Source organism: Carex rostrata, chromosome 20, assembly GCF_964058835.1.
Source record: "Carex rostrata chromosome 20, lpCarRost1.2, whole genome shotgun sequence".
In the NCBI taxonomy this organism is placed as follows: Eukaryota; Viridiplantae; Streptophyta; class Magnoliopsida; order Poales; family Cyperaceae; genus Carex; species Carex rostrata.
Window position 1 is genome coordinate 8,936,056 of NC_135937.1, and position 71,573 is coordinate 9,007,628.

At 36.1% G+C, this 71,573-nt stretch overlaps 6 protein-coding genes, 1 long non-coding RNA gene and 1 other non-coding gene across 16 annotated transcripts in view; 5 read left to right on the plus strand and 3 right to left on the minus strand.

The window, feature by feature from the left end:
• The window catches only part of LOC144572192 (cationic amino acid transporter 2, vacuolar-like), a 5,957-nt gene extending 4,365 nt beyond the window's left edge, over positions 1 to 1,592 (plus strand). The window contains exons 10-15 of the mRNA XM_078321643.1: positions 10 to 87; positions 169 to 325; positions 472 to 580; positions 678 to 790; positions 943 to 1,018; positions 1,104 to 1,592. Of these exons, the coding sequence (XP_078177769.1) occupies positions 10 to 87; positions 169 to 325; positions 472 to 580; positions 678 to 790; positions 943 to 1,018; positions 1,104 to 1,257 (687 nt within the window). The 3' untranslated portion in view covers positions 1,258 to 1,592. The remainder of the gene's footprint in view (positions 1 to 9; positions 88 to 168; positions 326 to 471; positions 581 to 677; positions 791 to 942; positions 1,019 to 1,103) is intronic.
• A 2,424-nt stretch (positions 1,593 to 4,016) lies between these two features.
• On the minus strand, positions 4,017 to 11,200 carry LOC144572196 (transcription regulator NOT2/NOT3/NOT5 family protein). Of its 9 annotated transcripts, XM_078321647.1 has the most exons (18): positions 10,837 to 11,109; positions 10,630 to 10,761; positions 10,388 to 10,504; positions 10,237 to 10,287; positions 10,055 to 10,144; positions 9,831 to 9,977; positions 9,523 to 9,633; positions 8,163 to 8,213; positions 7,132 to 7,806; positions 6,969 to 7,031; positions 6,792 to 6,935; positions 6,246 to 6,284; positions 5,875 to 5,944; positions 5,296 to 5,417; positions 4,888 to 5,178; positions 4,671 to 4,805; positions 4,397 to 4,572; positions 4,017 to 4,304 (listed from the first exon to the last, which is right to left on the minus strand). In XM_078321647.1, exons 1-18 carry the CDS (start codon positions 10,927 to 10,929, stop codon positions 4,244 to 4,246), a joined length of 2,568 nt encoding a protein of 855 aa, XP_078177773.1. In that variant the 5' UTR covers positions 10,930 to 11,109; the 3' UTR covers positions 4,017 to 4,243. The 9 variants fall into 9 exon arrangements, with proteins under 9 accessions (XP_078177773.1, XP_078177771.1, XP_078177779.1 ...); XM_078321645.1 differs by having other exon boundaries at positions 6,792 to 7,031; positions 10,837 to 11,200; XM_078321653.1 differs by lacking the exon at positions 8,163 to 8,213.
• Positions 11,201 to 11,788: 588 nt separating this feature from the next.
• Positions 11,789 to 11,859, minus strand: TRNAG-GCC (transfer RNA glycine (anticodon GCC)). The gene has a single exon. It is a non-coding gene; the product is annotated as a tRNA-Gly (tRNA).
• Positions 11,860 to 20,532: 8,673 nt separating this feature from the next.
• Positions 20,533 to 23,945, plus strand: LOC144572197 (C2 calcium/lipid-binding plant phosphoribosyltransferase family protein). The gene has a single exon (XM_078321655.1). It carries the CDS (start codon positions 20,712 to 20,714, stop codon positions 23,694 to 23,696), a length of 2,985 nt encoding a protein of 994 aa, XP_078177781.1. The 5' UTR covers positions 20,533 to 20,711; the 3' UTR covers positions 23,697 to 23,945.
• A 2,209-nt stretch (positions 23,946 to 26,154) lies between these two features.
• LOC144572570 (protein PNS1-like) lies at positions 26,155 to 29,052 on the plus strand. The gene is made up of 3 exons (XM_078322194.1): positions 26,155 to 26,310; positions 27,345 to 28,538; positions 28,889 to 29,052. Exons 1-3 carry the CDS (start codon positions 26,254 to 26,256, stop codon positions 29,036 to 29,038), a joined length of 1,401 nt encoding a protein of 466 aa, XP_078178320.1. The 5' UTR covers positions 26,155 to 26,253; the 3' UTR covers positions 29,039 to 29,052.
• A 942-nt stretch (positions 29,053 to 29,994) lies between these two features.
• Positions 29,995 to 31,868, minus strand: LOC144572571 (DnaJ/Hsp40 cysteine-rich domain superfamily protein). Its single transcript, XM_078322195.1, has 3 exons — positions 31,710 to 31,868; positions 30,950 to 31,211; positions 29,995 to 30,184 (listed from the first exon to the last, which is right to left on the minus strand). The coding sequence occupies exons 1-3, from the start codon at positions 31,848 to 31,850 to the stop codon at positions 30,117 to 30,119; spliced, it is 471 nt and encodes a 156-aa protein (XP_078178321.1). The 5' UTR covers positions 31,851 to 31,868; the 3' UTR covers positions 29,995 to 30,116.
• Positions 31,869 to 44,574: 12,706 nt separating this feature from the next.
• LOC144572509 (transcription factor MYB61-like) lies at positions 44,575 to 46,256 on the plus strand. Its single transcript, XM_078322105.1, has 3 exons — positions 44,575 to 44,817; positions 44,955 to 45,084; positions 45,645 to 46,256. Exons 1-3 carry the CDS (start codon positions 44,658 to 44,660, stop codon positions 46,087 to 46,089), a joined length of 735 nt encoding a protein of 244 aa, XP_078178231.1. The 5' UTR covers positions 44,575 to 44,657; the 3' UTR covers positions 46,090 to 46,256.
• A 2,125-nt stretch (positions 46,257 to 48,381) lies between these two features.
• LOC144572149 (uncharacterized) lies at positions 48,382 to 48,688 on the plus strand. Its single transcript, XR_013517691.1, has 2 exons — positions 48,382 to 48,516; positions 48,591 to 48,688. It is a non-coding gene; the product is annotated as an uncharacterized LOC144572149 (long non-coding RNA).
• The last annotated feature ends 22,885 nt before the right edge of the window (positions 48,689 to 71,573 follow it).

Consider the following 71,573-nt stretch of genomic DNA (forward strand, 5'->3'; position numbering starts at 1 on the left):
ATTATTCAGGTTAGTGTTGGCACACTTCTCGCCTTCACGATAGTTGCAGTTTCAATCCTGATACTCAGATATGTCCCTCCAAATGAGGTAACATTTTTTCTTCTTTTTTACTCCTGTTCTATGTTTTTTTTATGTGTGCTTGATTTAGTATTTTGTTATGTATAACAGGTACCATTGCCTTCATCGTTGAGAGAATCGATTGACTCAGTCTCACTTCGTTTCAGCTCACAAGAAGAATCAGAGAAATTTGACGGCATTAAAGAGTTGCCGCTAGGTGGCACTTCTGAAGAGAAAGATCCCCTCCTTGTCAAAGAAATTTACGGATGTAATTCTTTTTTATATCTTAAATAAACAAAAAAAGGAAATCTAAAATACCTCAACTTTACTCCAGTTTTGTGACTTGTAGTGTTTAGTGTTCTTCTACTTCAAAAAAATAAAAATGTATGATAATATTGTTTTTTGTGTTTGCAGACGAAATTAATGAGGAGAAAAGGCGAAAACTAGCTGCTATGAGCATAGCATTTGTTGTTGTAGGTGTTCTTATCCTCACAGCTTCAGCCTCTGCCACATTTCTGTCTAGGTAATTAGCATGTTTTCAAGATGAATAACAAAAAGAAAAGAGAAGGATAGAAACACTTTCAAGGAGATAAACATTTCTAACCTCTTTTATACAGTAGTTTTCCGAGATATTTTGGGTGCGTTGCGGGTGGATTACTGCTCCTGACTGGACTTGGTGTACTGTCCTATATAGACCAAGATGATGGCCGCCATAGTTTCGGCCACACCGGAGGTATAATATATATAAATATATATATATATTTTTTTTTTCCATTTCTCCATTTCCACTCCTATTGTTTGGTTGAACTAATAAATTATCTGAATTTTTTTTTTTTTGATATTCCTAATAATTTTTCCAATTTTCTTTATTTTTGCAAAATTCAGGATTCATATGTCCTTTCATCCCTCTGCTGCCAATTTTGTGTATTCTCATAAACACCTATCTACTGATAAATCTCGGGTATGTTTCCTTTATGTGGCTTATATGGTGCCTTATATAGTTTCTTTTGTTAGGAATAATGCGAATATATGTTGTTTTGTTGCAGTGGTGATACTTGGGGCAGGGTCTCAATATGGCTACTGATAGGGGCAATTGTGTACATTTTCTATGGACGAACCAACAGCTCTTTGAGAGATGTGGTCTATGTACCTGTGGCTCATGCTGATGAGATATACAAATCGTCACAGTACGTCGCTTGAAAGAAAAACAGAGAGAACGGACCACTGTGAAATCTTTCTACATTGTATAATTCTAAAATTGATTCAATTATCGCAACAAGATGCTACAAAATATACCACATAATGGCTCAGATGGCTCTATCCGAATGCAGTGTAAATAGCTTGAAGAATTAAATTACGTGCCAAGATATTGAGTACGAATATATATATATATATGTATATATATATATATGTATTAGATTAGTTGCATTTAGTTTTTTTTTCTGTTTGCAACACAGCAAGAAAACATATATTTTTGTTATTATCTGCTCTTGTAAATATGTTTTCATTTTGAAAATGTTGATTGCTTTGCTTCTGGCTTTTTGTTGATGGGGATTGCACATTTGCACTGGCCTAAGAAAATATGATGCAGTCCATTTAAGGGTTACAAATATTATGTCTTCGTATTATTTATGTGATTCAAATACAACTGAGATACTCTCCCGTAATGGCGACAGTGAGAACTGAATTATTTACTATAGCACATTACTTTACTGGATGAACATATCAATGACATGTGAGAATTAAAACTGTCAATAAATATTCATCTATAAATCACGAAATAATATATGTAACAACTAGCTTTTTTTAGAAAAAAAGTGTAACAATTAAATACATGACAGCTCCTCAAATTACCTCCTAATTATCATCTAACTGACTCAAAAATACACTTCTGCAACTAGTATTATAATAACACAATAGAAAAAAGACTGCAGCCTCAATATGCACCCTCATAAAAACCACAATTACACTGAGAATCAATTAGAAATAAATAATACTATAAGCTATATCGATCTCAGACATTCATCAGCCAGTAGTAATAAAAAGAAGGCCGTAACTGCAGGATGAGTGTTTGTAAATAGTTTATATATATCAGTAAATCAATACTACTATCTAATAAAAAAAAATAAAAAAAATAATCTTATCTTCCCCTACCAGTAAATCAGTCATAACAACAACCCATAAATTTTGTATATATAAGCAGGACTAAGGCCATTGTTTGGTCTGTACCAAAATGTGAACTCTTAAAACTTTATAACTGAATAAAATATAGTTGATCTTTTTGGGCAATTCTGTATTTTCGGTCGTTTGAGCTACATGCATGACATCTTTCTCTAATCATGTTTGAACTATTTTACCAGATAAAATATTGACGAGCCAGATGATAATAAATTATAATGTATGCTTCACTGAGCTTTTTATATGCCTGAAATCTGTTGGGATTTTCATACTTTAAACCATTTTCTTAAACATTTAAGCAATTATAGTAGAAGGGATTACACTTGCTTGAGAACTACATGCTAATCGGTTTGCATGTACCTGTGTTATTTGATTCTGCTTGTTGAGAACTATATGAACTCCAATTTGATCACATTTTAATGCTTGGCACTCCTTTAAAGCTATACTCTTCTAGTATGAATACATGTCAATACTGTACCTGACGGGTGGGGTTACAAATAAGTCTGACTAAACGTCATTTGTCCCCATAAATTTTTTCTTATTTTTACCAACTATTGAGGGGCAATTTGTGTAAATTAATCTTGAAAAGTATTGTACTAGTTCTAGTTGTGTCTGAAATAATATAAATAATTTTAGTATCTCTAACAGTAGCAGGATGTTGTCCCAATTATGCACATCGTGGTGATGAGCAACTTCATTATTTTGTTTTTGGTAATAGATATTGTAATAAATTTGTTTCTAGTAATGGGCAACTTGTTAATTTTGTTTGTGGTATTCCACAATGTAATAAATATGTTTGTAGTGGTCCTGGTCGAATATATCGGATGGGACATAGTGATAATGTTTTTGTAATGCAAATAGTGTTAATTTTGTTATTAGCTGTGCAGTGTTAATATTGATTTTATTAATGCACAAATCTTTGATATAACGTGTAAGTTATTTTTTGGTCATGCGGATATACATCGTGAGTGCAGCAGTTCAGGTCCAGTACCCTACCCTACTGTGTAGAATGAAAAATCACAGCCATCCGATTTAATCCGACTCAAATCTCAAGGACAACCGCTTGCTCATAGTAGCATTACATCCCTCGGCTAGTAGTAGTGTAGACTGAAGAGTGATGAGTGCAAGGCTATCTTAATTAATTCATGGAACTATTCTATTCCAAATGTTAATGTTAATGTTAATGTTAAAAGATGACAATTTACAGCTCCCCTGAAAATTTAGAAGACATAACATTGCATGTGAAATAATTTACAGTAATAGAATTAAATTGAGATGATCGGTTACAAAAGACGATGCGATACATTTAAATGTACCAGATGAGAAGGGCCAATTTTTTATAAAAATGCACTTTGAGGTGCGTTATGTACAAGGCACTAGAGCTCCTTTTTAAAGCATCATACGCTATTAAGAGCATCTCCAATCCAGCAATTGAAATTAATTGCTAAATTAGCAATTATGAAAATTTTAAAAATTAAGCAATTCACTCTACATTGGTGCAATCAACCAAACAATTGAGAATTAAACATTTGACCAATAAGAATTAAACATTTGGCCAACTCATCTTTAGAAAAGGATTTCTTATTAAGCAATTTTTTCCAACAATTGCTAAATAAGCAATAGCCATACAACCCAGCAATTACAAAAACAATTGACACATCAGCATAAGCAATCCATAAGCAATCACTGTTGGAGATGCTCTAAGGTATAAACTGGTAGTAGAATGTACTTCACACCTTTCATCTTGTTCCTTCTGTATTAGTCAAAGTGATTCATGGTGGTGTTGTAATACAAAATCAGATAATCTAAAAATATTGTCAGCTTCATGACAGGAACATTAGAATTAGATAATTTGCCAGTAGAACTCTTGTGAGCTTAATGACGGTAAGATAGAACGAACATACATGAGATATTATAGAAACAACCCTAAAAAATCAGTAAAATTAACTTTCACTAAAGTCCAAAATGAAAGACAGAGTGACCTAGCTCATAATAAGCTCATAATAGCTCATAGCTCATCCTCAAGGTAGTTGTATTCAAATACAAACTCGTTCTTTATCCTCTGGCACCTGAACAAGCATTCCATAAAACAAAAACAATCATTAGCACTTAGCACATGAATAGAAAGTATACAACAACTATAAGAGAAATGATTTATTACCATCCAGTATTATCCTCAGTAATATGGTAGTCAAAGTAGACGTATGATCCCTTCTCATATTCGTCAGTGGTGACCTTGGGCTCTTCGTGACGTTGGAACCATGTATTGTACTTTCTGTGGTACCTCCAAGAATTCTTCTTCAGCTCTCTTGCTGCCAGGAACTGCTGGTATGTGTTCTGCTTGTGTAAAACGTCTCAAAACACTTAATACCACTGAAATACTCAATAGGAGCTATGTATGTGTAAAAGTGTATATATAGGAAATAGACAAAGACCTGTTGATAATAAAAGGCGAAGAAGAGAGTATCAGTGCCTAAAGAATCATAGGCCAGCCGTTCCCATAAAGCTGGGTTTGAAACAGTTGGTGACTGTGTTTGGGGATAGCTTGCTGGTGTAGCTGCCAGGTGCTTCTGCAAAAAAAAAAAAATCATTATCAAAACTTATTAGCCACAATGATGACAAAAGAATAACCAAAAAAAAAAAAAAACATACAGGTAGATAGGTCTTGTTGCGTTCAGAATCCTTGGGCTGAGGGAGCTTGCAGAAGGCAGACTCAAGAAGCTGCAGAGTTTGGGCCTGGTCATAATTACCAGACGCCCCACTCAAGTTGTCTCCAATCGTCCCAAGCTCAGATACTGCCACAGCTGCACTTCTCCTGCCAATCACCCCAAGGTTGCCTGAAGATGCCATTCCAGATGGGGCAGATTGCAACGGCTGCCCTGGTGAGAAATCTGATTCTCTTGACAACTGTCCCCCTTCTGCCATTCCAGATGGCCCTACACCCTATAATATCATCAATAGCTAATGTTTAAGACCTTTTTCAGTCCAGTACAGGTACACAAAGCTGATTTCAAGTCCAGTACCAACATATCAGTACCAGTGTAAAGAAAAAGAACTTACAGGCCGTGGTGACTTCAGATCATCTTCATTCATGATTTTGGAACTGGCAACACTTTTTGGACTGATATCATCAGTCAAGGGTGATTGTTGAGGCGGTTCATCTACCTTGGTATGCATGCTCTCTGCATGGAATATACACCCGAATATTAAAACATAAGCAATGATCTTGAAGACAAAGCCCCGACTAAAAAATAACCAAACAACGAAAGCAGCCTTTTGGTGCCACTGGTTTGTGCAAAGTACATTAGGCTGTGCACCAATGGAAGTTAACAGGTGAGTGCAACTGGAGAGAAATAGCGTGCTAAAACCTAGCTTCCGAGTTTCAAGTTGAAGAGAATAATAAAGGTCAATGGTGGAAATGTGGTGAATCATGTTTCTTCATTTCCTTTACTTTCGCTCCAAATTCAGGAACTTCATAATAGAGATTAAATTTTTTATCAATTGTTTTAATTATTATTATTTTTTGGTTGAACTTCAGCCCAAAACTTCATAATAGAGGACCAATTATAACTCTGTCGCCAAACCCAATAAAAAAACAAACCAGCAACCTTATCTAGGTTGTACGAGCGAACAAAGTACCTTGCCCTTGAGCTCCATGGCCGAGTCCAGCTTGACCTGAAGACATGGTATGACTCTGAGGAGTAACAAACTGCAAGGTATAAATTAAGAAATTGAGGAGATATAGATTCCATATTGTAGTGACTACTGCTACTTGACACTCTTGTCATCGTATCCATATTGCTTTAGTTCAATATACGATTTGTTGGGGATTTCTAGCTAACTTAAGGCATTGCTTTCTTTTTTCCATTTTTTTTCAGCTCTAATCATGTGTACCAGGTCAATTGAAACTTTAACTATCATAGTTTGAATTTCTTTTAAGAAGAGAGAGAAAGAGGTCTCCATCATATTTTCCTTAAGTGATCTAAATGGAACCAAGCCGATGAACGTACCGGACGGTAAGGTAATCCTTGATTTTGATAGTAATTAGCCTGCGTTAGTAGCAAAGAAAAACCAGGGTTAGTTAGTAGAAGAGGGTGCGGGTGCAACAACTTTGCTGTTCAGCAGAGGCAAGAAATGTAGTCTTGGATCTCCTTTATGCATTTATGTGGGCTTCCATAACTAAACTAGTACCTAGCTGAGGATCATATATCAAGGGCTCTAAAGAGCAAATTGAAAAGAATACCAAGCTAGTATGGTATACAATTCGGATCTTGCTAATGAAGAAACTAAACCATTCATACTTGATAACGATGTGCATATCACCATTTCAAAGCCTCTCTATGGTCAGAGTTTAGTTTTAATTCTCATTTTTTATATTAGGTTAGGGGTCTATGTATAAATCTAGGTTAGGAATTAATCACCAGAATTACTCCAATAACAATGGAAGAACCATACAGAATGGGTTGTGCATCCAAAGCTTTCATAAAACAGACTTACAAACGGATACAGACGGATAAGTGCCTAAGAACAGAGAGAGAGAGAGAGAGAGAGAAGACCTGTTGCATAAGAAGGTTCTGCTGGCCTTGGGAAGTGGAGGGAAATGGCTTCTGATTAGCAGCAGAGAGGTTAGAAGGCATGTTCACCATATTAGCATGGCCCTGTTGCTGTTGCAACTGCTGTTGTTGCGCCTGCTGCTGCTGCTGTTGCGCCTGCGCCTGCTGCTGCTGCTGTACTTGTTGCAGTCTCTGCAAGAATTTTTCCCTCTGGTCGGGTGGTATCTCTGGCCTCCTCTGTCCCTGAACTCATGCAACACCCCTAATCAGCATGGGCAAACTTTGCGAGTTTCCATGTTGCATCAAAACGTGAATAATAATAAAAGAGGAAATGTTGAAATACCGTTTCACTCTGAGCTGGGAAAGTGACACCTGGAGTCTGAGGTCTCCACTGAGTGCCAGAAGCAGCTGCTGCAGATGGAAACATCCTCGCTCCAAGCGATACAGCCTCACTACCACCACCACCAGCCTCATTTAATTGCTGTTGCAACATTGCACGATTTCCCACAGGTGACGGTAGTGGTTGGGTGACATTACTCCCCGCTGCCCTGTCATCACTGGCCACTATACTTTTCATAGGAACACTACCAACCGTTCCACTAGTTACCAGTCCCATAACAGGAGGTGGGGCTGCAACCTGTGGCACTGACACCTGTACTGGACGATTTTGGGCTGGAATAGCCGGGGATGGCCTACGGCCTGGCAAATTTGTGGGGTCATCTTCTTTCAGGGCCGCAGGTACATTGGCAGTGACAGGTGGAGAAGCAGCTGATCCAGCATCCGAGGCAGTGCGGGAGAATGCGGGACCAGAAACAACTGATGCAGCAGTGGGCCCACCTGACAGCGGGCGTGGGGAGGGATTGGTTGGCAATGGTGTAGTTGCAGGAGAGGGTATGGACACAGGTCCAGTTTTTGAAGGTGGAGTACGGGGTAGTACGTCAGAGTTGCTTTCCTGAGATACTGTTTCTTCAAGCGGATCTAGACTTGGGGGTTGTGGAACAGCAGATGGTGTAGTAGCCTACGAAAATAGGAAAAAGACCATTAATTATCAAAAAGTCAAATGTGGAGTTTTAGACCTGCATGGAGAGTACAAGTATGGTAAGCTGTAGATAGCTCAAATCACAATTAAGCCAACCAATATCTGAATTAATGAACAAAAATCTTTCATTATGCAACTGGTATTCAGTTCAGTCGAATTTTTGCATCAAATAAACATTACATGACGCAACTAAACCAGGGTCAATATAGACTCTAATTAGCATCAATAAAAGGAATAATCAAACTTGAACGGGAACTTGTAGCCATGTTAGAGCGATAAAAAAGATTATCACATATATTGTATTTCAAGTAACCCAACAAGAAGATCACGAAAACCTGGGCCCCCGAACTAGTTGTAGAGCTCTTCGCAGAACTAGAAGCAATACCCTAGAAAACAAAAGACATGTGATATATTATAAACTTAAAACCAGGATTACATTCGATCTCAACAAAGTATAAATGAAGGAAGAATTTCCATGTACAGACACATATACTCAAATATAATCTATATGCCAACATAATATGGCAACATCCGTTGTGCCGCTTCTTCCTGTTTTCCGAAGATGCCAAACTGCACTTTTACATTTTGTTGATCATGCAAATATCTTTGTGAATACTGGAAAGTGGGTACTAAGAATAGGACTATATCACATGTATCAGAATAAAATCTAAATGCCCCTTGGCATCATTTCCCATTCCTCCCTATTTGCTCCCCCGCTTCGGTGTTTTGGACTTTTTTCTGATCTGAATACTGTAATTGAATGGACAAGTAGCTGGATACAGAATGGACCGTGACAGCTCTAGAAGGAAACAATGGGTATAGCTCCTATGTTATATGATATGCAGAGAGAATGGATGGAAAACTAGCGTAAAGTCTAATCAAGTTATGCAACCATATCAATTGACGTGAAATTTGCGAAAACGGAATATAGAATATGTACGAGTCGTTACTAAGAAAAATATCAAGAAACCACCTTCGGTTCATCAAAGGTACTATAAGGCATGTTATCTGCATTCACTTTAGGCCGATTCACGACAGCATCCGCATAAGTGTACTTACCCTATAATGGAGAAGGTCAGCCTTCTCTCCAATTCAAGAATTAGAAACCACCACTTCACAAAAAAGTACGTCAGGTCAACCACCAACTCAAAAAAAGAAAAGGCCACCACTTCCAAAAATAACAAGCCAGACAAACCGCCAATTCAAAAGAAACAATTCTTCACAAGAAATAGAAACAATTTGTAACTGAGGTAAAGGAGGTAAAATGTCACAATGTTGAGTTGCAGCTTCAAGCCAGGGAGTAACAGAGTTAGAAAATTTGATAGTCTTAAAATTTGAAGTTCAACAGAGTTGGGCTTCGTGTCTTTTTTTAAAGGAAAAAAAAAAGGAACTGCAGTTACTAACTCTTGGGCTCCACCAAAATATTTGTCAGCAGCAAGCCTTGATTTATTTCATGCTTCACAAAGCGTGTGCTTTATGGAAAACCATGCCAACTTCATGCAAGGTTAGGTCGCTTGTTATTTATTTGAAAGAAACACGCTCAGTTTTATTTAAATATTATTTGCAAGGGAAACCGTTAATGAAGGACAAAGAGTTACAAAGAGCAATAATATTTTTGCAAAAGTACATAAATAAAAAGCAAATAATAAGAAATAAAGGAAATGGGGAACAAGGTTTACAAGTGTGCGATAATACCTTTGCGAGAGTAGACGGACCAAGAGACACCATATCTTCAAGGGCTTCAACCTTTTCCAAAGGCAGCGTTGTATAGAGCTCCTCAACATCATCAAACTCATCAAAGTCATCCTATTTATTGTTGAGCAAAGCATAAAAAAGAGGTAAGAGGTTTGTTTGTTTTTTATCTGGGGATATACCGGATGAACTGTGATAAACTACTAAACCAGAGATAATGTTTACAGTACACTTTAAAAAGAAAGCATATATGGAAGAAATTGAAAAGAGCAAAAAGAAGGCCAAAAGAAGTGATTATAAAACAAATATACTTGGTTTCGTTCGACATAGTCTTCTAGAAAATCTTTTACATCGTTGACCTGCTCAGGGCTCAATTCATCATTGTCAAGTAGTCTCAATATCGACTCAAGTTTCTTTATATGAGCTTTGTGCCTTGTTATTGACGTCTCTAGATGTGTCTAAAAAAGAAATTCAAGAGAACCAGTTAGTAACAAGAATAAGAGCATAGTTCATAGTTCATAGTTATTTAACTTACCAATCGAGGTGGCCGAGCTTTCCCTTTCTTAATAGAGAGGCCTTCTACCTCAGCTTCAAAGTTATCAATCTGGCTCTCCAAATCTCCGACCTAAAATGAAATAGTTGATGGATATAGTCAAATTAAAATATCTCAATTCGGTAAAAATAAATTAGAATAAGCAAAAGTTAAATTTAACACACCACAGTGTTCAACCAATCCCTTGTTTCAGCTTTTGCCTTCTCTTTAGGATCCTAACAGATTACAGTAGATAATCTCGGATAAGACAGTAGTAGAGTATTGTTTGAAGATAAAAAGAAAAGATAAGTTGGAAGGGGATGAAAGAAAACTAACTGTTTTAGGTTGTTGGCCCAAGCCTTCTTTGGAGAAGGCTTTAGTTTTGGTTTCCTTTTCACACACTTTAAATCTCTCCATTTCTCGTTCAATCTGCTTACGTGCATCCATTAGAGCCTATATATTATCATAAAATGCATTAGTTACCCATGTGAACCACCAGTTGCAGCAAATAAAATCTTAGAAATATATATGTTCAGTATGCAAATTATGCAGGCTGAATAGAAATTGAGGTTTAGCACCTTCTTATCCTTTATCTCGCTTGATTGGATCCATGTCTTGATCTGATCTCTATACCTCTGAAGCTTCTTTATTTCCTTCTTCAGATCAGCCTCAAATTTCTCCTTCTGGTTCGCATTTTCTGTATCATAAACCTATTCACAAAAATCGGCGCTAATTAATAATTGGAGAGGTAGAAAATAGACATAGTGGAATACAATAAGAAAGACCTTGTTCCAGATACTATCAAAGACATCGACTCCTTCTTGGACCTTCTTCAGGACTCGATCGATCTCGCCTTGAAGTTTCCGACTAGCACCCATAGTGGAATATCAAAGACATTCAACGATTAAACTACAATTTCGCTCTTCTTCTTCTTCTTCTTCTTCTTCTTCTTTTAGGGTTTTTCTTTTACGGGGGTCTCAGAATCGGATAGTGAACTCGATGAACAAGATTTCTTTTCTTTTTATTATTTACTTATTTTCCATTCGACGAAAATTCAGGTTTAGACTCGCTTACCACAATTTTTTAATTACAAATATAACCCTGATCTATTATATATTTGTGTATTGGAAGCCGGTGCATCGTTGCCGAAGGAAGAGTCAGAGGTGGGCTCCATTTTTATAGAAAGGCCGAGGAGCATGTCTTTTGGGCTGTTTAGCCCAATAACAAGAGCAGCTTAATGTTAAGAACCTGATGATATATATTGTTTGACACAACGGTTAGATAACCTCGTTTTATGATATATAATGTTAATCTCATGAGTTGATCTTAATAATGTATTTTCGAATCAAGTTTATGTTTTTCTATTTCCATTGTTACTTAAATTACAAGTGAATAAATCCTTCCTCGGTAAAAAAGAGATGGATTGTACGTACTATTGGGAGATGTCAAAATTTATGATTTCTATATTGATTATCGACGACTATGATTATTGTAAAATAAAATAAAATGATATGAAGTAAGTTTTGTAATGAACATCGTACATAGATTAAGTTGTAGATCTAGTAGCAACATGCCAACATATATGTAATGTAATGCACTTTCTTTTCTAATTTAGGCTGTTGCAATAATCTTGGATCAGATCATAAATAGAAAATAGGGACCAGCCGGAAAATGCACATATGGTAAAACGTGATAATATTCTGACTTGCAAATTAAAACGTGAATGAATCATGAATGTGCACCAGCCGGGAATCGAACCCGGGTCTGTACCGTGGCAGGGTACTATTCTACCACTAGACCACTGGTGCTTCGTATTCTTTAAAATTAAATAATCAATAAGAACTAAGAAGAAAAGATTCCTATAACCCGAATTAAAGCGACTCCCTAGCTAGCTCCTCGACTACTACTCAGATAGAATGTCGTGTGCATATTGCATGTGTTTGTGTTTTTTTTTACTTCTTTTTGATAATTTTCTAAATGTATTCAAAATAGGTCGTACCTATGGTCCGGTTCGGCAAGAATGGAATAGAGTGGAAAATATATTATATTCCCACCGAACAAGAGAAGAAGTGAGTGGAATTGAATTTGAACTTTTACAATCACACCCTTATTTTTTGCATTTTGGTCTCTCCTCTATTATTTCATGAGCCAATTTCCTATTCAACGGGAAGGGTGGAATAGATGAATTAGTTTTTCTCAAGAGATAAATTTAACTCGTTTATCAATATTTTTCCACTCTTCCACTCTTCTACCATTAACCAAACACGACCAAAAAAAGTAAAAAATTGAAGCCTATTTCAAATTCTACTTTTCCTCACTATTATTCTATTCCAATAGTTTGCTACACGGGCCTATGTATGTTGCTCAACCAAAATCAAATAAACATGTTTGTATGCATTTACCTATCTAGCCTCAGCCAACCTCTAAAAATAATTAATGTTTCTATGCATTTGCAATATCAAATTTTTGATACTTACATCGTGCTTACAATCAGACCTTGTAACAAAATATACACAATCTAAAGATTTGTACAAAATTTAAGTCCCCAACCCTCTCATTATCTTTTTTTTGTTTTTCTGAGATTTGGAGTCATAATATTGGTTGAATGAGGCAATGCCCAACACGGTAGACTTTACTCAAATTATCACATTGTTTATACTTTATACATCCAATATATTTGTTCAATATTCCAATATTGTGAATTTTTTTTTACTCATCTCTTTCCTTATATTAAGCATATAGATATTCTGATTCGTCAACGGTTTTGATTAAAGATGGAATTTTGGATTGATATTAGTCTTTCGGATGTTTTTTTTTTACGTGTAGAAGTCTAAATTTATTTAGACATGTTCTCTCTGTATGAAAATTGTATCCATTTTTTTGATTGGCCATGATTTATTTCAATTTTTTAAATATCGTTTAAGGAATTTTAAATTGATTAATAATTGATTGGTCATGTTTTCATTTCTTTCTATTCTTGTTATATCATTTAAGTAACACTATTTGTCATTTAATATGTGATTTTGTATGTGATTTTTTTTTATAAAAATATGTCAAAAAGAAAAGAAAAAACATATAATTTAATATGTTATTTAATATGTCATTCAAGGAATATTATTTACATGTAGATGTCTTTTAATATATCATTTAAAAAATATTATTTGTCATTCAGTCTAATTCTTTTATAAAAATATATCATTTTGTATATAAAAAGAAAAATCTTATAACATGTTCCTAGTTCCCTACTTAGATTAAATTGACACGAGTTTTTAAAAATTAAAATCTTTAATTGCAGACTAAATTGATTGTTTTCATTGCATTTTGTACCTCATGAATTAAATGCACATGTTGCATTTGTTGCCTATTACATATCATGTACATGTACATGTACATGTACATGCATGTGTTGTCTTTTGCCTGGGCATTTAATTTGTCATTTACTACCGATCGACCTAAAGCAAGCAACAATTTAAACAAAGATTGTTTTTCTTCTTGCTGGCTGCTACCTGCCTACCTGTTTGTTTGAATTACAACGCAATACCATATTGTTTCATTTAATTTGTTTTTTTTTTAAGTTGACGAGTTGGTAATTTATTTCTTCGGTGTACGAGTAATGATAGACCAGGTCGACGTACATAAGTGTGGGCACATGAAATAGGGACCGGCTTCTTCCTTTTTGAAAAGCCCCCCATTGTTACATTGTACGGCCATTTAAATCAAGATCTCTAGTAAATAAACATGACTCATACCGTTTGTTAATTGAAACATACAAGTCCGCTTAGAGCATCTCCATTGGTGCAAGGTTTTGCAATTGCAAAACGGTTATTGAAATCAATTTAAGATCTTAATTGCATAACTCCTACATCTGTGCAATTGCAAATCTATTTTTTTCGGGGCCACCTCGACGAATTTAATGAAATTTGACCGAACCGACCCTTTGACCGACCTCTTCATTTCCTTCCTTTCTCCGCGATATCCATCCTCGTCTCTCTCTCTCTACGATCCATCTTCATCACATCCGCGCCCCATGGTCTCTCTCTACGATGTCCATCTACACATCTTTTTTTTGGGGGCTCATGACAGATATTGCCAGAATTGAATTAAAAAAAAAGTCTAGTATTTACAACTCCAACAGGAGCGAGTCATAGAGCAGAATCATGCTCGTAGACTCGTAGTACATCATCAATACAACAATCAAAACAAGAGAAATTAACTACGTGTAGTAATTTTACCTGAATGAAATAAGTAAAATGAAAGACAAAAATAAAAGACACAGACACCATAGACACAGTTTCACACTGGTCCTTCTCTTCTTTAGCAATACTTCTCCCACAAAGTCCCCTCCATCAGTAACTTATGTACCAGAATTTCAGGTTGCCGCATCCCTCCTCTAAAGATTCCTTCATTCCTCTCCTTCCAAATAAACCAAGTCACACAAACAAACCATCTTATCCATGTTTAGATTATCAATTATAAGAACAATTGAACAACAATATATAAGGAAAATACTGACATGTCTGCATATGCATTTCCAAAATTATAAAAAAAACGTATTACAACAGCTTCAAAGCCTTCCATCTAAAAATAAAAACACAAATTACAAGATTCCATCCCAGTGACTGACATCTCCAAAAAATAAAAGTAAAAAAATCTAAACTGGGAATGGATAATGGTACACTGGTACCTACCTAAATTACCAGCTGCTTACCCCACTGTAATGCCTAACTAATCAGCTGCTGGTTGAAGATTAGACCCCATTAGTCTTCTTGTTCCAGCTGCTTACCCCTTGTTCTCTCAGCCTCCCCATTGCTGCCAATGCTGCCAATGCTGCCATCACTACTACTGCCTTCGCTGCTGCTACTCTCCTCTCCATCCCTCCTTTTAATTAAAAACAATTTTGAGTTCCCAGATATACAAAGATTGAATCATTCTACTTTAATATTTCACCAAACTACTTAACAGACACTGACATGTTAGTTGGTTCACACTGGTACAGAGGCAAATCCCACTATAAGTAAATATGTGTGCTTTGGTATATACATTAGAATGCCATGGAAAAATTTCAATTCATTGGTAGTTAAGAAGTGTTGATTATTCATCATGGATTGAAATCTTGAATCTAAAAAATGAACTGGTCAGTTTCACTGGTGGTACCTCTAAGCTACAATCTACTAACGGTGAATTGCTAAAAAAATCATTTCATTATTATTCTGGTTTGCTCATTATGTAATTTGAAGCAACTAATGGCTTTATGCTAGCCCCAGTTGCTGTACCAGTTCCATAACAAGTCAGATGGTAACTTTCACCCTGTTTTAGATAAAGAATCTAAAGAAACAAGTTTTTTTATAGCATGAGAAATATTCACACCTTGCTCTAGAGGTGCGTTTAGAGGAGTTGGCATAGAGCTGGATGGCAGATAGGTAGGGCACGTAGTAATACATGTTCCATTTCCACTGACTCAGCAATATTAAAGACCCATATTGCATTCTATAAAAATTTCCCAGTGATATAAAATTATCTCTCTATGAAATACTGACATAAAACAATAACTTCATCCATTTAACATTCACAGGAGGAGAGAGGTACTCACCATGCCCATACGAGCAGTTATTGAAGCTTGAACTGAATATGTGTAATTTGACCCAGAGTGGTTGGAAATTCTATCGATTCCTTCCAATTTGAGATGGTGAATCCATGACATGTCAAGGGGAGATAAGATTAATAAGTAAATAAAATTTAATTTACAAAAGTATAATTATAATGAGGCTTTGAAATTGTCATACCTTAAATTGGAGCTGTTAATGAAGGAGTCGATAGTACATTTAACTCCATCAGCTACAAATTAAAGCTCCTCAGCTCCTCTAGCTTGGTATCTACAGTGCCTATGCAGAAGACCTGCTTCACACTTTCTTTCTCTATTGTGTAACTGAACTGTATCACTTAATCATATCAGACTTGGAGAATCAATGATTCGGTAACAGAATTAATTAATTGAAAGGGAGTAGTGTTTAGCTTTCTCGTTTCCTCGGAAATGAATAAAATTCATTCGCTTCATTGATTCAATTTGTGTCCTTTAGTTGGTTATACTAAATTGAACGAAGTAATATGACAAACAAATTATTTGATCAATTATATTTACTGTTTCATGAACAATAACCAACCATTTTACAAAATGACTGACAAAAGGATCAATTAAACAGGGACTTATTACCTAAATCGATGGATCTGTGAGCTGGGGTTTACATATCGTCAGTCATAGAAACAAATATTAATCCCAATTGATCTCAACAACACATAATTGCTGATGGATCGATTTATATATAACAGGTAGGGCCAAAGTAAAATACACTTGCAAAGTTCTTGATTTTTGCATAATTGCTGACAGTACATACCATAAACAAAAACTTTGACATATTTGCAGATTAAACACCAAGTGTAAATCAGATTACCTCTTAAACATGGAAGCAAACCAGCCCTTCTTCTTAGCCGGAATCAAATTTGGATCTGTCAGCATCCAGCAGGTACACATGCTTGACCTAAATCGAATTTTGGGGGCAATGCCCTTATTAAATCGAATTTGTATTAACGGATCCTGAGAAAAGAGATCAACAAGAGGGAAATACGAGATACTGATCAAAGCTTTGAGGCACTACGGCGGAGGCTCTGGGAAGGACCTAGGAGAGCAACGAAGGTGGGAAGAATGGCGGCGGTAGATAGAGAGAAGTGCGATAGCCTAGAAGTCGACATTGCTAAATTTTCGAAAAGAGGGAAATAGGAAGTTTTTAGAAAGCGCGAGTTCGTGAGAGCATAACGGATCCAATTTGGATCCGAGAAGAGAGGCCATTAGTGCAGCGGAAGCTTGGCGGAGGCTGAAATGGGGAAGAACGGCAGTGAAAATGAGAGAGCCAGAGAGTTTGGCGGAGGCTGAAATGGGGACGGGTAGGGGAAGAGCAGCGAGATATTTTCCGTTGAGTGCGCGCCAACGGAAAATTTCAGCGAGCGAACTGGAATTTTCAGCACTTTGCAAGCGATTTGCAAGATTGCAAATTCTGAAAGCTTTCGCTTTTGCAATTGCCTCTACATCGCTGCCTTTGTGTTTTTGAAATGACAAGTCGGATTTGCAAGCGTATTTGCAAGCCGCTGTAGATGCTCTTATCATCCAATCCATATCCATCCTTATATTATATACAATACACGTGCAGCAACTTGATTGCCTGGGGTTCAAGGATACGACATAGACCTGGTCCATGTAGATATGATTGATACTCGCATGAAACAACAAATCCAACGTTCCAATCAGCAGCGAACAATTGAACGGCCATTAGCTGCAGCTCCTGCCCTGCTCATTCACTATTCACTGTGCAGATCATGCATGCATGTCCTTCCTCAAATTAACTATTTTCATGACCGAAAGCTCCTTACTTTATCGCACATAATTACCAATTTACCATTGCTCGTCTCCTTTCTTCTTTTCTAGTCTAGAGAAATAATAATAATAATTAAGGAGAAACAAAACAAATATGGTGCTAAATTGTTATCTTTCTCATATATAGTTTCAAATTGTTATTTGCATGTCAGTAGTGGAGGTTTCAAATTACATATCTTTCTCATATATAGTTTCAAATTGTTATTTTTAGAAATATGATGATCAGTACGTATTAATTGAAATGTCTTGTAGATAATTTATGAAACAAATCTATAATATTTGTTAAAAAATTAAAAGAAGATAACATAACAAATGTGTACATGTGTGTGTTTTCTTTTTCTAGAAACACCATAATGTTTCTTCCAATTTAAAGCCCCTTCATAATTATTTGCTATTTTTTCAGGACCCTTTTTTTTTTTTGTTGAAATGAAGTCGCTAGGATTACCATTTTTATTTCAAAAATATTTTTAATGAAATTAAACTATGAAAAAGGAGATATTCAAAATTTCAAGCTGTCTACATAATGAATTTCACCTTTCTAATTATAAACGGACTATGCAAGTTGACAACTAAATTGCCTCCTTTGGGGTGGTTTAAATATTAAAATTATTATTAGCAATTTGATAACTGATATGACTAGCTCTCAAAACTTATTAAATCGAGCCATCTCGATGATGTAAACTTGCATGTTAAGACATATTAATAAAAGTTTACCATCTTATTAAATAGGGCTTTAATTAAGTTAACTTTTATAGTGTATATATATAATCTCTTTATACTATAGAGAAATTAAAAAGAGATAATTGCAAATGATACATACAAAATGGAAATGATTTTTCAGCAAATTCTTATTTGTAATTAGTTGAGCACATCGTTGCTAAATAAAATTTTAAATTAAACACACGTACTATGCTTTGAATCTGCCATTCTAAAGTCTAAACTAGTTTGGATATTTTACATGAATGACCAAGGATTCTACAAATTCTAAAAAAGATATATTTTAGAAGAGGACTCTGACAAGTGACAACCGGGAGGCGGGGGGAGCGCTACAGCCTACAGCTACAGGGATGCGATCATGCGGGGCGGCGCATAAGCGAGACATTTGATGGAACTCGTGCGGTTGCGTCGAAATCCTCAGATCCTTTTTCTTGTTGCTATATATGAACCGGGTCGATTTCATCTTATATATGACCTGCTCAGCAAAACAAGACACAGATTTTATATTTGTAGATCTGGAGTTTTATCAGCAACGGTCACACGCTCACGCTGGGAGAAGTAAGTAAGCATTTGTAAAATATTTAATTTGTAAAATGGTACTTTGGGAAATAATTTAGAAAAAGCGAGGAGGTTTTTTCTGGGCTGGCACTGGCAGTGGTCCCAAAAGACATTTTCTGCTAGTCGCACTTAAGATCCGCACTACCTGACAACACACTCCGAATCATACCTCCCGGCTCCTCCACGTGGCCCAAGCAGTTCTGACGTGGAAATCCTATGACGTGGCTGATCCAGATTCCATTTTGAGCAAACTTGCTGAGAGGTCCCTAAATTTTGTATTTTATGTATATAAAGGTTCACAGAGTTATTTTATTGCAACAAATTAAAAGTTCAGCAATTTAACGAAACAAATGATAATCTCCAAACTAATTTATAGAATAATAAATAGTATTTATTAACCTCTGAAAAAACCTTTACATTATTTTTATATAAATTTAATTTTAATTTAGATGTATGCAATATTTTAAATTGATGTTTTTTTATAACCATTTCATCCTTACAGATAAAAACTACTGTATATTTATATGAGGAGGGTTCAAATGTCTCCATCATGCCTCCATCTCTCTCCATCATTTTCAAAGTTCAAACAGTCGATCCGAACCGCTCAACCTAACCTCCATACTAAAATATGTTTGGAGACCAAATTTTATATTTTTAGGAATTTTTTTACTATTTTTTTAGATAGGTACAAAATCAGGAAATATGAACCATCTAAAAACAGTATTTTTGTACCTATCTAAAAAAATAGTAAAAAAATTCCTAAAAATATAAAATTTGGTCTCCAAACATATTTTAGTATGGAGGTTAGGTTGAGCGGTTCGGATAGACTGTTTGAACTTTGAAAATGATGGAGAAAGATGGAGGCATGATGGAGGCATCTGAACCCTCCTCTATTTATATATGTCCACTTAAAGTCTTTAGCGGAGGGTTCAAATGCCTCCATGTTTTTGTGCCTCCATCATGCCTTCATCTCTCTCCATCATTTTCAAAGTTCAAACAGTCGATCCGAACCGCTCAACCTAACCTCCATACTAAAATATGTTTGGAGACCAAATTTTATATTTTTAGGAATTTTTTTACTATTTTTTTAGATAGGTACAAAAATGCTGTTTTTAGATGGTTCAGATTTCCTAATTTTGTACCTATCTAAAAAAATAGTAAAAAAATTCCTAAAAATATAAATTTTGGTATCCAAACATATTTTAGTATGGAGGTTAGGTTGAGCGGTTCGGATCGACTGTTTGAACTTTGAAAATGATGGAGAGAGATGGAGGCACAAAAACATGGAGGCATTTGAACCCTCCTCAAGTTTTTGCCTTCTTTTACTTTTAATTAATATTTGATTATTTTCTTAAGTTATATCATATATAAACTTTTTAGGATGTAATTTCACTGTATGGTTTCTTTTTTTGTAAGAGATATAGAAATAGTATACTAGGATTGAAGAAAATACAATATTTTCAGCATATCTATTTTTTTTTTTCAATTATCACACTTTCATCATCATCATCATTTGAATTAGTCAAATATACTCTTAATTTTTGTTTGTAAGTGTTATTAATGTACATATTTATTACAATATCTCTATATATTTTTTGAATTATCACACTATTGTCATCATTTGACTAAGTATACTGTACTCCTAATGAGTGCTATTAATGCACATAATTATTGTAAACATATGTAGGAAAATAACGTCCGCAGAAATTGATATTATATTGAAGTTTAGGTATGATTGTGTATATTTACCTCTTGTTTTATATAAGCAACTGTGCCCCAGCGCTTGGCATACCACTAACCTTCTCTCTCTAAAAAGTTCTCAAACGGTCGGGAGGGAATTTATTCATTTCTTAATTAATTTCTCCGAACTCTTTGCCTCTCTTTCTTTCTCTCTGCATTCAAAATCTCTCTCTTTCTCTGAGATTTGCTTTCATCTTCTCTCCCGAGAGAGCTCCGTTCATGGCGGATCCGTCCAGCCGCCGCCTCATAGTCGAGGTGTGCAATGCCAGAAATCTCATGCCAAAAGATGGTCAAGGAACAGCAAGCGCCTATGTTGTAGTGGATTTTGATGGCCAGAGACGGCGCACAAAGACCAAGTCCAGGGACCTGAATCCGACCTGGGATGAACAGCTCGAGTTCTCTGTTCATGACCTCGATTTGATGCCCGGTGAGACTCTTGAATTGAATGTGTACAATGATAAGACAATGGGTAGAAAGGGCAAATTTTTAGGAAAGGTAAAGATTACTGGCTCAGCTTTTGCTAAAGCTGGCTCTGAGGCCTTAGTTTATTACCCGTTAGAGAAAAGAAGCGTTTTCTCACAAATTAAGGGTGAAATTGGGTTGAAGATTTGGTATGTAGATGAACCAGTGACCGATACCAGTACCGGTACTGGTACAGGTACAGGTACGGATGAGAAGAAAGGGGAAGAGAAGAAATTAGTAGAAGAGAAAAAAGAAGAAAAGAAGGAAGAGAAGAAAGAAGTGGAGGCAAAAAAGGAAGAGAAGGAGAAGAAAGAAGAGAAAAAGGAGGACAAAGGGAAGAAAGAAGAAGAGAAGAAAACACCTGAGAAAGAGAAACCAAAAAATGCAGAGAAGAAGGAAGAAGAAAAGCCGAAAGAGATAATAACCACACCGGCACCCCCCACCCCAGTCAAGGAGCTCCAACAGTACAGCGGTGACTTGGAAATCAAACCTCACACGGCTGGTGACCACAACGTAAAGGTGGGATCATATGACCTGGTAGAACGGATACCATACCTTTTTGTGCGTTTACTGAAGGCAAAGCTCTCCGGTGATAAGCCGGTTTATTCAAAGCTGGTGGTCGGTAGCCAGACAGTAAGTACTCGAACTATTCCATCTGGTGAATGGGACCAGGTGTTCGCATTCCACAAGGCAAGCCTAACTGCCACCTCATTGGAAGTGTCAGTACATGAAGAGAAAAAAGGCGAGGGAGACAAACCGGCTGAACATGTGAGTCTTGGCACTGTTGCCTTTGATTTGCAAGAAATCCCCAAACGTTCCCCGCCAGACAGTCCGCTTGCGCCACAGTGGTACACGCTGGAGGGCACCGGTGAGGGCTCAGAGGGTTGTGATGTCATGTTAGCCGTCTGGATCGGTACCCAGGTTGACGAGTCATTTCAGGAGGCATGGCAATCCGATTCTGGCGGGTTTAATACTCATACCCGTTGTAAGGCATATCTCTCTCCTAAGCTCTGGTACTTAAGACTTAGTGTGATTCAGACACAGGATCTGAGGTTGCCTCCACTACCAGAGTCTAAGTCGCGGCCTGCTGCTGGTACAGAGTTATATGTCAAAGGGCAACTTGGGGCTCAAGCTTTCAAAACAGGTCGGGTCATATTAGGAGGTGCTTCAGCTAGCAATTCGGGTAACCCTTGTTGGAATGAGGATTTGTTATTTGTTGCAGCTGAGCCATTTGATCCATACCTTACAATTGTTGTAGAGGATATTACCGCGGGCCAACCTGTGGGCCAAGCCAAGGTTCCACTCTCATCTGTCCACAGACGTGTTGATGATCGGGTTGAACCGCCACCACGGTGGTTGAATTTGATTGGTGACGAGGCCCGGCCGTATGCAGGTAGAGTCCATGTGCGGGTCTGTTTGGAAGGTGGGTATCATGTTCTTGATGAAGCCGTGCAAGTGGCCAGTGATGTGCGTGCAGCATCAAAACAGCTGTCGAAGCCGCCTATTGGGTTGTTGGAAGTCGGTGTTCGTGGAGCCTCTAGTTTGGTACCAATGAAGGTCTCGAAGGATGGGTCAAGTGGGTCAACTGATGCTTATGTGGTTTTGAAGTATGGGCCCAAATGGGCTCGGACCCGTACCATTATTGACCAGTTCAACCCCCGTTGGAATGAGCAGTATGCGTGGGATGTGTTTGATCCGTGCACTGTCTTGACTATCGCGGTATTTGACAATGTACGGCACAAGCAAACTGAACCGGGCAGAGATGTGCGAATTGGTAAGGTCCGTATCCGGTTGTCAACCCTTGACACAAATCGGGTTTATATCAACACATATCCATTAACAGCAGTACACCCGATAGGAGCAAGGAAGATGGGGGAAATCGAACTTGCAATCCGTTTCAGCTGCCCCTCATGGCTAACCCTGCTCCAGTCATACACCAACCCATTGCTGCCCCGTATGCACTATGTGAAGCCCCTGGGGCCTGCACAGCAAGATATGCTACGACACACTGCTATGCGGATTGTTTCAGCCAGGTTGGCTCGGTCAGAGCCACCTCTAGGACCCGAGGTGGTGCACTACCTTTTAGAAACTGATGCATATAACTGGAGCATGCGTCGGAGCAAGGCTAACTGGTTCCGTGTTGTCCGTTGCTTGTCTGGTGTGGCTGGGCTTGTGAAGTGGGTCCATGGAGTGCGTATGTGGACCCACCCCCCAACAACTGCTCTAGTGCACATTCTGCTGTTGATTATTGTGTTCTGTCCACAAATGATCCTTTCAACCTTGTTTCTGTACCTGTTCTTTGTGCTGGTATGGCGCTACCGGTACCGGGTGAGGGAGCCAAATGGCATGGATCCACGGCTGTCCCATGTTGATTCAGTGGGGCCTGATGAGCTAGATGAAGAGTTTGATGGGTTTCCTTCTAGTCGGCCTGCTGATGTGGTAAGGGTACGGTATGACAGAATCCGAGCTGTGGCTGGCCGGGCACAGACATTGCTTGGTGATGTGGCAGCACAGGGGGAGAGGTTTGAGGCTATACTGAACTGGCGGGACCCACGTGCCACTGGGTTGTTCACCTTATTTTGTTTCCTGATATCATTGATCTGTTATATGGTACCATTCAAGATTTTGGTTGTTCTGATGGGGTTCTATTATCTGAGGCATCCGCGATTTAGATGTGACATGCCATCCCTTCCATTCAATTTTTTCAGACGGCTGCCATCACTGTCCGACCGGATTCTGTAGGAGGCATATGGCCCACTTGCTGGTGGGTGTTTGGATTTAGAATTTGATTTAAGTTGTTTTTCTGTAATTGAATTTAGTATTTACCGAGTTAGTGATAATTAAGGGATAAAGGGTCTGAGATAACAGGCCCAATCAGTTTGGTTCTGTGTTATTAATAAACTAAACCTTGCTTTTGGTTGGTTTAGCTTAATTTAATTAACATTTCAAAAAAAATATACTGATCAATTTTCATTATGATCCAGATATTAATTTTTTGTGAAGTGTTTCCTACTTTTTTTTTTTTTTTTACAATTTGAAGAAAGAGTACTCGTCACTTATTAATTTCTGGATCCAGATATTAATTTGTGAAGTTTCCTACTTTTCTTTTTACAATTTGAAGAAAGAGTACTCGTCACTTATGGTTTTTGATTCATTGCTGTGCCTGCATATTTAATTTTAATTTTCTTCCCTCTACAGATACATAGACATAGTACATAGCGCATTAAGTTGGTATTGGTGGCTTGTGGTTGATTTTTATGGTATCCATTTGCACATGAGATGGCAATGAGTTATACTGTGTGCTCCAGTGTGAGAGTTTTCAAGATGTAATAGTAATTCAGCATAAATTGGTAGAGAGTAGGGTTTTTAATTTTGGAGATCCATTCTCTTAATTGTGTTGCATACAAGAATTATTTATGACTCCTTTACCTTTCATTTCATTTTGCTTTTTTTCATGGTGCAGTTGCACACATATAATAATTAGCTTTTGACTTGAATGTTGAAACAAGTTTTTGAGGTAAATAAGTTGGTAAAACTCTCTTCAACATTCGTAGAACAGGAAATCAAGAGGAGGAAAGGCATCGCCTTTTCCTTTGAGGGCGACTTGGTACAGGAAATGTGGCGCAAGGTTACTGCCATTGGAGCTGTGAAGAGGAAGATCACGATACTGGTATCAACATTGTGGTCTATTTGGAAAACTTCCAGCAAAAGACGAATCATCCCAGTTTAATGGCGGATTGGATCATTCAGGAATCCACGCTATGGAACAAGTACTGCCGGGGTAAGGGTACCAGCCGAATGGTTACTGGTACAGTGGCAGCTGCATCGGCCGGTACCAGCGGAGCTGTCTCTGGCACAGCCACTGCTGCAGCGGAAGGTACCAGTGGGGTTGTCACTGGTACAGAGAGAGAAATAAATGAATAACCGGTGCTAGCTGTTATAAGTTGTAATTTCCTGTTGTTATTTCCGATTTTTATGAGGGGTCTTAGGTGATTTGAGGTGTTTTTCTTGTAATCGGATGCTGGACCCGTTAAGCTTAATATATTCCTGACAGCCCCTGTCAGTTGAGTTTAAAAAAAAAAAACATTCGTAGAACAAGGGAGAGTAGCCAAATTCGAGATCAGAGGGCAGAGGTACGTGCTCTCACACACAATGACACAAAGGAAGAAGATGTCACATGGTTTCTGGCCTTCTGACAGAGGCACCTCTTACTCTCAGCCTTTGGTGCACTGTTAAGCCAAATTGATAAGAAAGGCCGGTACACGCTTCATCGAGGTATATAAATATTAAAGTTGAAAACACTCAACTGAACATTGTCGGCTGGTACGACAAATGCTGATTTTTGTTTTGTTTTGTTTTTAATTTATTCTGTACAATACAACAACTATGTAGTTTTTTAGTTGGAGAGAGTAGCCGTTGGTTAAGACTCATTGAATGATTACTGTTTTGGGCTGATATGGGCCCTTCACTAAAACTGGACCAAATCCATGAACTGAACTGTGCCCAGTAGAGTAGAGAGGATCAGAGGACTCGATCCGATACTGTTTAAATAATTTGTCCACCGCTCGTTGATTTGGTTTATTAATTGTGCAACTGGAGGAGCTCATTGTTTCTCGTGAGCTGCGGTCGTCGTCCTATTAAATAATTTAAAAAAACTTGACACAGTTTTAAAAAGAGCATGGCGAAATGAATATTATTTAAACAGTATATTTAAATGTAAAATATTAAATATACCGACTCAAATGAATATTGAACTTCATAAATAATAGATTCCATGTGGTTCTAGCTACCAAGGAAGGCGCAAGCGCAACAAACAAACAAAATACCCAAGTTTCCGGTTCATTTTTCGTCGTTGACAATGACATATATAAATATTAGACTGGAGAGTGGGACCACCAACGGTGACATCACATGAGTCGTGTAATTTGTCAATTGTGATTTATGTCGGGTCGGAGTTGGTTAAGTTCAGCAGAGCTCTCAACCGAACCAAACCGAATCATAAGTAATACGTGCGGTGCGGTGCCTCCTATAAATTATAAAGATAGGAGGTTCGTTTGGAGATTCGTGCCAGATTAAAACTGACGACTCATACATATCTCATTCTACTCAGTCTCTGAATCTCCCCCTTGCTGGACACCTCCAGTTCAAACCGTTCCTCGTCTTCCCTTGGAAGCTATTAAATTATATTTACTACTATCCTTCAAGGTTCAAAGCACCCAAAAGAAAAGAGAAAAGAGAAAAGAGAGCAAAACGAAAGAGAACCAGAGAAAGCTAAGAGAGAGAGATAAAGAGGTCTCCAATGGAGAATCGAAGGATAAGCAATGGTGCGAGAAGCAATCAGGTCACGCCAACTCATGTGAGTAGATTTTTCCTATATATATATTTTCTTCTATATTTCTCTTGCGTCGAGTTTTTGTATCCCCAAGTTGTTGTAAAGATTGAATCTTTTGCGGTTGCTATCTTGCTTCAATGGAGATGGAGTTGCAAATTCCAGTCTAAATTCAATTCTTTTCATTTACCAGGCCATGTCTTATTCCATTTGTTTCTTTGCCTTTTTGAGCAATCCTGGTTTGGTTAATTATGGTATTAAGCCAAAATTTTAAACTCAGATTTTTTTTACATTACTCGAAATCATAATATGGATAGAAATAGGGTTATAGTTTTTTTTTTCTTTTCTTGAGAAAAGGAATTAGAGTTCTCTTTACCAAACCTTCCCTGGAATTTGGGGTCAATAGGGTTTAGTTCATTATTATGTGATTATATTTTTACCGACTCAAATTGCATGCTTGTCTATTTCACTTTGTTATACATACATACATACATACATACATATATATATAATATAATTAATTGGGTGTTTGTGGGTTAGGTTAATTTTGACTTTATATATAACTGCCAATATATTATCCAATTGAATATCATATTCCTAAAATTTAGTTTAATTAGTATACCTAAACAAATAAGCAATAAAAATCAGTAATTATTTCGAACATCCCATATATGATATGTAACAAATGTCAAATTGCATCTTTAATTAGGTACATCTAATCGGAAGTAAATTTCTTTCTGAATTTACAATAATAAATAGAGGGAACGTGACATTCAAATAATCAATGATGTTTCCTATGCTCATTGCTCTATTTATTTCCTTTCCGATCACTGATTTTGATACTCCATTAAATTCTTCCCTTATTAATTAAGGGCATTTTTATCATAAATATTTTTGAAGGAAATTAATTTAATTAAGTGGCACTGTTTTAGCAATTAAATTTGTATTTGATCAATTCTAGCTACTCCATCCTGAAACACAGTGTATTTTCTCCATAAAGCCATAATAACTTTTTATTAATTTATCTTGAATTAATTAAGCATGGACATTTTCATTTTCAGGTAGTGTTTCAAGTACCAACTCCGACAGCTCTGCATATTCCACCAAATTTCACCATGACTACTCCTCCTCCTCCTCCTCCTCCAGCCACCAGTTTCACCGCAAATGCCGCAAAATTCCTCTTCTTCATCCACCTCCTCATTTTCACCATCCTTGTCATCTTCCTCTCTGTGCACGGATCAATCCACCGGACCCATGCTTTCGACCCTGCTGATTGGTACCTTCCCCTCCTTGCCTCCATCGCCACCTCCTACCTCGCTTCCATATTTTTCCTTTCATTTTCCATTAGACGCCCGTCATTATCCATCAAGACGTCCATCCGCCTCTCCCCTCTTCTGACATGTGGAGTCGCTGTGCTTCTCTTGTCTGGCGGTACCGGCACTAGCCTAGGTTTTGCAGTCATCTTTCTAGCCATAGCTATCACACAAGCACTTTATGCATGTTGGATCACGCCAAGGCTTCCCCATGCATATGAGATTCTCTCAATTGCAGTTGCCAATACCAGAGTACTGGTTGGCGTCCTGAGCTACATGTCTCTCTCTCTGCTTGTGGGGTCCATCTATGCTATCCTTTGGATTCTTGGAGCTGGGGGGGTGGTCGAGGACAGAGAATCACAGTTCGGACCATTGTACATGGTTGCGCTTCTCCTAAGCCTTTCTTGGACCATGCACGTAATAAAGTACGTGGTGCATGTGGCAATAGCAAGCCTTGCACATGCACAGCTCATTCTCGGTGATAACGGTTCTGTGGGACCTGCTTTCCGTCAAGCCATGACATGGGCATTTGGTGATGTATGCCTTGGCGCTGCAGTAGCACCGGTGGTGGGTGCCACACGTGGGGCCGCACGGGCAATGGATGTACTGGCAGGTGGGTCGGACGAATTCCTTTTCTCGTGCACAAGTTGTTTTTCAGGTGTGGCAGATCAGATGGTTGGGCGGGGCAACAGGTGGGGCCTGGTGCATGTGGCGGCTTATGGTAAGTCCTTTGGCACAGCATCGAGGGATGTGTGGGAGATGTTTATTAAACAAGGCATGGGGCGGCTGCTAGACAATGATCTGACGGGTCCGATTTGCTTCATGTGGGGTACAACTGGGGGATCGGTAGCAGCCCTGACAGCCGGGCCGTGGGTTCTGCTTGTAAACCAGGAGTATTTCATTGCAGCTACAATATATGCCTTCCTCATCGGTTACTTCATGGTACAGTAACATCATAACATGTCCATTTCTTTTTCTCATTTACTAATTAATTAATTTAGAATATACAAAAGCAAAAGAGGATAATAAATTAATGCTATATATATATATATATATATATATATATATCTTTAGTCGTGACGAAAACAAAAAAGAGTTTAACAACTTTTGTTTCTAGTAAACTAATCATAAATTGTGAACAAAGAAAAGAGCGAAGGTGTCCATCACTTTTAATTTTTTCTGTGGCTCCCGCTTAAGTGCCTTTATTTGCGAATTATCATTGCTTTTTGTTTCTTCTATCATGCTTTCTCTAAATGTTATTTTTTTATTTATTTTTAAATTGAAAATGACAGACTAGGGTAGCGATGGCATGGCCACAGGCATGTGTGGCTGCGTTCCATGTAGTTTTTGCAGAGGACCCCCTCAATCAACAGCTGGGTTCTTGCATACACGAACGGCTACGCGAGTTAGGAAGAGGAGATCAAACTCATACTAACATCTAGGAAAGAAAACCAGAGGGAGAAACAATGTGAGAGGGCATGAAGAAGTGAATTTTTACGGGCATTTTTGGTTGAACTGTGAATTCTTTGTACTTTTCTTTCTCTTTTTTGTTCTTTTTTGTTGTTGTTGTTGTAAATTTACCGCTAGTAATTATAGTTAGGATAAGAAAGGACATTTGACATGGAAAAAGGGGGATAGAAGTTGACCAAGTAGTATTTTTCTAGTTTCTAGCTAGAGCGCTTGGTCAAGGGTTTTTGATTTCTCCTACTTTTTTCCTTTTCTGTAGATTTTTGAGGCATAGATGCAATGACTTCATCTGAGTCAATCTTCATGCGATTTTTGAGGTATTATATTGACAAGTATCGCTATATTCATTTCATATTCCTATAATAATATTGAAACAAGTGGAATTTTAATTGTTATCTAGTTGACAAAAGCCATTGATGATTTTTTTTCTAATTCAAGAGTAAGACATGGGCTAAATAAGTGTTATTTCCAAAAGACAAACATGATATTTTAGCCGTACCAAATTAAATATAATATAATGTGCAGTTTCATCAATGAAAGTCCACCCGGAAAGGTGCAAGTGCAAATTGGATACTTCAAGTAATGTGAAAATGATGTAATATATCTTATTAGTGAGACGTGCAAGCCACTATCATCTATGGACCCTGGTAAACTTGTCTTCAACCTTCACATACTAATTATGTGACACATTTTTGTTTTGGCAACAAGGCAAAGAGACGATATGCAGATATCAGCCAACACTTTTGCTTACAATACTGTTTGAGTGCAAATTAAGCAAGCCAATATTTGAAAGGAATTAGGTTGGATTTCATAGTGAATTTGAAAAATCTTGCTACCAATCAGTTCAAATCCTAACCTGCTTCCCCAAGTAACTCCCCTCTGCCGGGTTAAACTAATAATTAAACCAGATTGATAAGAAATCAAGGAAGAGTTTTGATATTTAAATTATTTTATATACTAATTGCAAATTATACATTGTTAGTTTCCTTAAAAATAAAACCTCACCAAACAGGAAATTACAAAAGAGGACAGAGGAGGACTTGAAAGAACATCTTAGTCAGATCCCATGTGGCCACGGCCACCACACTTTGAGCACATAATGTTTCCTGTGCCACCGCATCCTGAAATGACAAATAAGGTTAAATTAACATAACAGAATATATGATGCAAATTAAAAGGAATATTAAATTGTTAAAAAAAGTTAGTTTTGCCTCTCTGCACACTAGTAATTTGACACTGACAAGTCAGATGTGGCAGGTTTGGTTAAACAGAATTTTAAATTACCACTTAATGCATTTTGGGGTAATAGACCTCTGGTATCACCTGGTATTTACTAGTTCTAGACCTGATCAAAGCTCAGTGTTTCAGTACAGTAGACAGTATCTTTGCTAAACATTTATTAGAATAAAAATGGTATCAACCTGCATGAGTTTGAATATCTAGTGATCCCAACTTGCGTAAGTTACTATCGACACAAGTTATCAGTAGGATTAAATTTCTAAGAGGTCTCAACTCATTTTCATATTTGGGTAGTTCTTAGTTGAAACAATTTTATAGGTCCACCAAATTGCACTTAGAACAGGTATATCAAAAGAAAACATAATAAAAGATTTCTCATCTAACAATGGGTTTGAAACATGTGTGGCATTTGTAGGTATATGCATGTACATGCTGGTACAGTTGTCCCGAACCTCCAGTCACCCAAATTGATAAGGTTCAAGATTTTTCCAGTGTAATGTTTAAACATCAAGTGTTCTCTAAAATAGCCCAGCATTAGCATTAGCAATAAAATAAACAAACACACAAACTTGAGCACAAAATTATTTATACTTTCCTTTATTAATTATTTTTGGTTTGGGGTTAGGGTTTAGGGTTTCAGTTCTTACCTAGACATCGAACCTTGACAATGATGCCTTGGCTTTCAAGGATTGAGTCAACATACAGACCCGACCCATTACAGGTTGTACAAAGGACTGCCCCCTTGACATGACAGTTGGTACAGGGGGGCTTGTTTCCGATCTCCTTTTTGCTCAGAGATGTACCAACCGGTTTCTCTATCTTTTCTTCTGGTACTGGTTTGTCATAGCAGAACAATGATTCAAGGCTGCTTTTGCTTCTTTGGATGCCATTTATCAAGCTAGCTCTCACCTGTCAAAATAAAAACACATTAAAAGAATGAAAAGTCGCTCCTAAGAGAGGATGAGAACAAGAGGAAATTTTTTTATTTTTTTGCCATACCTGCTAGCACAAAAGATGCGGTGTACTGGATTTTAATATCTCTTGTTAAAACTGATTTTATGCCAGAACATATACACTTAGGTTTTGTGTTGTTTTTGTCCTTTTGTTTGAACTGTAAACTACTGAGGTAAGTGATGTTATTTATGATTTAATTAAAGTTAAAGGATGGAGATATAGCGAAATAGGTGGTACTGGAAGACTTTTAAATTCCGAGGAGTGAGGAGGCTGCTGCCTGCTGTACACTTAAACAGAATATATTGTAAACTGTTTCAATATACTCATACTGAAATCTGAATAGATATGTAATAAGTCATATTATAGTAACCAAATTGTTCAACACAACACAACACAGAAATCCACTGAAATGAACACCTTAAATAGCATTTTGAAATCTTAGATCCGACCGACCTGAAATGAATTGGAGCGAATAGGAGATTGAGTAGGGCGAAGAACACCATAGTTCGTCGTAGATTGAACTCCTTTGGTCAAAATCCGACAAAATGGCAGATTGCGGTGTGAAATGGGAGGCGATCCGATAGAAACCTCCATTATCAAATGAAATATTTTTGGAGAGAAAGGAGAATTGAGTGAATTTACGAGGGGAAACTGGGGAGCATTGGGAAATCCGCCGAGTCTACTACTAGATTGTAGAGATGGGAATGGGGGATGGGCTTTTAGTAAAATGAGATTAATATTTAGGCCCATATTATACAAACATATCTTGCCTACTATTGGCCCACTACCAATTCCACTGTCAAATGCGTACGGGCTCCAGCGGCACTCTATCTCTATGACTCTATGTAACGGGTAGGAACTAGGAAATTAAATTGCCGTTGTGTTATCAATTATAAGGCGTATTTTTATAGTACATCTATTTGATGTATCGTCAAAATCAATCAAATTTAATAACTAAATTAAATTGCCGTTGTGTTATCAATTATAAGCCGTATTTTTAATGTCAGACAATTTAGAATTTGATTGGTCATCTATCATAAAAATTACTACTCTATTATTAAAAAAAATATAATTGATAAAAGACTAAGTACCTCTCAAATCATTCCAAATTTTGATATATACGCTATAAAATAAAGAACCCATCTTATGCAATTTAAAATTTTATAACTTCAACAGTTTTTTTTTTTTTTTTCAAAATACCAAATGGATATACATAAAAGTTGCTTGCACGCAATAATTATCTATTTATTAATTGTGGCAACTGCTAAATTAAAAAAAAAAACTATAATTGCATCAATTTTCTATCATTTAAATATAGTTCACATCAAATTGATCAAATTCTGTTTGTTTGACTATCATAAAAAAAAAAAAACTGCCATAACTTTAATTTAAATTATTTGTTGTCCCGTCAATTTATCAAAAAACAAAAATTATATATGTCATATCTGAGTAGTAATTAACAAATTTAATAATGATTTTCTAGCTTAGCCAATATATATTTTGTTCTCATATAAGAGCTTCAATTAATTCCGACATTCTTTTTTTTAGATGTCTCATGTGCTGGGCGGACTCTAAGTTAGGCCTGCTAATGAGCGGTAACTCGCTCAAAACTCGGCCCGGCCCATTCATTATTCTTTCATTAGAACCCGACTCGGCTCGACTCAACTTTGAAGAATAAAGCCCAACTCGGCTCGGTCCATTAGACTCTTTAGGCTCGGCCCAAACTCGGCTCGGTCCATTGGACTCTTTAGGCTCGGCCCGAACTCGACTCAAACCCAAAACTCGGCTCAAACTTAATTAACTGTAATATATTTCAAAGGCATGTCTGTCTCACCACCTCTTTTGTCCGGCTATGGCACTATCCCAATAACTTCTGTAATTCTTTCAAAATAAATTCTGGTTTTGTGTATATTGATGCGGTGCTTGCTGCTTTTGTAACTCAATTCATTACAAATTCCTTGCTCTGTAGGTGACCAAACTATAACTAATGTACATGAACAGAAAATGTGGTTGAAGTTAATTCCAATTATGTTATTTTTTCAGTAAATATTAGAGGTTAAGCCATCAAACTATTTAATATCTACAAGGAGATTTTTCATCTGAATTTCAAACGCATGATCTTTCACACTATATCGTCTTTGCATAGGTATAAAATACCCTTAACCAGTCCTAGACAATGCCTATGTATGATACTCAGCCACACATGCACCATGAAGTGCTACTGTCACAATGAAATGCAATGAAAAGCATTATTTTGACCTCTGCTGACAAATCAGCTGATACTGACAAATTGAAGGACTAAATTGCAAAACCAATTCCACAGTCAGATAAAGCATTGAAAAATACATGAAATGGACTCAAACTTTGCATTTTTCTGATTTTTCTACACAAAGTTATGAATTTTCAAAGTTCATATTTAAAAATGAGAGAATTCTGAATTTTCATGTCGAAATGACAGTCCATGCCCCTGACAGGAGAAAAATTCCTAAAAATGTAAATAAAATCTCTAAAATGGTAAAAATTGGTATACAAGCCCTTAATCCATGTCTCTTTGGTTCCGTAAAACAAAATTTACAACCCATGTACAAAATTCATGAGCAAATGGATCAGACAGATCTGAAAATGCATGGTCATGTGACCTGAGCTTGACCAGAACCTGGTTCAGGTTGAATTGTAGCCTCTGTAACCATTGAAACCTTTTAAATGTTCTGAATGACCTCCCTGAGCACTTGATTCAGCCTCAAACCCCTTTAATTATTCATCGGTATACTGATAAACCCAGAACTTATTTCTCAAGGTCTGAATTTGGAACAGGGACAGCCATATACTGATAAACCCAGAACCACCAAAACAATATACACGCATCACAACAAGCAAGAAACTCAATTTAGGAACTTACTTTGCTTGATTTATGGCTTCATTGATACGCTGATCATAATCATCTATTTACAAAACAACATAACAGTAGTTAGTATTTCATGGCTAGAATAGCAAAGAGCTCTGCAAAATAAATTTGGAAACTATGGACCGATTGTTACATGGGCTTATTTGGTGTTTAATTGTATATGGATAATAAAACGAGAACTAAACCAAAGCTTGATTGAGCCTCATGTCATAAGTGAAAAAAATAGGTTAGGTGAGACAACACTGGCCTCAACAAAGTCTCTATGGAACAGTGAAGCTTAATCCATGGTTAATCAAGGCTTAATTTGCTAATAGGAGAGACCACCTTAATAAAATAAATCATTAATGCACTGATACAGAAATCCATCAGAGATGCAATACAGACTTAGACAGAGATAAATACAAAAGAAGAACAAGGAAAAGGTGTACGGACAATAAAAGCAAGAAACTCATATAAAATGCACATCCAGTCGACACCATTCCAAGTCGGTGGCCTACCAGTATCAGAGATAGAGATTTTTTTTTCAATTTAACAAGACCCACAAAATAAAAGCACCGAGACCCACAAAATAAAAGTATCAGAGAGAGATTTTGTTTTCAGTATCAATTTTTTTATAAGTTACAACAGATTTTGTTTTCAATTGAAACAAATCAGAGAGAGAGAGAGAGAGAGAGCGCACCGAGCGAGAGACTGACGGAGCTTCTCCTAGCGGAGCGACGAGAGCGATGGAAACTGGAGAAGAAGAAGAGAAACGGAGCTACTCCTAGCGAAACGAATGAAAGCGAAAGAGAAACAGAGCGATGGTTCGACCCAATGGGCGGCCCGGCTCGGATCGGATCGATTAGGGAAAGGATGTTCTATTTCGAGTTCGAGCCGAGTTCGGGCTTAACTCGAATTGAGCTCAGCTCAATTTGACTCGTTTAAGAGCCCAGCTCAAAGCCCATGAGCCGGCCCGGCTCGTTTAACAGGCCTACTCTAAGTGGAGCATTCGAAATTTTATGGAGATCTAGATCTGGACCAACGTTGTTCTTTTTTTTTTTGTTTTTTGTTTTTTGTTTTTGCTTCTCTTTAAATTTTGATATGTAATTTGAGTTAAATTTAGAGTTAAAATTAGAATAAATTCTTTGAAATGTAATTTGAGTTTAAATTTAGAGTTAAAATTAGAATAAATTCTTTGAAATGTAATTTTAGTTAAATTTAGAGTTAAAATTAGAATAAATTCTTTGAATTTGAATTGATAATTAATTAGAATTTGAATTCAGAGCATTGAAAACTACAAATTATATCATTATTTTTTATCTATTACTCTATCACCTAATGAGTTTGAACTTAATTAATTATTTAAACCTGATTCGTTATTTTTTTGCTACTATTGATGAAAATTCTAAATCCACCACTACTCATGCGGAACTAGGTGAGATGTAAGATTCGTTTTCATATGTATTAGACGTATGGTACAACTTAATTAGCCAAGATTTATTCTACAATAAACAATCAGGTTGGAGAATGTTAACATGTAACATATATAATTTGTAATTTGCTGTTCGATCTCTCGCCCGCCCAGCATGTGTTTTGTCATTGCAATTTAGATTTCCCTAAAAAAAAAATGGACTTGTGCATTGCGGGATACCTATCGATTCCAAATAAGATTGAGACAGACAATTAAAGATGAAAGAATTGACATGCATCTAACGCATATCGACGTGATTGCGCTCTTCTACCCCCATGGCCCCATCCCATGTTAATTGTACCTACGAAATATTATATTATATTCTCTTAAAACTATGATATATTATTTTTGGTGAAGGAGAAGGAGAAGGAGAGACAAATTTTATATTTGGCACTTAAAAATATTTAATTTTTCTTTTAAATTTTCTCTTACATCGTACAAAATTTGTACAGACATTATGTAAATACATATATAGTATATAGAACGTACGCTTACTATATAGCATATTCGATCAGCACTTCTTTTACATATTTAACATACTATATATATAAGCAAACTTAAGAAATTAAAGAAATAGTGATATATATGCATGATAATTGACCAACTATAATTATGTTTATTATTTCAATTTTATTGGAATAGTAAATTTTGAGATATTCTCCAATACATCACTTTTATATACAAAAACTATTAAGTCAATTATAACAATTCGATAAAGGTTCGGGTATTCCTGTGGCTATTCCTAGGAAAATGAGGGTCCCATTGAAGGTTCGGGTATTCCTGTGGCTAATGCTCGAAAATAAAATCTTGACACAAGAGATCTTACAAATAAGAGGGTGCAATGTGGCTTCAGGTTGTCACATGTGTCACCTTAACGGGATGGAAACAACAAACCACATCATGTGGGAGTGTAACTATGCAAGACTTTTTTTTGGAGAGGGCTATGTGCTCACTATAACATTAGGTGGGGCAATCGAACGGACGCGAGAGACCTATGGCTAATAGACATGGCAAACTTAATGCCAAGAGAGAGGATGCTGCGAAAAATTGTCTGGGCTGCAGGAAGCTGGGCAATTTGGAGTGAACGAAATAGAAGGCTTTTCTCCAATAAACAAAAACTGGTGTATTTGTTAATCGATGATACGACCAATGATATCATGCAGTGGTTGCGCCATATTTAACGACTCAAGAGACAAAGGTGATATTGACCAGGCAGGGGAATTTGTTTCACTGTTGACGGTCCTAGATGCTAGTTAGAGATTATTCTAAATATGGCATGATATGTAAATAATTTACTTTTCATCTTTTTACATTTTTGTGTATAAACTTTTTTCTTGATTAATATATGTTGGCTCTCAGCCAACCTTAAAAAAAAAAAAAAAACAATTCGATAAAATCAAGGATGATATCCGAAAGCTAGACATACACATTTTTTTTGGTAACATATATATTTTATAATTTGGATTATGATCACTCAAAGTTGATTGTAAATCTTTATTCAAACACTAAAACATAATGAGAAATTGGAATGTTTTCTACTTAGTCATGTTTGATTTCATTAGATATTGTGGTAGGTGTACAATTACACTAATATTTCTGTCAGAAAAGGTTCTTATTAAATAATAGTTATTCAATCAATCGATAATAATTATCTATGGTTTAGAAGTTTTTTTTTTTTTTGGTGTAATGCAACTGTATGCATCCTTCAGTGTTTCATATATATAAATAAAATAAAACAGAAAGTGTCTTTTTGCCAAAATTTTTAAATATACCATATTCTGAAATATAATAAATTAAAACACCATTTTTTTTCCTGAAAATTTTAAATATGTCATGGCCGCATTCTCTAGAAGCGGGCACCTAAAAGGTGGCCGCATCTAGACAAAGCGGGCACCTATTCTGGGCTACTTCTAGAGGATGCGGCTATGGCCGCTTCTAGGGGATGCGGCCACCCTGGCCCTATAAATAGGGGTCGCTGGTGCCGAATTTCCTCACAATTTCAGAAATTTTTCAATCCCTTCGAATCGGGTAAGTTTCTTCTTCTTTCTAATTTCAATTTTTAGTTTAGGAGTAGGATTAGGGTTTAGTATTTAGGATTTAGGATTTAGGGTTTAGAATTTGTGATTTAGATATTGACCAAAATAAATATCGTATTGAATCAAACTTAGTTATTAGTTATTGACCAAAATAAATATCGTATTGAATCAAACTTAGTTATTAGTTATTGACCAAAATTAGTTATCGACATAAATAAATATCGAATTGTACGAAAATTAGTTATATCTCAAAATAATTAGTTTATTTTTTCAAAAGTATTTATTTTTACCAGACCAAGTAAATTAGGTCCAAATTTGAAGTAGCTGCCAAAATTAAGACCAAAATATTATTGCAAATCCTAATAAGACCAGAATATTAAATACAACATGGTATCTATAAGAGACATACCTTCTTCCAGTCGAGGTGCAGCCCCTATACCCACTCTGTTTGGGATGTCACAGTACATCCAGGAGGCGTTGACATCTGTGGTCCCCGGCATCCAGCACCGCACTAATCGGGTATTAGACTTTCTCTGGTACCCGAACGTGGAGCACCGTATATTAGAGGCTACCACTGAGGTAAGTTTTATATTATTAATAAAATTATAATTTTATTTCTAATTTTATTTGTATGAATATTTGAATGATCTGACATTTTTTTTAATTTAGGGACTAGATGCAATTACGGTACGCCACAACAAGATGTGGCTTAAGTACCAGATGGCCTATGCTGGGACATTATGTGCCATGGGATAGTATCAGCTATCCTAGATGGCCGAGGAGAATGCCGACGAGGGATTGTGCTCTAGGCTCATTGAGCGATGGTGTCCCAAGACCCACTCATTCCATCTCCCCCACGCTGAGATGACAGTCACCCTACATGATGTCAGCTGTTTGTAGGGCATGACTATTATGTTAGTTTGTAATAATCTAGAAGTCAATAATACGATAATTTATCATATAAAACTTTGTTCATGAATTGGATGTTTAATTATATATCATTTTGTTGCCATGAGTATTATTGAATTATGGATCATTTCGATTTCATGACTGGAATTGTGAAACTCCATAATAAAGATGATATATATTCTTAAGAAGTCACTAGCCGAGGTAATTAGCAGGAACACTAATTAGCCGTTACTAGGTTAGTATGTGGATTAAAAGATGGTTAAGTTTTACAAACTATTGACACGAGATGTCATTTTAATCACATAGATACATGTTCTAGGAACATGGTATTTGACAGACCCCGAATGAAACATTAAATAGAATTGTGTTCGTGTCATTAATGTTTTCATTTAGTGTCAAGTTCTACAGTATGAGGTATTCATCGTTCCTACTAAGAGATGTGTATGTGTGAGTGTGACCTAACGCTGTCCGTAAAAAACAGTCATAACGGTAGCACTTCCATATGTATAGCTTAGCTGAGGAAGTGATGGTTTATCAAAAGTACTATTGTTCCTCGTATTTTGTACGAGCTATAGCATCACTGGGCCCCTTGATAGAGTAAGATTATCTGCTAGCAGTATAAAGTATAATTACAAGAGTAATTATATTTGATAATCTGCTTAAGATCAAGAAAAGATTAAGTTTGCAAGGATGACACACACCTACCTTGAAACTGATCTAATAGCTATGAGACGAAAGAATTGACACAAGTAAAATAGTTTACTGGATCGTGATATTGTACAGTACAGCATCATCTATGTAATTGGATGGTCATAGTGCATTCTGACAGGTGCCTCCTATGATTATAGAAGTTAAAACAGTTTTAATTCTATTTACCAACATAACACAGATCCTATTGGATCACACCATATAGGAGCTACTCGGAGAATCTTGTTGATTAATTATAAATTAATTATGATTAATAATAAGATGGTTATAATTAATTATACGTGTTATAATTAAATTATAAATGTCATATAAGATGACAAGCAAAAACAAAGGTTAATTTATAAACGTACACGTTACGTTGTATAAAAGTTACCGAAACAACAAACCGCAAGAAATATAATTGTTCAGAATAATTATATGGATATTAATTGAATTCGGGCCAAGGGCATTTTGGTCTTTTTACATGTCATCCTTATCCACATGACATGTCATCATTCTTATCCACCGAGAGTATTTTGGTCTTTTCACTTTGAAACCTCCTTACTATTCATGAGGTATTTTGGTAATTTGGCAACCGCCACAAATGCCTATAAATAAGGGTGGAGGGGTAGAGAGAAAATCACTAATTCACTCGTATCATTTCGTGTCGAATCGAATCAGTATTTTCTCTCTTTCTCGTTTTCTCTCCCAAATAGTGTTTCAGTTGTGAAAAGAAAGTTATACGTAGTTGACGTATAATCTTGCGGATTGTTGATTGGTAGATTTACGGGATCGATGAATAGTATTTTCCCAAATTTCATGGTATTTCAGTTTTGCTTATTAGTGAATCTGAATAACTGAAAATTCGTGAATAGTGTTATTACACCTTTTTCGACGAATAGTGTTTTTTGCAGAATCTCACGGTTTATAGTATTTCTGGCAAAAGAAATAAACCGCTCTCCGGTTAGTCCTGGTGGATAACCGATAGAGGTATCAGACGTCTGATACTCCGAGACGAGTCATTCCCAGATATCGCTCTTCTCGCTCTGCTGCATTCCAATTAGAATTTGGAATCAAGGTATAAATATGTTTTATTAATCTATTTAATTGGTAAGTAGATTAAAGTTTTAGAAATCAATCTTGGAGTAGATCTGTAAAATGATTAAATTGGGTTGTGATGCCAAAGGAATACTAAAGGTGGACCGCATTGGAAAGTTTCCTGACATACCCCGTTTAATCCTTGGCTTAAGTTAGAAGTAAAATTTTGTTTTACGTTCTTTCCGCATCTTAAGCAAATAAATGAGTTTGAACAGTCAAAACCCCAACAGACTTAATCAATGGGTTTGAACCGTCAAAACCCAACATATTATCGGGGAGCCTGTGACGGGTGTTGAGTACGGGGATTTCAGGTTCTTGTGCCAGGATTTGCTGGGGATATCGCACTCTCAGCTGCAGATAGAGAAGAAGAGAGGCGCAAAGACCCAGATCTCCCCCGGTATCATCAGCTTGGCTGAGCTGAGAGTCGCCTTCAAGGAGTTTCCAGCTCCTAGTAGTCGTCCCTCTCAGGTACTTAAATTTTATCTTATTTATTTATAGAAAATTTAAGTTTTCTTCTAAAAAATGTTCTAATTAAAATAAATAACAAGCCACCATTGATTAACACCTGCGTGCATACATTCTGGAAATGATCACTTGCAAGTTGTTCCCTGATTCACACGGAGATCAGGTGCGGTTGTGCTATCTCCCATTACTGGCCGATTTGCCCAATGCGAGCAAGTACAATTAGGGGGCTGCGAGTCTGGCGTGCTTGTATAGGTATGTGACTTGAAATTATTGTTAAAATTTTTTAATATGAAAAATATCATCACTAGACCTGTTGTTAACACTAACATTGTACAGGGGTCTTAATCAAGCCTGCATGAAGAAGAACAAGACCTTTATTGGACCATGCATGTTGTTGCAGCATTGGTCCTGGGGGCATCTGATTGTTGGCCGTCCGACAATCACTAGCAAGACAGATGTGCCGGATTGGGGCAGGCCCGAGCCAGATAGCCCTGCATACGCGCATAGGTATGGCTATCCGAAGACCTATGTTGGGGAAGGTCATGGTGGGACACTCGGCATCAATCACTGGAGACAGGAGATCGAGCATCTCAGGGATGATCCAGAGTATGTGACCTGGGAGCCCTACAGAGAATATCTAAGTTCTTATTTTATTGTAAATTTGATCTAAATAAATTTATACATCTTGGCACTTGGATTGATGTAAGTGTTAAAATCGGGTGCCCATTTTTACAGCACAAATTCCCTGATACACAGCACAATAAAATTTTAGAGACAAAAATACCCCTGCTCTTATTTACACAGCACAGCCCTTCGCAAAAACTATTACGAAAATTTGATTTACTTTTGTTATTATTACGAAATTATAAGTTTTGCATACTTGTCAGATAATTGAATTTTTCTGATAATCTCTGATTTAAATATAGTTGGGAAGAAACGGGTCACGGATCAAGAGGGTTAAAGGCACAAAAGACAGACAGGTTTTATTGTGTTGTATACCAAGGACTTGGTGCTGTAAAAATGGGCACCCGTCTTTTGTGTGATCCGTGACCCGTTTCTTCCCAACTATATTTAAATCAGAGATTATCAGAAAAATTCAGTTATCTGACAAGGATGCAAAACTTACAATTTCGTAATAGTAACAAAAGTAAATCAAATTTTCGTAATGGTTTTTGCGCAGGGCTGTGCTGTATAAATAAGAGCAGGGGTATTTTCGTCCCTAAAATTTATTGTGCTGTGTATCAAGGAATTTGTGCTGTAAAAATGGGCACCCTTAAAATCTATAATAAATTCAGGTGGAGGTAGATGGGGGTACATCAGACCTACCTTGAGATATTACCTGAGAGATGTCGGCAGCAGGAGTGTTACTAGCGTGCCGAGGTGCCGCTCATATGTTATCAGGTACCGTATTTTCAATTTACTTTATAAATTTCAGATAGACAATCTTTATTAAAAAAACCTACTAAATTCAGATTGTCAACCATCATTATTCCAGACGGGTCATGAGACAGTTCAAATTGCGCCAGACAGCTCCTCCCCCGATGCCGATTAGTGAGGACACCTGGCGACAACTTCATTTAGCCAGGGACATCTCTCCGAGCAGAGACTGGGTGCATTGGCACAGAGAATACATCTAGCTGGCATCCGCTACCACCCCACCCATAGCTGAGGAGCACTGTCGCATGGACGTACCGCCAGAGTAAGAATCTATTTTTTTTAATGTCTATATTGAATCTTTATGATTGTAATATCTGACTTATTTAAAAAAAATACAAGCCTTATAAAGATTGGTATCAGGAGAATGGTGTGTACACGGTGTATTTAGAGGGGTGTATCACCGACAACCCTCACGAGCGCGCACCGAGGCCGAGGGATCAGTTTGGACGGGTCCATGGTATCATTTCAGCTGGCGCATCGTTTGCATCTACGGTATATTTACTTTAAAAAACTTGCAATATTTACATATGTACAACATTTATATATTGTTTTACTCTCATTTTTGCAGGCCTTATATATGGTGAAGAGCTGTGTCATAGCGGCGACAATGGTCATAGTGCAGGGCTGGAAGAGGCTTGGGAAAGCTATCCTCAAGTACAATGTACCTGCAGTGTGCGCATGTAAGTACAGGACGCGCCTTGACTCTCTCCTGAGATGTGCAGGATTGACTGGATGTGATGCCATTGATGACATATTGGATGAGCCTGATATCTATGTCGTGTACGCTGGTGACGAGGCTATTTGGGCTACGGTCCAAGCTGCTGAGACTGTCGGTCAGGCGTTCGACAGAGGTGCTGAGACGTTGTGCCAGCGCGCTGTAGAGCAGACCGTCCCTACTCATGCCACGCAGACTCAGGAGCAGGTCCCTACTCAGGCTGCGCATCATGTGGTATGATTTTTAAAAATATACAATTGTGCCTTTTTAAAAAAAAAATTAAATAATACATAACTAATTTGTAAATTTGTAGGAGGAGCTGGGCTTCAATCTCGATACAGACCCCGATGATTTGTATTCTCTGGGTTACGTTCCGACTCAATCGATGCCTCCTGCATATCTACCAGGGTTTGTTCAGTCTCACCCCTTCCCGCCGTTTCTTGACACTTCCACACAGCTGACTCAGTATCCTCCCTGTCCGGACTTTTCTTGCACCTCCACACAATATCCTCCTATCTCCATGGATGATCCTATCATGAGATGTGCCTACGGTTTATTCCCGTCGGCTGAGACTGCACAGACAGTAGCATTTGGTCCTGCAGTCCAGCAGTCGATCGAGATTGTAGAGGATGCTGAGGCCGCTGAATCAGATGATTCTCTCGACCACACGCCACTCGCGCTGCGGATTCCGGGTTTGAGGGCCAGGAGACAGATCGAGGCAGCCTTTCAGTCATTCTGACTATTAGATTGTAGTTTATTTTCGTACTTTTTTTACTGTAGTGTTTGTCAGATACTATGATTTATTATATTAGGATGCTTATTTTGTCAGATACAGTTTATTTATCGTACTATTTTGATTTTTTATTTGTTGTTTTTATTTCGTAATGACATATCGAACAAATGAATAAAACAAAAAAAATACAATTATAACTATTTTTAAAACAAAAATAAACACAATTACAACTATTTTCAAACAAATAACACAATTACAACTATATAATAACTATTTAAAAAAAAAAAACAAATATATACATTCTGAAAAAAATAAAAATAAATAAGGTGGCCACATCCTCTAGAATAGGTGTCCGCTTTGCCTAGATGCGGCCACCTAATAGGTGGCCGCTTCTAGAGGATGCGGCCATGACATTTTTAAAATTTTCAGAAAAAATGGTGTTTTGATTTATTATTTTTCAGAATATGGTATATTTAAAAATTTCAGGTCTTTTTGTGCACTTCTGCTAATAACAACAATAATAATTATATTGTTCATATTTTTTTTTATGTGTACTCAAGGCATATATATATATATAATATGTCTGTAAATTTTAATTATTGGTGGTAGTTAATTTGTATTATTTCTACACACTTCCTCATAACATTTAAGAAATTAATTGTGCAAATTAATTTGAAGTAGCCTTGTTTTGGTTCCCATATCAAAACTCGTACCTAAGAGCAAGCATAAAGTTGATAAAGACCTAGCTAGCGAGATCAAAAGACTCAAAAAACTATATATGTCGTCGTCGTATGTAGAGAATCGAGATCAAAAGACTCAAAAAACTATATATGTCGTCGTCGTATGTAGAGAATCGACATATGGTACTCCAACAACTACATATATACACCAATTGTACAGCGTACTAGCTAGTCGTTCCATATATCTTGCTCCATTGCTCAATATAAAAGTGGCTAGCATGCTCTCATGTTTACTTTAAGTCATCATATAATGGGGAGGCAGCCAATTAGCTGTCAGAAACAAAAACTAAGGAGAGGATTGTGGTCTCCAGAGGAAGATGAGAAGCTTGTAAACCACATTACAAAATTTGGCCATGGATGCTGGAGTTCTGTCCCAAAGCAAGCTGGTAACCATATATATCATGCATGGACAATTATTTATTTATTATTATTTTTTATTTTTTTCTCTTAATTTTGAAGTCATCTAGCTACGTACGTAAATTTTTTAATATGGTCCCTGCATTATAATAATGAATATTATTAGGTATACAACGGTGTGGAAAGAGCTGCAGATTGAGGTGGATGAACTATTTGAGGCCTGACCTCAAAAGAGGCGCTTTCTCTATGGAAGAAGACGATCTTGTAATTCAACTCCATGCATTGCTTGGCAATAGGTACACACTTCCATTCAAAATCAAAATTTCACAAGTAATTAACTAATTATGCCAGATTTTCCTTGTTTCTGCTCAATGTCGTTCTATGCTATTTTTTCTTCTTCAGTAATTGTTTTTCCTTTCCGAATCAGGACTATCAATAATTCTTAATTAGTTCTTCAACTAATTTTTTTTTTCTCTCTTATTTACTTCATGCGTTGGAATAATAGAAATCATGAAGTGTGAATAACACAAATCATTGTTTTCATTAACATAATGTGTGATAATATAATCATGCTTGTGCTTATGATGATGGATTTTAAACTAAACTTTAATTTTGAAAATTGTTCAGATCGTCAAAATAAAGAATTGAAGTGATCCTCCTCCTCTCTCTCTCTCTCTCTCTCTCTATATATATATATATATGTGCACTTTCACATCAATTGTCTGGTATCATTTTGATAGAATTTGGTTGTCCTTGAATAAAATATAAAATTTTCAAAAGCATATGAAATAAAATCACCCTTTGAATAAATTAAATATAAAAGTATCTGATAATTAATTAAGCACATGCATTTCAGGTGGTCGGCAATAGCTGCGCAGTTACCAGGAAGAACAGATAATGAAATAAAAAACCACTGGAATTCATTTCTCAAGAAAAGAGTTGAAAAGAAATCCACCGAGCATGACACAAGTCGATCAACACCAAATCCTAGCACCACAACATACGAAGAAACTGTATCAAATGCAATCCAAGGATCAAGCTCAAATAATAGCTCTACTGCAGCGACTAAATGCTTGAGTCTGGAAATTGATTCGGTTTCGGACCCTTTTATACAATCTTTAATGGATCCAAGCTCGTCGTATGAAAATGAAATGGATGCCAATGAATTTGTACCTAATTATGGTACCATTATTGCAGAATGGATGGATCTGGTACCAAATGAATATGCATATTTTGAACAGAGCGAAGTCTCTCATGGGCTGATGAAACAAGAAACATGTAATAAATTTAATATTTTGTGATAAGAAAAATTTATAAGAAGAGATATATATTTGCTTTTGGCTTTCTTGTACGAGTGTAATGCATTTAATATCTATTATTAATATATTATATTTTGCTTAACTGCATGTAATGTAATCAGGTTAAAAATCCTTACAATTTAGTTGTAACTCGATCGGTTTATCCACCATCATTTTTGCCTTTTATTTTTATTTTTTGGAGCATATTACCTTTTTGTTTTACTTTTAAAAACTTAATTATCAAATATGTGCAGTAACATCATGAATATCTAAAGTATGTAATCACAAAAAAGTAACTGATCGAGAAAGTACATATTGTGTATTTCCCTCATGTTACATGCAACTTGATTTCTATGTATGTTGTCTGGACTGGATCCGATTTGTCTGACTGATCGATCGAGAAAGCTAATAATTAACGGGTCTGTCTGTCTGTCTCTCTAATCCTCTATTCCCATGTACCCTTTACTCCACATCCTATTTGGTATCTGATAATTAACTTCCAATGAAAAAAATTTGAACCATTCTTCTGCATCAAGATCCATGCCAGAAGCCTAGAACGAATTAATCGATGCACGTACAAATACAAGTAATCGGTTTTGTACTTTTTTAGGTACATTTATAAACAGATCAATCTAGAGGTTGGGTTGGTGCCAGGGTAGCAATCAACATATTACTTTTACAGCATCCCTGTGCATAGATTTCCAACAGATCGATGGGACACCATTTCCTTTTCCATGCCATTAAATATCCAAACAAGCATCATATATATATGCCCCCACAAAATTGACATGAAATTCATTTCCTTTTCCATGCCATTAAATATCCAACACAAAATTGACTTGAAGTTATATTGTATGACTATTATTTGATTCCAGAAAGTAAATCTACAATGACCCATCACCCAATTTCACAAAAGATTAATTATTGCTTCTTCCTCACTGTTTCTCTTTGAGATGAGATGCATATCATGATTCATGAGTTTAATTAATCTTAGAGGACAGTTTCTTGGATATTAATTATATGGATGAATTTATTTTAAAACAATATGTTTAGGAGGCGTCTAATTGCCCACAGCTTTTTGTCCACAAAAAAATTGTCATTTGATTTGCTCCAATCTTGTAAAATTACTAATTTAATGCTGTAACTTGTATAACAAATCTTACAAAAAACATACTTTAAGTCTTTAACATTCAGCGGGACCACTTTGTGTACTTGCAACTTGCACAACTTGCCAAACTAACTGTATTTGATGCGGGACCACTTGATTTACTTCTCTAACTTACAGTTAATGACAGTTTTAAAACATTATGGAACATTTTAAAATTGAACCACTCATCAAACTTGTAGTTTTTCAAAATAATCCCGGAAATTATACAAAATTAATTTTTTTGAATCAAAATTTCTTTTTCAAAATTAAAATTAATTTTAATTTTTTTGAAAAAAATTCATAATTTTTTTCTTCAATTATTAATATTTATATATGCATCTATATCCTATAAATTAAAACTACACATACTGTAAAACATAAAGATGCAAACTATAGAACTTCAATAATGTAAAATTTTCAAATATAAACTATAAAACTAATAGATGCAAATTATAAAACTATAAAACTATAAATCTAAAACCTAAAACACTATAAAACTGAGATAAACACACTACAATATTCAATACTATAAATTTAAAAGATGTAAACAGTAAAAATTAACAGATGCAAACTATAAATCATCAATACATCAAATATTCACAACCACATTGTTAAACATTAGTAACTGTTCACAAGATGAATACTGTAAAATTAACATGTGAGTACTGTAAAATGACAAGATCAATATTCCATATCACCTCTCGATCATCTCTTTCCTCCAGATTTCCACAAGATGAATACAGTAAAATTACAAGATAAATATTGTAAAATTAACAGGGAGAATACTGTAAAATTAATAGATCAATACTCCATATCGCCTCTCTATCATTTCTTTCCTCCAGATTTCCACAAGATGAATATTGTAAAATCACAAGATGAATACTGTAAAATTAACAAGAAAAATACTGTAAAATTAATAGATCAATACTCCATATCGCTTCTCTATCATCTCTCATCCATCTCGCCTCTCTATCCCTCTTGGAGTTTAAGATGTTCGAGCTCTCATATTCCAAAATACTCCTCCACACCATACATATAACTATATAAACAATGCCGTTCAGTGAAATATTATAGTTGTATAGATTTGTACAGTTTTTCAAAAAACTAAGAAAGCAAATGAAATTGCATATCGAGATGGGAGCAAGTACCTGAATTAGTCTCAATTAGATCTCTCCCTTCACTAGTGACCTCTAGAAGGCAGCATGAGAAACCCGACATAATCCTCCGTAGTGAAGTTTACTCGTAAAGCTTCCTGATCGCGATCGGGCGAGAACGCAATAACAGTGGTCGGAGACAGATCTGAGGTATGAGGTCGAAAACAGATCTGATGAGGTCAGAAATGGGTAAAGCTTTGGAGATGGAAGAAAGCAACAGCAGCGGTCGGAGACAGATTTGAGGTCGATGGTCATGATGGTGGGGACAGATTTGAGCCCAATAGTGGATCCTCAGAGTGGAGAAGTGAATTTTTAGGAAAAATGAATTGTATTAATTTCTTTGTTCTCATACAAGCATATATAGGCGTTACATCTTTCATTCAAGTTCCTAAACTATTATATAATCTTTTTTACCAAAATGACCCTACAAAATCCAAAATACCAAAAACATACAATAAATATCAATACTCTCCCTCAAGATGGGCAAAAGATATCCATCAAGCCCATCGTCACATAACCTAACTAAATATATTAAGTTAAGTCCTTTGGTGAGATAGTCAGCTACTTGATCTCTAGTAGCTACATGACTCAGCTCCAAGTCCACTTTCCAGCTTTTCTTTTATGAAGAACCTATCGATCTCCACATGCTTGGTTATGTCGTGCTGCACAGGATTGTTGGCAATGCTGATCGCTGACTTGCTATCGCACCACAACTTCATTTGAGCTCCATGATTCACCTTGAGCTCTTCCAATAACTTCTTCAGCCACAACATCTCAGCAACTCCCAATGCCATGGCCCTATACTCATGTTCTGCTGTTGATCTTGCAACAACCGGTTGCTTCTTGCTCTTCCAAGAGACCAAGTTGCCCCCTACAAACATGCAGTAGCCAGATATGGACTTCCTGTCATCGAGGCAACTAACCCAGTCAGAGTCACAATAGCCCTCAATGTTTATGTGCCCATTTTGTCTGAAGATCAAGCTCTACCCTGGTGCACTCTTAAGGTACCTCAGAGTGCGATACACTGCATCCATATGGCTCTTCCTAGGGTCATGCATGTAGCGGCTCACCACGCTCACTACAAATGAGATAACGGGACGAGTATGACTCAAATAGATCAATCTGCCTACCAGTCTCTGGTACCTCTCACGATCAACATGTTCTCCTGCCTCTGCACTTATCTTGGCCTTCACATCAATTGGAGAAACTGCAGACATGCACCCCAACATGTCGGTCTCTGTGAGCAAGTCTAGGACATACTTCCTTTGGGATATAACAATCCCCTCTACTCCACGAGCCACCTCAATCCCAAGGAAGTACCTAAGCTATCCCAAATCTTTCACTTCGAATTCCTTCCCCAATTTTGCCTTCAACTATGCAATTTCCCTCTCATCATCTCCGGTAATTATTATATCATCAGGGAGAACAGGAAGCTGTATGACCCGTATCAGGGACTGAGAGGCAGAACTGAGATAAGTTTGAAACCCTGGAAACGCCTTTTTATTCTTATTAAACAAAACCCCAAAAATATTTATTGTTTTGAATATTATTATTTATCTTTTTAAAACACCAAAATCACATTTGCAACTTCTAGAGTTTATTTAATTTAAGTAAAGTCCAGTTAAGTTTCAACCGTTCCTGTGGATCGATACCTGATAATACTACGCGATTAGGATTGTACACTTGCAATCTGAGTCGAAAGTGTAATCAAGGTTAAAAGGTACAGCTTGCTGTACTGAAACTTTGTGCATAAGCTTTTGTGTGAACAAGTTTTTGGCGCCGTTGCCGGGGACGACATCGAAGTTTTTGGCGCCGTTTCTATCTAGTTTGTGCCAAACCCTGGTGGAACCTCCATATACACCTCCTCTAATAAATCACCATGAAGAAATGCATTTTTCACGTCGAGTTGATGTAACTGCCATTCCCAATTCGCTGCCATGGAAACCAGTGTCCTCACTGTGCTCATCTTTTCCACGGGTGCAAAGGTCTCATCATAGTCAATGCCATAGGTCTAACTGTACCCCTTCGCTACCAACCTAGCCTTGTAGTGCTCAACCAGACCCTCTGGATTCTGCTTCACTGTGAAGACCCACTTTCATCCAACGGCCTTCTTGCCTGGTGGTAGTGACACAAGCTCCCAGGTTTTGTTCTTTTCAAGGGCCCCGAGCTCTTCTAGCATGGTTGCTTTCCATTTCAGATCTCCCTTAGCAACTTGCCAACACTTAGGGATAGAGACAGTGTCTAATGATACAACGAACGCTCTATGTACCGTTGATATGTGTGAGTAAGAGACAAACTAGGCAATCTCATGCGGAAAATCATTTCGGTTAGGAGGAATGCCCGCATTCTCGCGAGGAGTAGACTCCCCCTCAGCCTGATTTCTACCACCCTCGGGTTCAGCTTCCTCATTTTTAGACTCCTCAATCGATCATCCCGGCACCTCAGCTGATTGTCCTGGCTCCTCAGCCAATTTTCCTGGCTCCTCAGCAGATCGTCCCGACTCCTCAGCCGATTCTTCCCTCAAAACAGGGCAATGCATTATCCCCACATGTACAGAGCAAGGCATCATCCCCACATGTACCAACCTCTCATCATCACTACTCTCCCCCTCTCGCCTCATACTACCAGTATCGAGCGAATCACCAAAGGGCGAGGTCACTCTCAAGAGGTAGTATGGCTCACTCTCTCGGAATATCACATCCATACTGACAAATAATCGTCTCTCCACCGGGCTCCAAGAAACATATCTCTTTTGAGTACCAGAGTAACCCACAAAGATGCATTTCACCGCTCTGGGATCCAACTTTCCCACTGTTGGTCTATTGTCTTTCACAAAGCACACACAGCCAAATACCTTTGGAGGAAAAATGCCCTTATTATCTCCTTTTCAACATCACACATGGAGTCTGCCACTCCAACACTCTAGATGACATTCTGTTGATCAATTGTGCAGCTGTCAGGACTGCTTGTCCCCACAAATGTTTCGGAACATTCATGGAGATCATCATGCACTGGGCTACCTCCAACAAGTGTCTATTCTTCCTCTCCACCACTCTATTTTGTGCTGGTGTGTAAGGGCACGTGGTCTGATGATGTATCATATGAACTGATAAATACTCCTCGAATGCCTTGTTTGTATATTCGGTCCCATTATCGGATCTCAGTGCCTTCACCACAACACCATACTGAGTCTGAGCCGCCTTGTGGAAATCCTTGAAGCAAGCAAGTACATCATTCTTGTTCTTCATCAAGTACAACCATGTGACACGAGAATAACAATCGATGAAAATCACAAAAAATCTATACCCATTCATTGAAGTTGTGGAGCAAGGCCCCTATACATCTGAGTGTACCAAATCAAATGTATGGGAACTCCTATTTCCTGAGCTTACATACGAACTCCTTGTATGCTTCCCAAACTCACATCCATCACACATAAGTTTCTGTTTGTCAGCTTTCTCATACTTTGATGAATACAAACGTTCCAGAAGGCTGAAGGAAGAGTGCCCCATTCGCCGATGAATCAGAAACAACTCATCCTCCACACTCACCCCAGATTCTCCTGCCCTCACTCTATCGACCACAGTTGCCAGCGCTGTGTCCATCCCTTTTCTATCCATGTACCACAACCCATCACGCCATGTGCCAGTTTCAAGTATCCGACCTGTCCCTTTCTCCTGAAATACCATATTCGGAATATCACATATCACGATGCATTTCTGCTCACGAATAATAGCACTAATGGACACCAGGTTTATGGGAAAGGAAAGAGCATGCAACAGATTGGTCAGAGTCATTGAATCGGTACATCTTACTGTTGGGTTTTTGACGATTCAAACCCATTGATTTAGCTTAAGGTGCGGAAAGAGTAAAACAAAATTTTTACATCTACCTTAAGCTACGGATTAAATGAATCAAGAAGATCCATTTAATCCTATTTACAGATCTACTCCATAATTGATTTTCTAAAGCTTTAAATCTATTTATCAATTAAATAGATTAATATAACATGTTTATACCTTGTTTCCAAATCACAGTTGGAATGCAGACCTAGCGAGTAGAGCCTCACCAGGGAAGGAATCGACTCGGAGTATCACACGTGTGATACCTCTATCGGTTATCCACCAGGACTAACCGGAGAGCAGTTTATTTCTTCTGCCAGAAATACCGTAAACCGCGGAATTCTGCAGAAACACTATTCACCGAAAAGGGACAGATTAAATATATTTAAGACTCCAAGTTATTCCGTTTCACTTAAAAGCAAAACAAGAAATACCGCAGAGTTTGCAAAAATATATTTTTCCGAATCTCGTAATAAACGAAACCGGGGAAGAGAGAAAAACCGATTAACGAAGTAATCAGATTAACACGTAAATTAGTAAGTTTTCTCTCTACCCTCACCCCTCTATTTATAGTGTTTTGAGGAGGTTCGCAAAAGACCGAAATACCCCTCAAAACAAATCTATTTACCAAAATACCTTGACACCTCATGCTTTAATATGTGAAATGACCAAAATACCCCTTCCACACTCTTCTCCATGCTTCTACACCCTAAGGTGTCATGCAAGGTGGCATAGGTGTGAGATGACCATTTTGCCCTTGGCCCATTAAGGCATGAATAGTAAAAGGCTTTGATTTTGGGCTTTGACTTTGGGCTTTTAATTTTAATTAAGGCTTTGATTATTTTTGGGCTTTTAAACCCATAATTCAAATCCATAATTAACAAATTAAAATCCAAATCAAATATATATAATTGTCATATACAATTATATTTCTTTTCGGTTGTTGTTCGGTAACTTTTATACAACGTAACGTGTACGTTTATAAATTAACCGTTGTTTCTGCTTGTCATTCTAAATGACATTCATAATTTAATTATATCACGTATAATTAATTATAACCATCTTAATATTAATTATAATCAATTTATAATTAATCAGTAAGATTCTCCGAGTAGCTCCTATATGGTGTGACCCAATAGGATCTGTGTTATGTTGGTAAACAGAGTTAAAACTGTTTTAACTTCTATAATCATGAGTGGTATCTGGTAACACATCATGACCATCCAATTACACAGATGATGCTGTACTGTACAATATCACGATCCAGTAAACTATTTACTCGTGTCTGTTCTTCTGTCTCATAGCTATCAGATCAGTTTCAAGGTAGATGTGTGTCATCCTTGCTAACTGAATCTTTTCTTGATCTTGAGTAGATTATCAAATATAATTACTCTTGTAATTATACCGCATGCAGATAATCTAACTCTACCAAGGGGCCCAGTGATGCTATAGCTCGTATAGAGATACGAGGGACAAATAGTATTCTTGGCAGACTATCACTTCCTCAGCTAAGCTATACATATGGAAATGCTACCGTTATGACTGCTTTTTACGGACAGCGGTGGATAACAATCACACATACACATTTCTCAGTGGGAACGATAAATACCTCATACTGTAGAACGTGACACTGAATGAAAACATAAATGACACGAACACAATTCTATTTAATGTCTCATTCGGGGTCTGTCAAATACCATGTTCCTAGAACATGTATCTATGTGATTAAAATGACATCTCGTGTCAAGTGGTTTGTAAAACTTAACCATCTTTTAATTCACATACTAACCTTATAGCGGTAATTAGTGTTCCTACTAATTACCTTGGTCAGTGACCTTTTAAGAGTATATATCATCTATATTATGGAGTTTCACAATTTCAGTCATGAACTCGAAATGATCCATAAATGCAATAATACTCAAGGCAACAAAATGATATAAACATTCAATTCATGAACAAAGCTTTATGATAATTTATCGTATTATTGACTTCTAGATTATTACAAACTAACACTTACAGTATCTTTACCAACCACTGGCTGGGCCGTACCATCGGCCGTTTGAATACTATCTGGGACTACTAGGTGAGTATAGGAAGAGTACTCCCCAGGAGTACCAGTCACATGTCGGGTTGCACCAGAATCGACTATCCATTCTGGTAATCTAGTGGTGGGAATAGAGGCAAGAACGTGTGTCTCACAAGTACCTGTGGCTGTGTGAGTATAGGAAGCAAAGTTACCCGTGTCTGAAAGTGAAGTGGATGCACCATCTACTACACGCTTCCCATTAATTTTCTGCTTCCTCTTAAGCATTTCAAAGAGTGTTCGCTCCTCCTCAGTAAAGCCCACATCAGCCTCTTCCTCTTCCCCTGTTACCATCAGATTTGCCTGGTAGCCTCCTCTTCCACCTCTTCAACCTCCACGACCACGACCTCCAGACTGTCCCTTTCCACCGAATTCTCTCCCCTTGGATGGCTTAGGACAAGCCTGCTTCAGATAATTAACCTACCTCACTACAGTTATATCACTCCCTAGTCTCTCCTTTGAACCCTGTGTTACCTGAGTTGGAGACCGCTAGTGCTGACTTCACTCCAGGAAGTCCACCTGCACCAGCCTGGAGCTTAATCTGGCTCTCCTCCTCAGTCAAGTACCCCTCTAGATCCTTCACTTCTAGAGCGTGCTCCACACGACGTGACAAGCTCTGTGACCTCGGCTTGCTCTCAACAAGAGCTTGGTACACTGTCAACGCTCGCACCATGATAGCCATCTCATCAGGGGTCAGCTTCGCACAAGCCTTTGCGAACGTATTCTCGGTCACCTCATTCCCGATCTTCTCTTCTGACATTGATCCGACTCAGATCTACGCCTCACGTATCGATCTTAGTCCGAATCCCTCATACTTCTACCTTAGACCCGATCTTGCACTTCTTGACCCGATCTTGATCTATCTCATCAAGATTCGAGTTCAAAACCTGATCAAACCTCGATCCAAACCCGCTTCTCGGGTATCGTGGGGGCAGAGGCCCCCCACGTTGGCCAAATCAACACAAAGAGGCTATCTTTGGTGGCCGGCCGACTCTATTAGAAGAGAAGACCGAGCGGCGGAAGAGAAGAGAGGAGCGGCGCGACACTGTAGCAGATAGGGTTAGGTTTTTAAGGGTCTGATACCAAGTAGATTTTTAGGAAAAATGAATTGTATTAATTCCTTTGTTCTCATACAAGTCTATATAGGCGTTACATCTTTCATTCAAGTTCCTAAACTATTCTATAATCTTTTTTACCAAAAGGACCCTACAAAACCTAAAATACTGAAGACATGCAATAAATCTCAACAGAAATTGATGAATGCATTCCATCGAGAGAGAGAAAGAGAGAAAGGAAGTGAAATAGATCAGAAATTTTGTTTCGTAAAGGGAGAAATGGATATAATTTCAAAAATGGAGACAATCAAATTGAGGAAATTTATTTAAAGGGATATCGTACGTACAGTTAGTTCGTTAAAAACAGGTAGTAAGTAGAGTCATACAGTTTTGTGGACAAAATGTAGACAAAAGTATGTGGACTAAAACCTTTTCTCTATATATAAGTAATATTAATTAGATGCCAACATTAGTCTATATATAACAGCTAGCTGTGTGAAACAAGAGAAGGCTTTCAATTAATTTTAGCTACAATAAGAAGAATCGACAACCTTAATTATGTTGCATAGCTAGATAGATATTTTGGTGTGATAATCATTAATTGATTCTTAACTTCACGCGAAACGCACTGCTCTTGATATGAAAGGTGATAAGCTATTTTACTATTTAGACAATTGAGATTGATAGTACAAACTAATTGACCTTTAGTGCATGCATATTAATTTTTACGGACATTCATCCTTAATTACTAGATCCACCATTGGTCATAACTAAAACTAAACCAATCTAATGTATGCATCATATATGTATAGTTACGTTCTACCAGATCGATGTCTAACAAAGAAAAGGTAACCGATCGACGTTGTATATCTTCACACAAAATTAATGCATTCATTCAGCTTGAACAAAATAATAGAATAGAGTTTCAAACAAGCACTCAACACAACAATAACTATCTTCATTACTTAATCACGTTTCCAAACCCATGGGGGATCCTCTAGCTAGCTAGCTATAGCCCCTTCACTTCATGTACACTACCCTAGTTTGACCAATTGAGCCCCCCAAAACTAGTTAAAATAATAATAATAATAATAATAATAATAATAATAATAATAATAATAATAATAATAATAATAATAATAACAACAACAATTTAATACCTAGCTAAAGCTCTAAGAGATTCCTCTTTAGTTTTACTAACTAGGCTTTAATTGTTCATTATTTCTAAATCTATATATTACTTATAGTCTCCTTGTACCTTAATTACTTTTACGTAATGTTTTTCATACTACCAAAGCATATTTTTTTCTTAATTGAATGATCTCCATATATCAAAGAAAACCTTTTTTTTTCCTCAATTTATTAATTATATTTCTAATATATATAGAGAGAGAGAGTAAAGTTAGGGTGTGATGTGCTCACCAAGAGGGTTTGGTGAGCACAACTCCAAAAATTCATCGGATCGACTCTATACTCTGAATCCAAACCGTTGAAATCCATGTATTTCATGAGTGATGCATATATACATGCAAAATTTTAAAAATTTCGAGTTTATTTGCTACACGGTTAAGTGGTAAAAAAAATGAACATTTTATAAGTTAATTTATAAGTTATTTCATATATTCAATTTTTATTATTTATTTGACCGCTTGACCTTGTAGCAAATAAATTTGAAACTTTCAAAATTTTGCATGTATATGCATCACTTATGAAGTACATGGATTTCAACGGTTTGAATTTGACATTTGATGTCAATCCGATAAATTTTTGAAGTTGTGCTCACCAAACTCTCTTGGTGAGCACATCACACCCTAGCTTTACTATATATATATATATATATATATATAGAGAGAGAGAGAGAGAGAGGCTAATATGCTTTCGGTAGCATATGGACCGAAGTGCTACCGGTCCAAATTCGATTTTTCAAAATCCAAACGGTCGATCTGAACCGTTCATCTTGTTCTCCATATTAATATGTGCTTGGAGACCAAATTTTACATTTTTCTGATTTTTTTTACTATTTATTAAGTATTTTACAAAATTATTGATCCAACGGTGACTTAACAAAACAGTAAAATCAGCAGCCACCGTAGGATCAACAATTTTGTAAAATACTTAATAAATAGTAAAAAAATTCAGAAAAATGTAAAATTTGGTCTCCAAGCAAATATTAATATGGAGAACAAGATGAACGGTCCAGATCGACTGTTTGGATTTTGAAAAATCAAATTTGGACCGGTAGCATTTCGGTCCATATGCTACCGAAAGCATATTAGCCACTCTCTCTCTCTCTCTCTATATATATATATAATTGACATTCTATAAATAAAAAGAGGAGGGTTCAAATGCCTCCATGTTTTTGTGCCTCCATCATGCCTCCATCTCTCTCCATTATTTTCAAAGTTCAAACAATCGATCCGAACCGCTCAAACTAACCTCCATACTAAAATATGTTTGGAGACCAAATTTTATATTTTTAGGAATTTTTTTACTATTTTTTTAGATAGGTAAAAAATCAGTAAATCTGAACCATCTAAAAACAATATTTTTTTACCTATCTAAAAAAATAGTAAAAAAATTCCTAAAAATATAAAATTTGGTCTCCAAACATATTTTAGTATGGAGGTTAGTTTGAGCGGTTTGGATCGACTGTTTGAACTTTGAAAATGATGGAGAGAGATGGAGGCATAATGGAGACACAAAAATATGGAGGCATTTGAACCCTCCTCAAATAGAAAAAAGATATAATGGTATGCCATAATTAAATAACTGCATAGAATAAAGTAATTAACTCTATCCTCTAATGATAATTATAATTAACTTTCTCCAACCTTACAATTTATTTTCTATAAGAAAATTCCAATCCTCACCTCTTTTAAGCTTAATTTTCCCAATACGAAGGTACCCCCCAAATCCACTTTGATGGTGCTTATACCTAGACCTAGACCTAGATATATGTAAACATTAACATTTGTATGTACTCGTGAGACTTAAACTTGTGTTGTTGGTAGTTAATTAATAGTATTTGCTCCATGTTTAATTATTGTGCGTGCGATGACTATACTGAACTAGTCAGTTTAGCCTATTAATGAAGGATGTTGACTTGATCGATGTATATCCTAGCTAGTGACCGCATATAATTAACCATTTTTTTTAGGGTTCCAATCTTGACAATGATATATGTTGTGATGTTAGAAAAAATATGTGTTAGTCTGTATGTATGGTGACCTATACTATCTACCGTACACTGTCTTATTAACCAATTTAAGTTTGAAAATGACAACTCGATCATATAGCTACCTAGGTGAGGTGAAGAAGGAAAGTAGAAACTAATTCAGATCACATTATTTTAATTATTTCAACTTCAACTGTCTCTGTCTGGGTCACTAGACCTAGCTAGTAGTTCAAATTTAATTTGAAATGATAAAGACAAACTCTTACGTACCGTTTAATTTGTCAGCTTGTAGCTAGCTAGTGGGGAATGGGGATACGTGCAAAATAAGATATCATATGTGTGAGTACTGAGTACCATAGGCATAGTGCAAGAAAAAAACTTAAAACACAAAATTAAAAGGAGGGTCAATGTTAGTTCATAGTACGTCTAACGTCTTATACAATAATAACTAATAAGGGAATTACAAATTCATTCATCTACGAATCAATATTTAAAACTTTAATGTTGAAATATTTATATTTTAATATTCTTTTTCAAGCCTGCGTAACCAAATTACCAAAAGCTAAAAAGATAATATGTGGGCTGTTCTTTGTCGTCCGTTTATATAAAACATAATTAGTGGGCCAATTCCTTTGGAAAATATATGGGCTGGGCCCAGCAGATATTGCATGGGAAAAAGGTAAATTGGTGGGATTAATTTGAATTACCCCAGTGGCCCAGTGTACAATGACAAAATTATGATGCTATTCTACATTTCTACTATATCCAAATTAATTACTTGTTCAAACAATGACACACCCAATACTTCTCATATCCCTCTCTGCATGTTATCTGTATTTACATAAATTGAAGTTAAGGAAACAAGAACTACTTTTTAAACAACATATATACAACAAATTTCATGCACCTAAATCAAGTCATTACATAATTAAAACACACACACACACACACACACACAATCTTCTCATCAGAATCAAACAATAACACATCCTGATGGTTGTTCATCATACGCGGTGTTGACATACTGTACCGGCCTGTATGAGTTGCTCCAATCGTGGTATGGATGTACCGTCCTGGATGCGTCGCTCGAGATGTAGTATGGATGGTGTATATATGGGTATTGCTTCTCTGGCTCAGGTGGACCAACGCTTACAATTTTGGCATTTTTATTTTTCTTCCTCAGTGCCTCAATAATTATAACAGGGTCTACATTTCCCACTACTGTTAGTCTCCCCTTCTCATCTAATTTCATGGATTTTATTCCTGCAAAATATTTAAATTAATGAAAACTCAGTAAAACAAATTAAAGCTATATATTAATTTGTCAATTTTTTGTTATTGCTACGGACACAATGAAGAATTAATGTGCTAAAGAGTATTAATTTTAGATTAACAAGTGAAATTATTTAAAGGAGATTAACTAATTAAATTGTGATAAATCCAAAAGTATATATATATATATATATGTATACCATTAAGCTTGGCAACTGCTGTCATTATGCTACTATTGGACCTGTTGGGTGATAGAGTAACTTCCACCACAGTCTTCTGCAAATTCAGAATAAAAGAATTAATTTCAGCTTATTTAAATTAAAAAAAAAATTAGATGACAAATGATATATCTCCCAGTTGTTTATTTTTTGTAGTTACTTCAAATAGATTTTTGATTAAAACAAAATAAATGGCCAGTGTCATCCAATAGCTATTAATGGATGAATGTATATCATAACTATATTAAAAAATAAACACCACCAATAAGTCTAGCATTATGGGTATGAGATTTTATTTTATTTTATTGTAGAGATGAGAGGCGCCAATGCTCTCAAATTATTAATTCACACACAGATGAAAATAATGTTGTCAAATGTGATATATGCGTGGTTCTTATTAGTAGTACCAGAAACATATATATTTAGGAAATGCAAGAAATCATGATTATCAATTTAAAAAAAAAAAAAATCAAATTGTTTTACCTTCATGATGAATACTAGCTAGAAGGATCGTCTATAGATTGAAACTTAATTTTTATGTACGAGCATAATAATCTCCAAAGGTCATTATGTGTATTTATAGCCTTTTATGTACTGTCGGTATCCAGCATACGCAAATTGTCAACTTTTTTTTTTTTTTTTTTTTTTTTTTTCTTTTCTAAGTTTTCTTATAATCTTATATATATAAATCAAGATAAATACATGGAACCAGTCTTAAAAGCCCTTTTTGAAAAAGTGAATTAATCATAAGCAAAAGTTCCTAGCAATTGCAAACAAGTTTGTGAATATTAATTAGTTACATATAAGGAGATGGTGTTTTTCTGCAGCAGTCTTACACACCACAAGTCAATTGTGAATCATATAACTGTGATCGAGGTTTGCAGATTAAAATATATATATACACAACCGACCTATTTGCTACACGAAGTGTTATAGGAAAGGTGGTGCAGAAGAATTAGCTACATCGATATATCATAATAAAATGAAATAAAAAAGGAGGAATATATATATATATATATATATATATATATAGTTAGGCTGGGTGCTATGGATAGCATAGTGACATCTATGCTACGGCTCAATATTTGAGTTTTCAAAATCCAAACGGTCGATCCGAACCGTTCATCTTATTCTCCATATTAATATCTGCTTGGAGACCAAATTTTATAATTTTCTGAATTTTTTTACTATTTATTAAGCCACTTTGAAAATCGCTAATCCAACGGTTTTACTGTTTTGTGCAGCCACCGTTGGATCAACAATTTTGTAAAATACTTAATAAATAGTAAAAGAAAAATGTAAAATTTGGTCTCCAAGCAGATATTAACATGGAGAATAAGATGAACGGTTCGGATCGACCGTTTGGATTTTGAAAACTCGAATATTGAGCCGTAGCATAGAGGCCACTATGCTATCCATAGCACCCAGCCTAACTCTATATATATATTGACTTTGAATACGTCATATAATTTTGTGACGTGAATTGCTTGGTAGCTAAGGTAGATGATGATTCTTAATTAATTAACCATTCGAATTTGCTTGTTGATTTCCTGGAACCCTAATTAATTAATTATAACACGTTTCAATATATATATACGATGAATTGATCCGTACGTAAGTGAAGCAATCATGTGAGTTGTGAGACGCGCGCATTCTTTTTGTTCCATCGTTGAGACGTTGTTTCCGTGTTGAAATTAAAACTGGAAGAAACGGCGGGACGGGGACACGGTAATACCGCGCCATTGGCAATTGGCATCACAGTTACTTTATTGTGTTCGCTAATGAATATATAGTTTCCATTAAAAAATGTGTCTATACATTACCAGCTGTAAATTAATTAGCATTTAGCAACAATTAATTGACTTCATCAGTGGAGGCCCATGGGCCTAATAACCCAAGTAAACATAAAAAAAAAAATAGGTACATTAATAAATTAAGATTCAATACATAATTTATTCTGTAGGTAATTAAGTTTAAGCAACGTCCACCGTTGCATCATGCATGACGTAATAAAAATTAAATCCAAATTAACCCCATTTTATTTTTACCACAATTATTTTTTTTATTTTTAAAGTATAACTAATTACTTTAATTTTTGGAGAGAAACTTGGGGTTAGCAACTTAATTAATTAGCTAGCATGCCCGTTGGACGTTGATTAATTGGAAGTTTGGAGGCATAATTATATATCCTATATATAATTCCTAACCTTTAATTAATAATTAGGGAAAATTTCCGGTATCCCCATCAAAACTTTTGAAATAGCCAATATCCCCATGAAATCACATTAATAGCTAATATCCCCATCAAAAATTCATTTCATTTCTTCTATACCCTTTTATTTATTTTCTCTTTTATTTAGTTATTTAAAATTTTAAATTGACCTATATACCCCTTATTTTTTAACAGAGGTGTCCAGTACTTCCTCTTCTAAATTTTTTCTTCTAATAAACTTCTTCATCCGTCGCTTCTCTCTAAATCGCCATAAACAATCCCCATGCGGCTGTGCCGCCCCTCCTTCGCCGTCCCTCTCATCTCGCACACTGAAGCCATCTCATCCTCCAACTCAACACCTCCTTCTTGTCGGCCGACCACCTCGTACTTCTAATATTGAGATATTCTAGTTATTTATCAAAGGTCAACTCCAGGCCGTTAGTTTGCTGCAAGGTAGATGGTTAATGGAAGCTGCCATGGAGAGATGGTCTAGGATTCATAGTGGAGGAAGAGGACGTGCTAAGGGATGACATTAACATTGACATCACTTAATTATATTGCCAACCTTAAACCTTAAAGACGGTGATTATTAATGGCGAAGTTAGAAAAAAGAAAGAGGTAATGAAATATATGTGAACAGTAACCTATTACTGAGTAGTTAGATTAGAGCGTTAGAAAAAAAAAAAAAAAAAAACGATCGGAAGAGAGTTGGGGCAAATAGCAGTAGAAGGAAAGAGGTGATGGACTGATGAAGTATTTGGCGCCAATAGGGTTTGAAGGAAGATGAAGTGTCTCAGAAAGTTCTTCTTCAATCTTGTTAAAAGTTCAATGGACCTCTCCTTTTGATTTTTAAGGGTACAATGGTCAATTCATTTTTTAAAATAATTAAATAAAAAGAATAACATATAAAAGGGCATAGAAGAAATGAAATGAATTTTTGATGGGGATATCAGCTATTAATGTGATTTTATGGGAAAATTGGCTATTTCAAAAATTTAGATGGGCATACAGGAAATTTTCCCTAATAATTAATTGTAGTGTACTGGTGTCATCTCTGAGATTGAGATCCAATAAAAACATAAAAATATTGATCATGCATAAATATACGATGAAAGACATATATATATCAACAAATTAATCAGCAGCCAACCTAGCTACGTATATATATATTATTAGCATATATAGACAACTGATCAGCTAATTTCCAACCAATTTTTTTGTAGATGCGCGCAAATACATATTTACTTGTATAAGTCGGTCACTTGACTTTATTCGTGTCGTTCTTAATTAATTTATATAGTTTTTTTTAGGAGAATGTTCTCTTCGAGCTACACAAATTAAACAGGACATCACACTGTTTGTTCGCTTTATATATTTTCTTAATTTTCAGAATATTATTTACTTGACAAATGTTGCAACCGTGTTGTTCGTGTATTGGTTGAATATCATACACCCCTACAATTAATGGTTATAATTAAGGGTACCCTTTTCGTTAATTGTATGCTTTGAAGTTAATAAATGCTAACAACACAATGGTTTATTAACAATCCAAAACATTGTACAAATATTAAAAATCAAAAGTCGACATAGCTAGAACTTGATTTTTATAATAATGTTGATATTAATTTAGATCATACTTAATTAATGGCTTACATTTATTTTTAAAGCCTCAAAACATTAAGAGGTAAAAACAATAGATATATACTATTTGGTGCTTAATTTGCAAACCACCACATCACAATTCCTGAATTTTCATCCAAATTGTTCTTCTCATCATGATGGCATATTAAGATCCATATTTTAGTTGCTTCGAATAATTTCAAAATGCTGCATATTGTTGGTTTAACAAAAATATGCCACAGATTTTAGTTAACTACAATAATATGTGAGTATCCGCGAGTGTAAAAGTGTTTAGTAGTGATGGTATTCTCATAGATACTCTCGTCTCGTTGTTAATGGTGGTACTGAGCATTGGGAATAACAATTAATTTATATTGGCTTAATTACTCTCATTAATAGGTATTTTTTACCCTCACAGATACTCACATATTATTGTAGCACGTTTTGAATAATTAAAAAAAAAAATACTCTTGATTTAATTTTTTACGCTACCAAATTAATTTAACAAACATCATACAAAATTTAACAATTATACAAGTTATTTTAATTATTCTTAGGTTTATGTTGTAGACTTAACAAACTTCTAATATATGTATATTATTCTGATAAATTTGTATATAAATTGTAATGGTTACAGACAATTTTGGTAAAGTTGAATTTGATTTAATTTAATCAAGTTGCAAACTAGTTCAGTGGTAAGTAGTAATATATATATAATGAAATTGAAGTAATAGACTAGTGACTATAGGACAAGGACATACTGAAGAAGAGAATTGTATTATAAATGATCTTGGCGGGAGTTGTTAACAAATCGAAAATGACTTTTATCAACCGTAGCCGTTGTTACGTCCAAAGGGTATGGTAAAAAGCTTTAGTACAACTAGATGTACCTTTTATCCCTAAATACACTTTTTGGTTCAGATTGCAAGTATACAATCCTACCGTGTAGTATATTGTCGGGTATCGATCCACAGGGAGTGTGTTTAATTACTATGCTTAAACTTTAGTAATAAATTTCAGAAAATAAAATAAAGTAAAGTGCAATAAAAGTAAATTGGGGGGGGGGTTGTATTCTAACGATTCCTAAGGTTGGGCTCAATACCCAAAATAAATGAGTTTTAAAACAATTAAAGTAAATAGAAGAAATAAAAATTGGTTTGCTTTCTAGTTTGAGAAGATTTAGGGGCATTCGGTCTACAATCCCTTGCTAACTCTATCTATTCGGTATTTGTTTAAGTTCATGTATAATTTGATGAGGTTTCTAACCTAATATGTTATTAAGGGTCACTTTCATGAATTAATAACGTGTCTAAGTAATTCGAACTTCACGATTAAGTCCTTCATCCTAGCTACCTAGACCATACACTCTTGTTAGTCTCTCATCTCCTCAAATATTGATATTTCATAATTAAGTCCATCATACCAATACCCGATTCGATTTGAGATGTCCTAATTAGGGTTTGGCTTCACGGTTAGGTCCTTCACCAAGTTCCTAACCTTAATTTCTGTAGTTTTGGCTTAGATTACAAATTGGTTAGATCCTAATCCAAACCTAGGGTATTTGCATTCATAATTTGGTACTCTCCTCTCATCCTAACTTCTTTGGATCCTTTACATAACAAAGAGATACCAAAGCGGGACTACTTCAATTTCAAGTACTAAACTATGTAATTAACACAAATGATAAATCATAGAAATTAACATCAAATCCCATAAAACAATCATAACAAAAACAAATAACCGAATAAGATACAATTAAACAAGTTTATGCATTGACCTAAACCTCTAGAGAGAGATCTACTCCCTCATGGAGAGATCCATTACAAAGTTTGGCATTAGTAAGAAGAAATGAAATAAAGAAATGATTATACCCTTTATTGAGTCAAGAACCTCTATCTTGCCGAATCTTGCTCAGGAAACCCTTCTTCTCCTCGCTTGAAAACTTTCCTTACTTCAGAATTTATAGCTAAGTATTGTGTGTGTGGAGGGAGAGAATGAGATTCGATGATAGTTTTGATCTTTGCGAAGAGATGCTTTGAATGGAGAATGAACCCCCTCTTTTATAACTAAAGACCATGTCCAATTTAGAGGCTAGAAAGTGGAGTTAGTGGATGCTATATTTGGATTGTTTTCCAAGATTTCATTGTCCATATTTGGCTGTCAAAACGCGTCATTGGTGCGCCAAAAATAGAAACCGTGTTGAAAACGTGTAATTTTGGCTTTCTGCGAGTTTAGTGCATCCGACTGACTCTCAATTTCCTTTTTTAGTTTCTCATGTTGTAGATTTTCTTCCTAGCTTTCCAAAAAGTGGTCGTATGCCCAAAACGGAGTTACGAGTCAAAAGTTATGGCTATTTTAAGTTCAGGCTGCAGTTATGCGTTCTGCTAGCGGATTTTTCCTGTGCGTTCAGATTTCATCCGCATCGATATCCGTTCGTCCGCACGGATTTTGACAAATAGCTTATTATACCTTTTTAAAATTGGTGCGCATCCAGAAATCCATCTAAGTGTTAGTTTGTAATAATCTAGAAGTCAATAATACGATAAATTATCATAAAGCTTTGTTCATGAATTGAATGTATATCATTTTGTTGCCTTGAGTATTATTGCATTTATGGATCATTTCGAGTTCATGACTGAAATTGTGAAACTCTATAATATAGATGATATATACTCTGAAAAGGTCACTGACCAAGGTAATTAGCAGGAACACTAATTACCGCTACAAGGTTAGTATGTGGATTAAAAGATGGTTAAGTTTTACAAACCACCTGACACGAGATGTCATTTTAATCACATAGATACATGTTCTAGGAACATGGTATTTGACAGACCCCGAATGAAACATTAAATAGAATTGTGTTCGTGTCATTAATGTTTTCATTCAGTGTCAAGTTCTACAGTATGAGGTATTTATCGTTCCCACTAAGAAATATGTATGTGTGAGTGTTATCTAACACTGTCCGTAAAAAACAGTCATAACGGTAGCATTTCCATATGTATAGCTTAGCTGAGGAAGTGATAGTCTGTCAAGAATACTATTTGTCCCTCGTATCTCTATACGAGCTATAGCATCACTGGGCCCCTTGGTAGAGTTAGATTATCTGCATGCGGTATAATTACAAGAGTAATTATATTTGATAATCTGCTCAAGATCAAGAAAAGATACAGTTAGCAAGATGACACACATCTACCTTGAAACTGATCTGATAGCTATGAGACAGAAGAACAGACACAAGTAAATTGTTTACTGGATCGTGATATTGTACAGTACAGCATCATCTGTGTAATTGGATGGTCATAGTGTATACTGCCAGATGCCTAATATGATTATAAAAGTTAAAACAGTTTTAATTCTATTAAACAACATAACACAGATCCTATTGGGTCACACCATATAGGAGCTATTCGGAGAATCTTACTGATTAATTATAAATTGATTATAATTAATATTAAGATGGTTATAATTAATTATACGTGTTATAATTAAATTATATTTGTCATGTTAAAAATGACAAAGCAAAAACTAATGGTTATAATTAGTTATACTTGGTATAATTAATTATAATTAATTGTACGTCATTTAGAATGACAAACAGAAACACTGGTTAGTTTATAAACGTGTTGGACATGTTGTATAAAAATTACCAAACAAAAACCGTAGACGAATATAATTGTACATGACAATTATACCTATTTGATTTGGATATTTACTATTCATAATGGGTTTGGGTTAATGGGTTTAGAATCCATTAAACTAATCTAACCAATATGAAGTTGCAAAATCAAATTTGAATGACAAAAGGGCATTTTGGTAATTTTGGCAACTTCGGGGGTATTTCGGTCTTTTGCGAACCTCCTCAAATGCCTATAAATAGAGGGGCATAGGTGAAAGAGAAAACTCACTAATTCACGTGTTAATCTGATTACTTCGTTAATTAGAATTCTCTCTTTCTCTGTTTACGGTTTTTCGGATTGGTGAATAGTGTTTTACCGAATTTAGCGGTATTTCAGATTTTGATAATCAGTGAATCTGATTGACAGAAAGTTTGGTGAATAGTGTTTTTGTAGAATTCCGCGGTTTATAGTATTTCTGGCAAAAGAAATAAACCGCTCTCTGGTTAGTCCTGGTGGATAACCAATAGAGGTATCACACGTATGATACTCCGAGTCGATTCCTTCCCTGGTGTAGCTCTACTCGCTCGGTCTGCATTCCAACTGTGATTTGGAAACAAGGTATAAACATGTTATATTAATCTATTTAATTGATAAATAGATTTAATGTTTTAGAAATCAATTATGGAGTAGATCTGTAAATAGGATTAAACGGATCTTCTTGATTCATTTAATCCGTAGCTTAAGGTAGATGTAAAAATTTTTGTTTTACTCTTTCCGCACCTTAAGCAAATAAATGGGTTTGAACCGTCAAAACCCCAACATACTTAATCAATGGGTTTGAACCATCAAAACCCAACACTAAGTATGCGGCCTTATCGTAAACCGTGCGTTCGCACTGGGCATTTTTCTTCGGTTTTTCTTCGTTTTTCTCCATTTTCTGCAAATTAAAACCAAACAAACGCAGTAACTTGATCATAGGTGTATTCTATTTACTTTATATTCAAAATACAAGATATTTGGTGTTATTTTGTGATAAAAATCATATCGAATATGTATATAATTTAGGTCTATCAGCAATTTACAAACCCAAGAAATATATAAATAATTAGTGAAAATATTTAATCATAAAAGACAGTTTTACTTAGAAGAATAATTCCTTAATTCCTTTACACAAATTAAGGAAACAAAAATCAATTTCAACAAACCAACGCCCTCCCAAAATTTAACTAATATCACCCCCAACCGCTAACCCCCAAATGGTACTAAGAAGAACAGCTACCCACATCACAACTTCTTTTTTGAAACAAATTAAACTGTAGAACACTAACTACTTACCATACCATACATACAGAAAAACTTAGCTATATATATATATATAAAGAGAGAGAGAGAGAGAGAGATGGGCTATGGTGAGTTGCGAAGTAAAATGTGTTTCTACTTCACTCCGTATTTTTATTTTGAAAGTCCAAACGACCGATCCGAACCGTTAGATATTTAATCCATATTGAAATGTGCTTGGAGACCAAATTTTACATTTTTTGGAATTTTTTTACTATTTATTAAGCATTTTTGAAAATTGCTGTTTTGCAGTGAACAGTAAAAACAGTAAAATTTTCTGGACCATCAGATCAGCGGCTTTCAAAATTGCTTAATAAATAGTAAAAAAATTCCAAAAAATATAAAATTTGGTCTCCAAGCACATTTTAATATGGAGAACAAGATGAACGGTTCGGATCGACATTTTGAATTTTAAAATCGCAAAATATGAGCGTGAAGTAAAATAGTCACTTTACTTCGCAACTCACCGTAGCCCACCTCTATATATATATATATATATATAGAGATGAGCTATCCTACATTGCAATGTACTGACCTCTTTGTGCATTAGATTATATATCGTTGGATTAGTTTTAAGATTCGTGCGATTCAGTGCGGATCAGTCGCTGATCAATTCAATTTTTCGGAAATTTTAATCCTCCAGTTACTGGAGGCATCCAGTCACTTTCATCTCTCTTCCAACATTTCCCCTCCCCGTCGTCCCCGATTCCCTCTCAGAACAAAAAGAAGAAGAAGAAGACCTCAATCTCCTCAGTCGATTCTGTATTGCCCCTCCTCCCTCGACCCCCTTCATCTCGCTCACAGAAGCGATCTATTCTCTCGCACCTCCTTCCCTTGTCCGTTCTCTCTCGCCATTGCCCTTCTCCTTTTCTCGCTCTTACTCTTGTGCTTGATGGTGCCCCCACAAACAAGCTGTTTGGTGAGTGATTCGGTTCCATCGAGATCTCAAATCAGTTGATTTTTGTTGCCTCCGTGTTTCACTCGCCCCCAATCGCTAACTCCTGATTCCCCTCTCAGTGGTCCTGCTTAAGCTCCATCTTTGATGGGGCATGGATTTTGTCAGATACGCAATATGAAAATCTCAATTTCACTCGCAATTGAGCCAATGAACAATTGCTTGAACGAGCGATCAAGATCTGAGCTTGAGCTCAGACAAATGGTAAAAAGAAGATAAGAGAAATTGATACAAAATTGGGATTATATTTCCCATGATAGTCTGTTACAAGCATTAGCATTACCTGATTGATGCTGTCATAAAAGAATGCATAGAAGATCTGCCCTCCTGGCAGGCGGCGACAAAGGTTGCGGAATGTTCAAGGCTGCCTCGGGTTTTGAGGAACAATGTCTTATTGTAAACAGGGGTCTGTTTTATTTCCTGTTTTTCTAGGTTTGTAGTTTTTGAATCTCAACTGGTACATCTCTCTTTGTTGTAGTTTCTAATAAGATTTTAGTTTTTAGATTCCAAACCAGTAGACTCTCTGTATTAGGGAGTATTCCCTCCTTAGTCTTTACAATGTAATGCTTATTTTTCAGTTGTAAATGATACCTACGGGTTTGAAAAAAAAATGATTGCGAAAAACAATTTCTACTCGACAGAATGCAATGTCCATCAAAATTTAAGTCTATATACCAGAGGCCATTAGTTTATGTCTTCACATTTTTTTAAGAAAGATTTTTGTTCACTTTTTTTTTCCTTTCAATTTTACAAATTGATCGGTCGGTATTGAGTGGTATGATAGCTATCAGGGTACATATGGAGATTGTTGTTCCAGTTACTTTCCAATTAAATTGATCTTTACAAGCATTTTGATTTCATACTTTTCTCTTGAAGGTTCTCTTCTAGATCGGCATAATACACACTTCAGTTATCTGACAGATGACGAGATTAAATTTCTCAAAAGTTAACAAATATATGAATAATTCCAAGCAAGAATAAGGATATGAGGTTAAAGAACCTCATAAAAAAAGTAAAACTAGTTGAATATGAGGTTAATAAAAACATAAAATTTAACTTACTCGAATAGGGACATTCTCATCTCAATATCCCATGAACAACTCACTGCTCTAATTGTATAACAACAAACAACATAAGCAAATACATAGCAGAACAATTATGAACAAAAATCAAAATCTTAAGCAAACAACTAACATCCTTCAATTACTGCATCTTTTGTGTAAAGAAAAAAAAGAAAAGAAAACTATATTGCCGACTGCACTAAACAAAAATGTCAAACATTGTTAACCAGAAAAAATAATTAATTTGCCCTTGCTATAGCTTGTTGTGCATTACAAATATGTACAACCCTAAGACAATGCAATTTATATTTGCATAACCATCTCAACAGTTCTCTTTTTTTTTCTTGCTACTTATGGCCGTACCATGCAGGTTGGTACAGAGGCTCCTCTTGCCAAAATGTGCTAGATGAGTTGTGCTTCATCTTGGCTCCAAGTTAATGACACTCAATGCCATAATGACAATGTCTTTCAACCTATTTGAGGAAGACCATGAAAGATTTTAAGATTGTACATAAATAGTAACCGTTTCAGGTGCAAGCCAGCCTGGAATGTCAAAATTCCTTTTGTACAAAGTATCAATTTGGTGAATTGAAAATACATAACAAGTATGCAAATTTACTGCCAGCATCTTTCGAAAACCAAATTCAGTAATCAGTATACATAACTATACTAATTACTTCACATAGGCTTATAACAGTAAATAGCAATCACACAATTTTTGAAATTAAATTGAACAAA

What these genes read in the sequence shown, in the direction of transcription:
- LOC144572196 (XM_078321645.1), bottom strand. Translation starts at nt 10,929, where the DNA reads ATGGGTGCTAGTCGGAAACTTCAAGGCGAGATCGATCGAGTCCTGAAG. An exon ending in GTCCGTCTACTCTCGCAAAG is followed by an intron (nt 8,214 to 9,522) that starts GTATTATCGCAC and finishes TTTGTTTTCTAG; the next exon opens with GGTATTGCTTCTAGTTCTGC. An exon ending in ACTGAGGATAATACTGGATG is followed by an intron (nt 4,305 to 4,396) that starts GTAATAAATCAT and finishes ATGCTTGTTCAG; the next exon opens with GTGCCAGAGGATAAAGAACG.
- LOC144572197 (XM_078321655.1), top strand. Translation starts at nt 20,712, where the DNA reads ATGGCGGATCCGTCCAGCCGCCGCCTCATAGTCGAGGTGTGCAATGCC.
- LOC144572570 (XM_078322194.1), top strand. Translation starts at nt 26,254, where the DNA reads ATGGAGAATCGAAGGATAAGCAATGGTGCGAGAAGCAATCAGGTCACG. An exon ending in ATCAGGTCACGCCAACTCAT is followed by an intron (nt 26,311 to 27,344) that starts GTGAGTAGATTT and finishes TTTCATTTTCAG; the next exon opens with GTAGTGTTTCAAGTACCAAC. An exon ending in TCCTCATCGGTTACTTCATG is followed by an intron (nt 28,539 to 28,888) that starts GTACAGTAACAT and finishes TGAAAATGACAG; the next exon opens with ACTAGGGTAGCGATGGCATG.
- LOC144572571 (XM_078322195.1), bottom strand. Translation starts at nt 31,850, where the DNA reads ATGGAGGTTTCTATCGGATCGCCTCCCATTTCACACCGCAATCTGCCA. An exon ending in TTCGCTCCAATTCATTTCAG is followed by an intron (nt 31,212 to 31,709) that starts GTCGGTCGGATC and finishes TTATTTTGACAG; the next exon opens with GTGAGAGCTAGCTTGATAAA. An exon ending in TGTCAAGGTTCGATGTCTAG is followed by an intron (nt 30,185 to 30,949) that starts GTAAGAACTGAA and finishes TTGTCATTTCAG; the next exon opens with GATGCGGTGGCACAGGAAAC.
- LOC144572509 (XM_078322105.1), top strand. Translation starts at nt 44,658, where the DNA reads ATGTTTACTTTAAGTCATCATATAATGGGGAGGCAGCCAATTAGCTGT. An exon ending in TTCTGTCCCAAAGCAAGCTG is followed by an intron (nt 44,818 to 44,954) that starts GTAACCATATAT and finishes GAATATTATTAG; the next exon opens with GTATACAACGGTGTGGAAAG. An exon ending in CATGCATTGCTTGGCAATAG is followed by an intron (nt 45,085 to 45,644) that starts GTACACACTTCC and finishes CATGCATTTCAG; the next exon opens with GTGGTCGGCAATAGCTGCGC.